Here is a 70,897-nt window from a genome sequence, read left to right on the forward strand (position 1 = left end):
TCAAAGGTGTGAGCTCTTATGCAAGAGCTAGCTTATCACAAGCTCCAAGACAAATACATTAAATGCATAAGTGAGAGATAGAGAGAAGAGAAGAAAAATATAGCCAACCTTATAACTAATCTATTATATATGTTGGCTTTAAAATGAGCTAATAACAGAAAATGTGTTATACTATTATCCTTGCTCTCATCCATTTCTGAAGGCGGTCATGTGATCAGCGAGACGAGGGGAACTGTGTGTGAGACTGTGAGCTGAGTTGTGGCTTTGGCAGTCAAAGTCGTCGCAGCCGATATATAGGAGTTGATTACACGATGAGCAGCTAGTTGTTGCATGCATTGCCATTGCATTGGGTGCGGTGCAGGGACCGGGTGCATGTGTGCGAGGTAAGCGAGAACGTGGTCGTGCAGCGTGTTCTCTGAGCATATCACACCCATCGACGAGCGATATTCAACAACGAAGGAGTCGGCCGGGCCCAGCAGCAGCAGGACAGTGGCCAGAATTAGGGAGCGATGAGAGCTGGAGACATCAGCACAAGACATTCGATCTATCCCAACAACCCACAGTACATATATATAATTGATTTGTTTTCTTTAACTACTACCTATGTCTTAAAATATAGCAATTTTTAACTATAAATTTGGACACACAGTTATCCAGATTCATATAAAAAATAATTATATTTTAGGATAGAGGGAATATCTTTAACTGAGTCTGTCACCTCATCTCCCCATGCCAAGGTGGCAAGTGGCCTGCACTGCAGCTCGCCCCGAGGGCATTGGTTGGACTAGGCACGGTTTTCTCCGGCATAGTGCACTACCAAATGCAGTCGTCTTTTCAACAGTCTTGATTACTTTAAAATTAGCGTCAAATTATCCTTTTCTTTTTTTAAAAAAAAAAAAGCTAATATATCATGAGATCCCGTTCGGATAGATTGATACTAAGCAGATATCAAATCTGGACCCATATGTACCGATCGATACCCATCAGATACCAACTGATACATGTCGGTAACCAGGACGATACCCGTTGGTACCAGACGTAGTACCCACCTGTATTAGCCGATACCCATCGGATATCATATCTGAGTTGAGAGATGGGGGAGAGAAGAAAGAATGGTGATAGTTATCGGCGTCGTCTCTCCGTAGAGATGATAACGAATAATTTGGACGGCGCCACATCCGGTGATCGGGGATCACGGGGTTTCAAGCCCACCGCGGACAAGCAACAAAGAAATGGTGGCCAAATAACAATTGGCGTCTTTGAGCTCCTTCTTGGGTAGGTCGCCCACTTTTGAATCTCCTCTACACCAAGCTCCTATCATCGGCCGCTCGAACCGCTTCCCTAAGCTCTGCATGGCTACTTCCTTATAGTGTTGAGCCACTAGCGTGGCTAGGACTCAATCCAGACGAGCAAAGCCGAGGATAGATGTAGAGGAGCGCCACAGGTTGCGCTAGACGTCACATAAAGCGGATTGAACTAATAGCTTGTTTGGTTAGGAGAATTGTTAGTAGGGAATGGAAGTTTGAGGGGTTGAGTGTTATGAAGTATAATGTTTGATTGGTGGATGTGGGTGTTTTAGTAGTGAATGGGAAGAGGAGTTTAAGAGCAAACTCCCACGTTTTCAATACCTGAGTTATAGGTAGGGGAAAGTAATTAGGAGGAAATTTTCCTTATAATTATGACTAGATAAATCTAAACCATATATCATCATAATTGACGAACAATTTAATTCTCACCCGAGCTCTTCATAATTCGCATATCTACCTCCAAACAAGGGGATGAGAGTAAAAATAAAACTCTCATGATCAATCCCTCGACTACCTCCCTCTAAACTTTCAATCCCTTTTACTTCTCTTCTCCAAACTTTTAATCCCCTTTACTTCTCTAGCCATATAGGCCGAATGGATTCCGTTCGCATGGTTGGGACGGAATTCCAATAGTTAGCATTCCTGAAAAAAAAAACGACCATATATTTTCGCATTTGTATCAGTATCCGCATGGCCCTGTACATTTTTGAACAGGAAAAAGAACAGAAAAATACACGATTACATTGCATTAACTAATACTAGGACGGGACCAAAAAAAAGGCCTGTCCAAGTACAGGGCTACAGGCACACAACCGTAGGCCGCGGCCCATTGCTCTCCTCGACGACCAATTTGTGGCCCATGCCCAGAGTGCTTACGGATTCGTCCACCTGCTGCTCCGCTGCCATACGCCCCATTCAACTGGGACCTTGCCATCATCACGGAAGGCAGAAAGTATAAGTCCATTTTAACTCCCCCACGTACAGCTCCAACATGATTCATATCCTTGAACCGCGATACCGGATATCTCGACCCCCAACTAGTAAGACCGGTGCAATTTGACTTTCTCAGCGGTTTTGGAGGAAGGTTTCGCTGATGTGACGCTTTGACTTGGTCCAATCTGCTAAGTCATTTTGTAGGGCCCACACGTCAGTGGCACATACTCTTTCTTTTCTATTCTACACTCCCATGGGGACATACTCAAGCCCCGCAGTGAAACCGAGACGGTCAGTCGTCGACAGGGAGAAGGTGGATTAGGCCGAGGTGGTCCTGTAGGCAGCGGCGGCCCTAGGGCCGCGGCGACTTGGGAGTCCAAGCAGAAATGACGTTCTCAGCGGTGGCGGCGGCGGTGGCCCTAGACGACTGCGGCCTGAGCGTCAGTGCAAGGTTCTCGGCAAGGAGGAGGCAGATCAGGCAGAGGTGGACCCCGGCGGCGGCCCTAGGGGTAGCAGCTGCCTGGGAGTACGGGCGAAAGAGGATATCCTCGGCGGCGGTGGTAGAGGACTGAGTTTTTGGCAAGATATGTGGCCCTTGACAGTGGTGGTTTTCCGGGGAGCGGCGACGGGCTGGGAGTTTGGAGATAGGAGAGGATTTCGACGACTGTGGCGGCCCTATGGGTAGTGGAGGCCTAGGAATCCGGTGAAGCGGAAGTGGATCATGTCGGCTCGCGTCTGGTCTGCTAATTTTGACTGGGCGAATACGAATGAAGGTGGGCTAACCGGTGGCACGTGACGTCAGCTCACCTGAACTGGATGAAGATGGTACCAATAGAGGTTCGCAGCGATAGCGCACTAGGGGCGGCGACGACTAGACGACTCACATTCCCCGAATCTGGCTGTGTGTGCGGAGGTTGTAGGTTTTGTTTTGGTTGGGTGTTCTCCTCATTATTACGGTGTGAGTATAAGTGCTCTTGTATTATTTTCGTAGGATGTTTTTGAGTTCACATTTTAAAAAGAATTATAAATGCCGTAAATCGAACAAGAAAACCAATGTCCAACCCTAATTGAAGGGTGGTCCGGAAGTGTATCCTTGAGATAAGGGAGTCAACTGCACCATCCTTTTCCAAGTCTCCGTGTAGCTCGCCTACCAAATTGAGCCATTCTCGTGGCATCTTGGTTGGATGGAGACGATGTTCATTGCTGAAGAAAAAATATTTTTGAGAAATACATTGAAACGTAAGTGCTCATAATATCATGTAGAGTAAAGTCTATCACCGATCCCTAAACTTATATCGTTGTATCATTCCGGTCCCTAAACTCGCAAATCGACCGTTCAGGTCCTCAAACTTGTTTGACTGTGTCATCCCGGTCCCTAAACTTGCAGATCACTCGTTTAGATCCTCCAACTTGTTCAGTTGTGTCACCCGTTCCCTAAACTTGGATTTGAATATCATCTGGGTCAAATAGGACGGTCTAAATACTTTATATTTAAAAATAATTCATAACTTTTTCATGTGAACTCTAATGAAGATAAACTTTATATCAAACTTGTAGCCCGCGACGCGATCTATAACTTTGTAGTTGAATTTTTTTTATTTTAAGTCATTTTTGTCCCAAAATGTAATTTTAAAATTAAAATTACAAAATCTATAAACATGCAACAATATTTTGGGACCCTAAACAGTTTTAATTCAAAAACTTTTCAACTACAAAGTTGTAGGTCACATCGAGGGCTACAATTTTGATATAAAGTTTGTCTTCATTAAAGTTAACATGAAAAAGTTATGAATTATTTTTTGATATAAAATTTTTAGACCGTCCTGTTTATGGACCGGGGTGACACAACTGAACAAGTTGGAGGACCTAAACGAGTGATCTGCATGTTTAGGGACCTGGATGATACAGTCGAACAAGTTTAAGGACCTGAACGGTCGATTTGCGAGTTTAGGGACCGGAATGACACAGCGGTACAAGTTTAGAAACCGGTGATGGACTTTATTCTGTATACCAACCTCTATGAGCAAAATACATAAGAGGAATAAATATACAGTGATTACGACTTCCATTGCCAAAACACCAATGCATCACACCTCTCGTCGCAAGGGCGTAATGGTGGAAGAATTTGATGGGGTATATATAGTAGGAGAGAAAATCGATCCGATGGTCTAGATGTAAGCATTTCTAGCGTCGAAGGCAACCATGCAAAAGATCAAAAAAAAAATAAAGTGGAATAGTTTACATACTGAAATGAAAAAGTAGTAAGTACAGGCTCAATGGGATACACAAAACAATGATTCACTACGCCGGATCATGTCATCTCTGACAGGTCCAAATCTTCACATCTGACGGGTTCAGCCTTAGTCAGAGATTGGTCACCGATGACTTTGAGTCACCTGTGATAGGTGAAGGCCCATTAGAGGTAAGAGTCACCTCTCTAACGGCCTCCAACTAAAACCCGTCATAGATGAGGGTCACCTCTGACCGGTCCCAACCAAAACCCATCACAGGTGAGAGTCATATCTGATGGGTATATATTTTAACATGTCACTAATCATAATTGCGACCCGCCACTGGTGTAAAAACGAGGGAAAAAAAACAAAAACACTGTCATCATAGGTTACAATCACATTCATTTGGACAATCATATATCACATCTGGCAGTCACAAATAGAACTCATCAAAATTACTCTCGTCCCCATCTCCAACCCCCTTCGCCCCGAGCCGAGCCGCTGCCTCCACCCCAACTCCATAGCCTTCACCTTCCCCTTCGCCTCCCTAGCGCCGCCATCTCCGCCCCAACTCCCGCTCACCCGCCGGCGCCGCCTCGTCCTCCACCTGCGCACACCCACCGGTGAGAGGAGAATGAGAGTGGCTGAGAGAGGGGAGTTCAAGAGGGGAGGGTTCGAGAGTGGGAGAGAGAGAGATTGAGAGAGATGGGGGCAAAAAAAAATCTGGCTGGTGTCCTCTACTCCTCTAACGGGGTAAAAAAAAACGTATAAGATGATTTTCACTTACCAGTGATGGTCTATATTTTTGCACCCGTTAATGGTAAGTTATCACCTGTGATGGGCCACCATTTGCACCTGATAGAGGTGACCATTTGCTCCCGATAGAGGTCGCCTCTATCAGGTGCAAATGGTGGTCTGGCACAAGTGACAACTTACCTGTGATGGGTCTCGGCCCATGGCCTCATCTATTACGGCCTCCAGTTAAAGCCGTCACATGTAAGGCCATCCGTGACGAGACACTCTACCCCGTCACAGATGAAAAGATCTGGCGCAGTGACTTTGCGTGACAATTTAGCAGAGAAACCTCTTTGCGTCTCTCTTTTTTTTCTTCTCACATGGAACGTTCCCTCCATGATCTTCGAAACCATCCCTTGAGGCGCCAAAATTTCTTCATCAGTTGATCATATTTACCTTTTTGAAACTTTCCAAATCATTTATGTCAAAAGCACTCCCAACAAATATCTTCCTTTTGATCCCTTGATCTTTCCATCGTTGGGTCCTACAACAACTGGCATGTTCCCCATGCTCGAACCTGTTGGCGGCTCACTGGATTTTGTAGGTCCCCCAACTACTTCTACTCAAATTTCCTATCTATCCATTTCATTGAGAATTGCTCGTGCTATTACACTCGGTAACGTACGCAACTCGGCGACTCGGACACAGGAGTCATCCAACAAAAATGACGTGACGGCGACCAGGTGTGGTTGTGCTCACATCACGGTGGTTTTGTCTCCACTCTTGAGCTGAATTGGTTTTGAGGTTTGCAAGTAGCCATCAAAGAATTTTTTGTTGACGCAATGGCTGATGATTATGTTCCGTAAAATGAATATCATTGAGCCAAGGAGTGTGATGTACTCCCATGTTATGATATGCATGGTTGCTGCTACATAAAAAAAAGGTGGTTTGAATGTGTTAAATTAAATTAATAAATTACCTCTCCAGTGATGTGACTCTACTAAAGTGACGAATTCGATCGGTGCTGTTAACTACAAATCCCATAAAAAATGATTATATAGATGTCATGTTCTTTAGTTTGTTTTCAAGCCAATTCGACTAAAACTAATATTGTAGGAAGTTGAAACTATGCAGAAGAAAAAAGGACAGTTGAAGTTGAATCTCTGAAAGAGGACTGGAAAACGGTGGCATCCAGCCGTCCAAAAGGTCAGACGGCGTTTTCTTCCAACAAAAACAAAACAGGTCAAACTTATTTTTGAAAATTAAAATAGGTCAAACTGGTTTGCAAAAAGTAATAATGAGAACGTGAGAAACAATCGATCGTGGTTCGTATGTATTCTTGTTTGTAGCCTTGTAGTAGGTGCCCTTTGTCCCCGGTCAGCCTGTCTTTGAATTGAAGCTAAGTGCTCCACTCTAAACCTGCCTAAAGTGCTCCGTAACCGATTGGGAGTATATTTGGCGTTTAATTTCTTCGTTTGTGCAATGGACTTTTCACGTTTGAAGTTTGAAACTAACGTGTGTACGTCTACTACCAGGACAAATTAAAATGCTTTGCTTCGAGGGAGACGATCTCTTGAGTGCCAGAAGCTGCAAAACATTTTTTCCTTTTCAATTTCGTGACGTCGAGGAAGGCTTGCTGACGAGTACGCCGTGGCGCCGGGCGCGTGCGACCGATCGACCGAGCGCCGCGGCGCGCCGGGTCGTTCGTTCGTACAGCACGTACTACGCCGCGCGCTGGCTCACGACGACTTCGCGGGACGAATATTCATCGTCACGGTTGGTGTTCGGTCTCCGCTCGATCGACTCGTGCCGTGCGTGCCAGCGTGCGTGCATGCATGCATGCACGTTATTAGTAGTACTAGAACATACGGAGTAAAAACCAAAAGAGATGGCGAGTTCCGTGAGGCTTCGCTCTGCCGCCTGCACGAAAACAGCGGCTACGAAAAAACGGTGAGCTAGCTCTAAAACACTTGCAAAATTGCCCCCGTGCCTTTTCGGCACGACGATCATTGATGGCTCCAGTTGTTTAAAATATCTCCGCGCCGCACCGAACAGCTCAGTGCCCGCCCCGCCCTGGACCTTGACGCGCGTAATTTACTCACAGTCACCAGTCCGTGCCGATGCAGATGCGGATGATGCATATTGCGGCCGCACAAACCCAACACGATTCGAGGCGAGGGCCCGACCGACGGACGCGGTCCAGCTCCTCCAGCTGGGACGCGCCTGCGTTCCACTCCCTCCCCCGGTCGCTGGCGGCTGGCCCCCACGCCACCCACCGCGCCCACAACACGCACGGTATATATACACACCCCCAGGTCCGCCTCATACCGCCCATCCAAATCCAACGTCCGCCTAAAGAAAAACACGCACACACTTCTTCTGCTTCCCTCCCCTTGTTTCCGCTCCACTTCCCTTCCAAGCAAGAAAACCGAGGCTTCAGCTTAGCTAGGACCGACCGATCCGATGTGCGGCGGTGCAATCATCTACGACTACATCCCGGCGCGCCGCCGGTTGTGCGCCTCCGACTTCTGGCCCGACGCCGACGACTCCGACCCCCACACCCCCGCTCCCGAGAAACGTAACTTCTCCTCTCATGGCCTCTGCTTCTTGCTCTGTTTTTTTTTTCTTTCTTGGCTGATGTCTCTGGTTGAATCGTGCAGCGCCGCGCGCGAAGAGGGAGCGGAAGAACCAGTACCGCGGGATCAGGCAGCGGCCGTGGGGGAAGTGGGCGGCGGAGATCCGCGACCCGGTGAAGGGGGTGCGCGTCTGGCTCGGCACCTACCCGACCGCCGAGGCCGCCGCGCGGGCCTACGACCGCGCCGCGCGCCGCATCAGGGGCGCCAAGGCGAAGGTCAACTTCCCCAACGACTTCGGCGCCGCCCCCGCGCCGGCCGCGGCGGCGGCGAAGGCCGTCCCTCGCGTCGCGCCCACGCCGGCCGTGCTCCCGCCGCCCAAGATGGAGGCGGTGTCCGAGGGCGCCGGCGCCTGCTCCTCCGACGAGGTCAAGGAGCTGTCCGAGGAGCTGCTCGCGTACGAGAACTACATGAGCTTCCTCGGCATCCCCTACATGGAGGGCGGCGCCGCCTCCGCCGCCGGCGCCGAGGAAGCCGCGGCGCCCGCCGGGCTCTGGACCTTCGAAGACTACGAGCTGCCGTCGCTAGCGCTCTAGTAAAAATGTCACAATAAAAATGACATGTATGTGAAAAAATTTTTCCCTACCCGTAGTAAGTAACCAGTGTCTTTTTTTACCGTACTCTATGCGTTATTTTTGTTGAAATTAATCCATTGTTGAAGTTGTAACTGTGCATGGTCGGCGCCAGTCTCAGTGAAGCTTTTGCTGAATCCAAGTTTTTCTCTAATGTAAATATGAAATTTCCAGTTAACTCAGCTTGCAATTCTTACCACTGTTTCTATCGCCCTGCAAATGCTCCCAGCAGCTACCTGGCTAGCAGCCCAATTACTATGGATGATTCTTGATCGAATTCATGCATCACGCATCCGAGATTATCGGTTTCGACGGTAACATCTGGTTAGGGAACCCTGTTTCGGTGATGAGAAACTAACCATTAGAATTTAGAACTAACCAATGCGATCACGGCCACTGTTCTTGGGTAACCAGAAAATGCACCCCTATCTTAAGGGGGAAAAAACGAACAGAATCAGCAACAGTAACATCCTCCAACATGGCAAGTACAAGCACGATCTGTTACGATCCTCAGGCCCCGCCGGAGAGGGACGGAAGATACTAGTAACAGCAAACGGACCGTGCCGATTTCTCGGCGGCGGCGGCGGCTTCCGTCCCCGAGCCCCGAGGAGAGGAGCCGTACGTACTAACCGTGTGTGCATTACAGCGGCGGCACACGGTTAGTAGTAGTAGGAGCACTGTTCGGCACGTTTGACCCGTGGATGTACGTACGTTGCTTGCAGCAGAGAGCGCCGCGGTTACCGTGGGCTGGGGTTGGGGGATTTTCCGGGGGGCAGCCGCCTGTTTCTGGGCCGGCGGCGCACACCGGAAGGGGAGTAATTGGGGGCCTGCACCTACCTGCACCAACACGCACCGCACGGTCCGGGGAGAAGAAAGCGAGGCCGAGTTGGCATCTTTTCCGTAGATATTTTAGTCTGGGAGAATAGCTGATATGGTCCCTAAAGTTTCGCTCCTGGATCATTTTAGTCCTTAATCTTTTATATTGTCCAAACAAGTCCTTTAATTTTATCACGTGGGTTAATATAGTCCTTAGTCTCACCAAAATCGTCACATGGACATGCCATGTCACATTCCTATGCAAAATCTATATGATTTGTCCAATTTACCCTTATATATATCATAGGAAAATAAAAAACAAAAGGTAAAATGTAAGAGCAAAAATATACATCAAAAGGATGAAAAAAGGATAAGTATTTTTTCCTATAGTTATGTCTAATTCACCCTTATATTTATTTTTCTATAATATACTTAAGGGTAAATTGGACAATTCATCATAGATTTTGCATGAATGATGACATAACATATCTATATAATGATTTTGGTGGACCCAAGGACTATTCTAGACCTTATGACAAAGTTTAAGGATTTCTTTAGACCATTTAAAAGGTTAGAGACTAAACTGAAGGGACGAGGCTTATCGTTAATCGCCTTGTTTCCCAAGATACCTACAGGACAAAAGTCGTACAGTACTACTTGTAGTAGTACTACGACTATTCTCTGGAATCTTGTGTACGTATCAGCTTTGGCTGTCTTTCTGATTCCAGATGATGGTAATTTGGTATCCTTTGGTTAAATTTTAAAAACACAGTCTAATTCTGTAAAATTACTGCTTTGCAGTTCTACCATTTTTTATTATGTTTTCATTAATGGTTTGCTTGGAAGGTACTCCCTCCGTCCCTAAATATAAGGAATTTTGGTGGGATATGACACATCCTAATACAACGAATCTAAATATGCTTATGCCCATATTCATTATACTAGGATGTGTCACATTCCACGAAAATCCCTTATATTTAAGGACGGATGGAGTATATTTTTTGGTGGTGTTTATAATTAAGAAGATACTCACTTCGAATATAAGGGATTTTGGATAGATGGAGACGTATCCTATATTATAAATCTGTATATGATCTATTTAGATTTGTAGTACTAATATACGTTACATCCAACCAAAACCTCTTATATTTAGAGAGAGACAGAGGTCACATCCAACCAAAATCTCTTATATATTTACAGAGGGAGTACTTTGACTAGTATAATATGGATACACACACTTTCATCGATCAAAAGGACGAGTGACGACGTTGAAAGGCTCCAAATCAATTCTAAAACACACATACAAAATTCAAAGTCAGTTGTAGCCAATAAGCTGTAATTCAAACAATTCGTCCGTTGTGTGATTCTCTTTTAATGGTGAGTGAACACAACTTGAAAACAACTGCCAATTTACAATGTATAAGGTTTTTTAATCCCTGGCAGATGTGCTTTTATATGTAACCTTTTCTAAATAACTGACACAAGACAATTCATTTTTACACTTTGGACTTCTCGTCTTTTCTATAAAATATTTGCACATACTAAAAAAACCATATTTGTTAAAGTGTAAAACGTCATAAATATAAGCATGGAACTTTCATTAATTATATTTTAACTATGTTAAGAGTAATTGGTGAACAAAAGTGAAACAATGATAGGCAATATTATCAGTTATTGGAAAATGGAAGAAGTGCTCATGTATTTTTTTCTTCTTTTAGTATTGGCAAAGTTCTACAGCATAACATAAATTTTAAATTTTAATCTTGAAATTTCTTTGTTTCACCTTAAAACTATGTGAATATTTAAGGTTGATCATTTAGTTTTTTTAGAAAGGTTGATCTAGTACTTGAAAGAAGCGCCTAGTAGATTTCTTTTACGAAAGAGTTCTAGAGAAAAAAAATCAGATATATGAAACACCTTATTTGCCATACAAACTATTTGTTTTACTTATTTATATAAAAAAATGATTTTCTTCTTTGCCATTCCTTTTCAATTTTGGGCTTTTTTTATTTTGTTGAAAAATACATTACCAAGCTAGCTTGTTAGTACCAAATATTAGCATTATTAAATTAAATTTTCGTTGGTAAAGTAAGATTAGTTAGTGTTTGTTTTGAGGCTCACCAAATTTTGGTAAAGCTTTGGGATAGTGTTTGATTTGTTACCTTGCCAAATGGCAACAAAGTGAACACACCCTCAGTTACTTTGTTTAATTTTCTAGCTTTTTTTCCCCTTACTTCGTTGTTCTAAGAGACACATAGAAGTTGCTAGAGAAATAAAGCACTACAGCTGAAACAGTTTATAGAAACAAGCTTTTTAGCTTGTAGGTACAGTTATAACCGTCTCTATGCCTCCTAGAGATGGTTCAAGAAGGCATTGCTGTTGCCCTTGTTTCGTAAGATGTGGTTTTGCTAACCGTTTCTGTAAGGTAGGATGGTTGATAGACATGGCTAAAACCGTCCTTATATCTATTTTTCATATTTTGTAGACAATAGAAAAATAATCCAATAATCCAATTTCTGGTCAGTAGAGACACATTTAGCTGTCTCTAGTGGTCAAAACATTAGATAATTCAATAATCGACAATTTCCTTTAGAGAATATCACATAGATCACAATCCATTTAGCATTAGAAAATAAACAAACATAAGAGAGGGACATATTAAAGAAATCATATATTTCATTCATTTGACTGATAATTTACCTTGTGAACGAAGCTAATGATAATGTGAATAGTAATTCATAGCACATGTAAATTTATATTGTGAATCATCAGAACATTTCAAAGTGAAAGTAGCTCAATCCACGCAACACAATCGATCATGAACATCAGAACATGTCTTCTGGCTTTCTGTTGAAAACAAAGTAAGTCTACTTCAATCTATCTTGATGAAGAGTATGCAACATATAGTTTTATATGATTTCATCAATATGGATCTATGTATACTTATACACTTGGTATTTGGTGATGTAGACGAAGGATGAAGGGGGAGGTGGGTTGAGGTGGATAAGATGGGCTAGTGGACACCGAAGACGACCTCAAAACACGGCAAGAGAATTGGCATTCTATCATCATCAAATCGGGGCTTCGCCAAAATAGCACTATGCAGTTGAGATTTGCCAGAATATCACTCTCAACTAGGGGTGAAAATGGTCACGGAAATTCCTGATCGACCAGGCGCTGTTTCAGTATAAGGGGTACCGTTTCCGACCGTACCGTTTTTGGCTATTTTTATTTTTTTCTAATTTCTTTCTGCATTGTATTAATGTCGATATTGAGTAGTTTAGATGATAAATATGGGCAATTACCGGCCGATCGAGCATCGTTTCCGAAAAGATGCTACCGATTCCGACCGTTTCCGATCGTTTTCACCCCTAGTATCAACTAGGGGGCTTCGCCCAAATGGCATTTTCTTCCAATTCTCCCTTTCCTCCCATCTTTGCTGACAAAATGCCCCCGAGTGAATATATTTAAGTTTGTTGACCAAACAAGTAGCGGCGGCAGGACGAGGGGAGGGTCAGCAACAGGGCAGCGTAAGTGAGGGGTGGCTGCTGGATGGAGCATGGGGAGAAGCGACAAGGCCGCATGAGGGGATAGGCGGCGGCAGGGCAGTACGCGACGATGAGGGCGACACGAGAAGAGGCGGTGCGGTGGGGCGGCGCGTGGAGACAACGCGAAGGGATGGGGCGTGGTGATGACATGGCAGCGTGAGAGGTAGTGTGAAGGGACGGAGGCGACTAGGACCATAGCGCTGCTGCCCTGCTCGAGTAAGAAGTTGGGGAAATTTCGATGGTTTTGATTTTCTTTGATTTAACCGGGGTGTTTTGGTTAGCAAAAATGGGAGAAAAAGGAAAATTGGAAAAAAAAAGGACATTTAGCAAAGCCCCCAGTTGAGAGTGGCATTTTGGTGAATCCCAACTATGAAGTGGTATTTTAGCGAAACTTTATTTTGTTGATAGTAGAATGTCAATTTTCTCTCCGGGGTCGATGGTGCACTATGGGGGCACATCCTCTACATCCATCCTATAGATGGCCAACTAAGCTGCCCGGCACAGCACGGCCCAAGCTCGGTCGTGCCTGGGCCGAGGCTAGTCGGGCCGACACGGCCCAACCGACGCGCTGGGCCGTGCCGTCCCAGTCCACGGGCGTCATACACGGCCCAATACTACTCGGGTCGTGCCGGGCCGGCCTGAAGGCATGATGGCCCATCGTGCTTCTCCAAAAAAAAGTTTATTTTTCATCCCTCAACTCTGTGGGCTGTGTTCAAATGGCTTGGAAAATAAGTCTATTTTGTATTCCTCTTCTCTTTGGGCCTTGCCTTTACTTAAGTCTATTTTGCATCCCTATATTTTTTTTATTTGATTGGGTCGTGTCGGGCTGGCCTACCATGCCAAGGGTGCATCCCAGGCACGACCCGGTTGTTGGGCCGGGCCGGCACGGGCACGACCCCTAGTCGGGCCGTGCTATGTTTGGGCCAGGCCAAAATGGTGTGCTTTGGGCCGGGCCATGGGCCTCGGGCCATATGGCCATCTATAATCCATCCTTTCATATCAGCGGTGCGTCCCGTGACATCACAGGCACACCTGAGTGAATCGACGCCTCGGCCGTTAGCTCTACCACACGGAGTCCGCGTACCCACGCAGGAGAGGTCGGCGCCCTCAGGCTCCCGTGAAACCGCCGGACATCTGAGGCCGAAAGGTTACGCCACTTACTGAATGGCGAGGAGGTCCTTGCAGTATGTCGGGGAACGAATTGCGATTTTGTTTCAGGGTCACTCAAGAATGCATTTGATGGTTATCTGGTCCTTCAATAACAGATCTTTGATTTTTGATCTCCTGCTTGATACTTGAACTCTTTCAGAAAATATTTCAAAGATGGTAGCCGATCTAACCTGAATATTTTGCCATAGTTTCGCAAACTATTCTAGCTATAGACATTTTCATGACAAGCATTCTCAGCGACATTTAGGAAGCACAACCCTAACCAGTACTTGGCTGGCTGCTCCACTTGACCAACTGAATGTGAAGCTGGGTGGAACAGAAGAATGGGTTCCCATGAGGATTATGGTGCCAGCAGATCAAAGGGCAACAATTACCTTGGGATGGAAACCATGGAACGCCTTCATGCCTTCGTGGAATGTGACGCATTTGTCTTCCACTTCACCTCTGGAATCATGTCACTTACCGTCATGATATGCAGTGAATTTATTACCTGATTGCTGGTCATGTTATATACTAGATGTATGTAGTTGTTAGCTGTTATGCTACTTACCACAAATATTGAATCTGGATATGTGATCAATTATATGTCCATTTCTGTTGAAATGTGCATCTGTGACTGTATATGTCAATGTCTGGTTTCAGTTTCTGTTTGTGTAGTGGAACTCCCCAGTTCAGCTTAACACTACAAGGATGTGTGTTCTGATGGATGCAAATTACTGTAATACATGATCTTTACAGGGTTTGGCATGACATGGGATATCTTGCCACTTAGATATATATTTACTTGCTGAACCTTTTCTTGTGATGATCCACGATGCCTAATGAATGCTGGCGCATGCATGTCCTGCTCCATCTCAGAATGCCAATGTGCCGTATTCCCAGCACGCATGTACTCTACTTATCAATCAAAATACAATTCACTAACCACATTGCCAGTCACAAATTAAGGCACATTTCAAAGCACAAACTTTAATCACACAGATACAAATGCTGGTTCATGCATATACTACTCCATCTCAGAGTGCCAGACAAATGTACCATGCTCTCAGAATGCATGTACTCTACTTATCAATCAGAATGCAATTCACAAACCACATTGCCAGTCATAGACCCACTCACCGACCTTCCGAAACAAAAACTTAATCAATAATCATACAGATACAACAACTTAGTCAGTCCACAGTGTTTAGGGTAGAAAAATACGAATATGTCCCTCTATGTTTAGAGAGAAAATAAGTGCGGGTGTGCCAGTGTACCTAAATACACAATGTAAAACAAACACAAAAGAGACACAGAAACACATGATCTTTATTAATTGAATTAACAAGATACAGTTTCTATGTATAATATAAAATACGCGCGCCATTGCCTGTCGTTGGACATCAGCGATATGGTCTTTTGGTTCCTAGGGCCTCGAAAGACTCCCAGTTAATTACCTCCACAGATCTAATCCTACAAAGCACCTCCGATTAAACTACTTGTGGTCATCTCGTCGTCTTCGCTTCACGTTCTCCATGCATGATGAGTGTTGGTGAAGATGGTGGATATATATGTGTGGGTACCGGCAGCAGTCCACGGCCTCGTCGGTCCATGCGCCAGTGTTGGTGACGTAGCCTTCATATAGGCTTGGTCCGCCCTCGTCGCTCCACCTCATCAGTCTTGAGCGACGTGGTGGTGTAGATAGATTGATCTTCAACATGCATGGATCTCGCGTAGCTTGGACGGTAGAGATGTCACAGCAGCAGCGTCGGGATGGTGTTAAACGGAAGAGGAGTTGGTGAAGTCAGTTGGTGTACACAACAGCTGAATATACGTGGCTGGGCACCTCCTAGATAGATGAGATCATAGTAGACAGTTGGTGTAGACGACAGCCGGATTAAACATGGTTGGGCAACTCTTGACCCGTCATGTCCCTTATACAACAGGGACTTGTAACGGAGATGTTGATGAAGAAGTCGGTGCATACAGCAGTTGGATGAACATGGCTTAGCACCTCCTTCAGATGATGGATCTACTACTGATCTAGTTGATATGACGACGAGCCCATAAGGGGGCTCTATGAGGGCGCCGGTAGCAACGGCGACCTTGGAAAAAGTAAATGCCTCGTAGGCAGAACGGCCGAGGGCATTTGTTGGTGTAGATTCAGCACGAACGGTTCCCCTGCATCACAGACGGCACCATTCTTGCTTTATATTGATGTAGATGAGCGACGCTGCAATACACGGACCAGCGGCTACATCTCGATCCCAACGAAGAGGGAGAGAATCACGGATGGACAACATCGATCTTGATTAAGAGAGGAGAGCACCACAGACGGATGGCATCTCATCTTAGTGTGATGAAGTGAAAGCATTGTAGACATATAGCATCTCATCATGTGGTGTAGAGAGAAAGAGATGTCATGGAGACAACTCCAGCTTGGCGAAGTGCAGGCATCATGGAAGAACTTGATGACGATTCCGCCTAGACGAGGTGAAGTCTTCCCGAACGGACTTGATGATGGTGTGCGGGCACCAAGCAATGGCGCTCCGGCGTTCTCCTCAAACAGCTTGGTGATGAGTGTGAGGAAAGTGGCAGGACCATCGAAGATGATTGAGAAGACGTCGACGGTGACCGAAGAGACCGCGACGAGTGTGAAGGCGTCGCCGGCCGGTGGAGTCTCTGTGAGACGTCCTCACACAATAGCGATCACAACTGCGGCATCTTTAGGGCTCGGCGTCGGTGCGATGATGCCGGCACAATGGCAGGCTTTGACGGGGTGGCACTCGGTGGACAGTGCTACCGGCGGCTTGATGGGAACAGCGAGCGTCTGGGCGTCGCCGATACGGTGGACGAGATGGCCTCCTGGTTGACGATGGCTCTGATCCATCAGGATGGCATGGGCGGCTCAATGACTTGACGACGTCCACGGATGCGGGTAGCTCGGCGACATTCCGGCAGTTCGAATGAGACTTCTATCAGGCACGGCTCAGTAGTAACCATGCTTGCTCCGATGACATTCTGCGCGCTCCGGCGGGGCGGCATGATGTCGACCTCCTTCAAATTAGCATGCCCGACGAGGTGGTTGATAGGGCTGTCAACGAGCCGAGCTCGAGCGAGCTCGTCAGCCTAGGCTCGAGCTCGATACAAGCTCGAGCCGAGCCTACAAAATGTTCGAGCTTTCCGACAGGCTCGGCTCGAGCTCGATCAAGCTCGAGCTCGACTACCGAGCTTGTAAAAAATATATATATTTCAAAGATAACCTTTAAAAAAAATTAATTTCTAGTTTATCATAATAATAAAAGAGGAAAAAAGAATAAAATAAATATATTATGTCAATATAAGACATACAAATAACATATTTGATCTCCTAATTTATTAAATAACAATAAAAATGATATATTACTAGGCTCGTTAGAAGCTCGAGCTCGGCTCGACAAAGCTCGCGAGCTTAGGGAGAGGCTAAGGCTCGGCTCGTCTGGAGCTCGAGCCGAGCTCGAATCGAGCCTAGCTCGCGAGCCTCGAGCTTTTTTTTTTGACAGCACTAGTGGTTGATGTAGATGGCAGCCGGCCATTTAATCACAGCTCTGCATCTAATTAAAAAAACTTGAAATAACAGGATTTGTTTAGCCATCGCAGGGACAACTTCTTGTGCATAGCACTGTAGCATGGTGATGATGTGTCACCCTCCGGTTGGTCGGCCACGTTGCCGCAATAATTAGCTTAATTAGCATGCATCTGCTAGCTTGTTGCCGTGGTGTTCAACAGTCCTAGCTCGTCGTCCTCCCGTCGTCCTTCCTCCTGTGCTGCAGCTATACTTGCCTCCATCGTCATCTGCTGGTTTCGACACTATGCGTGATGCTTGACCTCCGGCATGGGAACAGATGGAAGTCATAGCAGTTGGCGGTAGCTCCGGCGATCCTCGGCGCGCTCCGGCAGGGCGGCATGATGACGGCCTCCTCCTAATTAGGATGCCCGACGAGGTGGTCGATAGCGTAGCGAGAGTGAGTTGATATTGACGGCGTCGTGAGGCGGAAGCCGCGCCCGGCCAGATGAGAACGCCCAGCACTCCAGCAACGTTACGGTTCCTGGCAGATGCATCATCGGCGACCGGCGTTTGAGGTTGGGTTGATGATGTACGCCGTACTGGCGCCAAGGATGGCTCCGCCGCCATGAAAGCCCGACGTAGGCCTTGGTTGACGATGCTTCAAATCCACGCAGCTCCGAGCAAATCCATGGAAGATTGGAGAGCCATTGTCTCTTCTCGTTCGTCCTCTCGCCGGACTCGGGTGCTGTGGACGAGGTGGCCGCACGCCGAGATCGCCTCTGATACCCGTCGCCAATCAATGTTGCTGATGGATGGGTCGCCGGTCGCCGATCTGATCTATAGCCCGACGATATTTGTTGATGTAGATCGATAGCCACCGTCGTCTGCACGCAGCGCCGCCGCCATCGTGGGGAAGGTAGTATCGCCGTCGTGAGAATAGTAGCCGCTCCGTCGAGGGTGAACAGGCGTCGACGGTGCCGCAAAGTGCAGGCTACGACCGGCAAGGTGGCAGCACCCGGCGTTTCAGCGAGATCTCATCATCGGGTAGAGACGACGACGTGGGGTAGAGGCTGCGGCTGACCCAGCTACATACTCCGGTGATGACGATAGATGCAGGTGCCTTCCCATGCATGTATGTGCTGCAACTAAAGAAGAAAGAATCAATCTAATTAACACTTACCTTGGACAGCCATCAATTTCTTTTCTCCTCGTCGGACTACTTTTTGTGCTCGCCGATAGTCAGAGCGCCGCGTCCCGTCCTGCCGGACGCCGCCGCTCGCCGCCGCCGATGTGCTCCCGCCGCGTACGCGCTGCTGCTTTTGCCGCCGGAAGATGTGTGCTGTCGATGGATGAGTTGAAGGTGGCTGGTTAGATGGGATGTGGGTGAATGCTGCGGACGCCGGATGGATGGATGTGTGTTGATCCTCCTGAGATGGCTGTGTGTTGATGGATGAATGGCTGTGTGTCGATGGATGAATGGGAGTTGATCATGGGGCTGTGTAGATCGATCTTGTTGATGCCCCTTACTGGATGGCTCTCGGTGGCTTTATATAGGCACAGAGGGAAACCTAACGAGCGAGCGCGCATACTGAGGCACCGCCGCGGCCGCGCGTGTTTGTTCCGATACCTACGGGCGGCGTTGCTGCAGATCACGCTCATCCGAATCAACTGGATAAGACGGAGTTTGTTGGTTGGGTTTATCCGGCGCTAGCCGCGCACATCAGTAGCTTGCAGTTGAGAAATCCCACGTACGCGTGTATTCTGATACAATCGCATATATACGATGAGAACGAAATGTGTCTATGGGCTGCCGTCCCACGTGCAGCTTCACATTTCAACCGTGTAGCTAGCTGTTGCTTCTTAACTCATAGAAACCACCCGGTATTTCTATACGTATGCATACATGTACATACATATAGTCACGAGCGCTCGTGTATGAGCTGCTCACTCAAGTCTCCTTGTGCATGCATGCGTACATATAGATTAGCTAAGCATGTATATATGGCTCAACACACACATGTATAGCCATATAGATGGACATATATATGCCAGTACGTGCATGGCTCATGCATGAATCAATGTTTAATTAACTGGCTTAGCACATTGGCATTGCTAGCTAAACTGGTTCCTGAAAATGGCCATTAAAACATGCAATATATATGTAGTTATATTTTATAAGTATGTACAAAATACCGTCGAACACACAGAAAATGTGCCACCTTTCCTGCAACACGAAAAGTTAGGGCTTATTTGGATTAGAGGATCTTCACATGATTTTTAGAGGAATACTGTGCATAGGAATTTTTTTCCTTTCCTGTCATTCGGATCATGAAAATTAGTTGTAGGAAATTCAAAGGAAAGTGTCCTTTGATGCTGATTTCACATAAAAAGTACAGGACAAATCCATCCACCTCGAGCTCTTTTTTTTCTTCCTGCATGCAAATCCTAAGCAATCAATTTCCTGTGATCCGAATGCTCTCAACTTTTGTATTCCTTTGTTTTTCATCTCTCTGTTTTACACTTAGATTCATTTCCTATTCCTATACTTTTCCTATCCTATGTTTTTCCTATCATATAATCCGAACAAGCCCTTAGAAATTGATAGCAGAGTACAAATAATAATTTAATGTAAGCAGACCATATGGATGTTACCAGTATTCCAAGCATCAGGCAAAAATTTGCTAAATCCCAACTAATTTGGAACTAGCAATACAATGATTCAACTACCATCTAATGCTGCGATGCATAAGAAAACCTGATACATTCATTAATCATTACTACTATTATAACACTGGATTTGCATTACATGACCAATTCTTCTGATCCCCTCATTCTGAATGCGGAGATGGTAATGACTACAGAGATAGTACCCTTGCCAAGCAATACACGAAAAATTGTAATCTAACATCATTGTTATATGAATTTTTGAATTTTATTATATCTCACATGGGTATCTATGGGTTTCGTTTGGCAACATGCATTTTCCAAAAGACAATAAACAAGCCAACAATAAAACTATGCATGTATTGACTTTCGTAACACGACTTCATGCTGGGATCACCAGCTAGAGACCAAAACAGAGTGTTTTCTGTCAGCGCTACCAAAACACTACCAATCATAGCTCCTTACACTTAACAGACTTCAGTTCTACGAACCGAGAGAGACATGAGAGGCTTTAATAATGCATAATGCACAACTATCGGTACGATCTATCTACCAATGCTAAGCTCAGTAGTAGTCCCTCCGTTTCATAATGTAAGACTTTCTAACATTGCCCACATTCATATAGATATTAATGAATCTAGACATACACCCGTTTCATAACGTAAGACTTTCTAGCATTGCTCACATTCATATAGATGCTAGTGAATCTAGATAACATCTATATGAATGTGGACAATGCTAGAAAGTCTTCCATTATGAAACGGAGGAAGTAGTTTGTAAACATTTATACATAAATAAAAGGAAAAAGTACGAATTACTCCCCTGAACTATCGTGGTCGTCCGAATTACCCCCCTGAACCATAAAACCGGACATTCTTCAACCCTAACTATGCAAACCGGACAAATTACCCCCCTCGAACCAAGGAAAAAGTACGAATTAACCCCCTAAAGTATTGAGTGAGTACGAATTACCCCCTAAACCTGAAAACCAATCATTTTTCACCCTCAACTATCGATACCGGACGAAACCCCCCCAGCAGTTTTGCAAGCGGTTTTGGTCTACGTGGCAGCCCAGTCAGCAATTCTTTTTTTTTAAATCAGTGGGCCCACATGTCAGTCTCTCACCCTGCTTTTACTCCTCACCCCCCCCCCCTCTCTCTCTCTCTCTCTCCAAAATCCTCTCTCAGTGAGTGCAGTCACCTTGAGGACGACGACGAGCAGAGCTCGGGCTACGAAGGGGGCGGCTGAGTTGGGGACGGCGGGAGGAGCTCGGGACGATGGCGGGCGGAGTGGGCGGCGGTGAAGAGGGGGCCCGCAGCCACAGGCGCTCGGGACGCGGTGAGGGCGGAGTGGGCGGGGGCGAAGAAGGCTCCGGCAGCCTTCGGCGCTCGGGACGGCGGTGAGGACGGAGTGGGCGGCGGTGAAGAGGGCGCCTGCAGCTCCCGGCGTTCGGGACGGCGGTGAGGGCGGAGTGGGCGGCGACGAAGAGGGCCATTTGGCGAGGAGGCCGTTGACGTCCCCGTGCTTCGCCATCCGCCACACGCGGTCCAGCATCACAAGGCTGCTTGACTCGTCGTCCTGGGTGTCGGGATTGATGCGGCCATGGCCGACGACCTTGTCATCGTTGCCGTCCGCCTCCGTTTCCCGCGCCGGCGCTCGCCGCCGAGCGACCTGTGCCCACGCCCGAGAGAGAGGGAGTCCCGGCGAGGGGGGAGCAGACCGCGAGCCACGGGCCGCCGCCTCGCCTCGCGCCCCCCGCGCACCGCCCGCCCATCCGCCACCGCGCGCCGCCGCCAAACGCCCGTCCGCGCGCGCCACTGCCCCCGCGCGTGCCCGCCCATCCGCCGCCCGTCCACCCCCGCGTGCCGCCGCCCACCGCTCATCCGCCGCCGCGCACCGCCCATTCGCCGCCGCGCACCGCCGCCTACCGTCCGCCCGTCCACCGCCTCTCGCCACCAGCCGCGCCTGCCGCTGCGGCTCGCGCCGCCGTCCGCCCGTCCGCCGCCGCCGCCGCTCGCGCCGCCGCCCAGGCGCCCACCTCCTGCCCCCTGCACCGGATGTGTGTCAGTGTGAGAGAGAGAGAGTGAAGAGAGAGAAGAAGAGAGGAAAGGGAGGTATGACACGTGGGTCCCATATTTTTTTAAAATAGAAAATGCTGACTGGATTGCCACGTAGGACAAAACCACTTTCAAATGGATCGAGGGGGGGTAATTCGTCCGGTATTGAAAGTTCGGGGTGAGCAATGTTTGGTTTTAGAGTTCAGGGGTGTAATTCGGTCGACCACGATAGTTCAGGAGAGTAATTCGTACTTTTTCCCTCGAACCAATTTAAAGCGGTTTTGTCCAACGTGACGCACACGTGGCAATCCAGTCAGCGTTTTTTTAATAAAAAATTATGGGACCCACTTGCCATACTCTTCTCCCCCCTCTCTCTCTCTATTCTCTCTCTCGCCGCTCGCGTAGCACGCACGCGAGGATGGTCGGCGACGGAGGAGGCAGCGGTGGCGGCGAGACGAGTCGGCGGCGGAGGCAGCGAGTGCGGGGAGGCGAGCGGCGGCGGAGTAGGCGAGTGGCGGCGGGGTGCGGCGGAGGAGGCAGCGGCGGCGGTGAGGCGAGGCGGCGACGGAGGCAGCGAGCGCGGGGAGGCGAGCGGCGGCGGGAGCACGCGCTGCTCGAGGCGAGGCGAGGCGGCGGCGGAGGAGGAGGCGAGCGGTGGCGGGGTGCGGCAGAGGAGGCAGCGGTGGAGGAGGAGGTGAGCGCCGGCGGGGTGCGGCGGAGGAGGCAGCGGCGGCGGCGAGGCGAGGCGGCGGCGGAGGCAGCGAGCGCGGAGATGGGACCAATTGCGTCGCCTGTCACGCTCGCGCCGCGCGCCGTCGCCATCTCCCCTCAAGCCCCGCCCGCGCCGCGCGCCGTCGTCTGTCGCCCGTCGCCGCCGTCGCCTTGAGCCCCGTCCGCGCGCCGTCACCCCGCGCCGCCTCGCCTCCTCCGCCGCCGCGCTCGCCTCCTAGTCCCTGCGCCCTGCCACCTAGTCCCCGCGTGCCGCCGGACACCGCGCGCCCACGACGAGGAGGAGGAGCCCGCGGTGGCGGCGGTGTCCCACCACGCGGAGGAGGAGCCCGCCGCCCGCTGCGCGTCCCCGCGCGCCCGGTCGGCCTCCACCTCCGTCGCCACTCTCCTCCGCCGCACCCGCCGCCGCTCGCCTTCTCCTCTGCCGCTGCCTCCTCCGCCACACCCCGCCGCCGCTCGCCTCCCCACGCTCGGTGCCTCCGCCGCCGCCTCGCCTCGCCGCCGCTGCCTCCTCCGTTGCCGACCGCCCTCGCCGACCATCCACGCGTGTGCGCTGCGCGAGTGGCGACTGGCGAGAGAGAAAAGAGCGAGAGAGAGAGAGAGAGAATAGAGAGAGAGGGGGGAGAAGAGCATGTCAGGTGGGTCCCACAATTTTTTATTAAAAAAACGCTGACTGGATTGCCACGTGTGCGCCATGTTGGACAAAACCGCTCTGAATTGGTTCGAGGGAGGTAATTTGTCCGGTTCGCATAGTTGGGGGTGAAGAATATCTGATATTGTGGTTTAGGGGGTAATTCGGACGACCGCGAGAGTTGGGGGGCGGGGGGTAATTCGTACTTTTTCATAAATAAAATACGTTTTCATAAATAAAATACGTGGGACTTGAGAGAGTTTCAGGTGAAGAACACTATTGGATATTAGAGCATTGCACATCAGGCAAGTCGCATGGATTAACGAGTGATATCTTCATTGTCATCTTCATCCGTGGATCCGCCATACAGGGCACTAAAACGGGTTATAACTTTATACAAGTGCTCCACAAGGCCAACATCCCTGTCAGGATCAAAAAACCTGTAATAGACATCAGCTGTGTGTGGCCAATCCCAGTCATAGTCACTTCCATCCATCTTGTTGTGCTTCCCAACGAAGTGCATGCCAGCCTCCGGATGATCAATTCTGTGGTTATTTGCAAGAGAACCATGGCAACTATCTGCATATCATGAAAGCAGGATAAAAGACGGAATCAATTCATGCAAATATTGAAAATCATCTTCAAAGAAGAAAGCCGAAAATGTTGCAAACAGGTCAAGATGTTGTCTAGTTACTATATTACTATCAGAAGCAACTGATCAAGCAACAGTTTAAATACAACTATAGTTGCAAAACAGTGAACATATAACAGACTTTCAAAGGATCGCACCCTACTTTGAGTTATCATAATTTCAACAACGAAACATAACTAAAAGGAAGTTCAGATTCCATAAGTACATACGTACCGATGTCAGTTGGTGATGGTTGCACAATGGAACACAAGGTGATGTCGTCTTCATGATAGCCAGGGCGAGGCGGGCGAAGCGCTTCAGCAAAGAAGCAGACAGGTTGAGGAGCCTGCAGGGCCTTGTAGCTAGACGAAGAAGCCATGAAGTTCATATGGACATACACATGGAACTCCTCATAATCCTTACGGAAGGTCTCGCCATAGATGGTGTGAAGTTCATATTGTTCCCCGGTTTGGTGTGCATACTTGCGCAGCGCGGCATCTGCCATCTCAAGCAAGCCCTTGTAGCATCTCCTGATGTTGTTCCTCCTGTCATTGATGATTCTGATGATCTTTGGTCTCCGCTCCCGGAGAGGAGGCTGCGGCGGATCATCCGGTAGCGGCGAAGGTGCCAGCATGGCGGAGAGGCGCGCAATGTTGGCCGAGGAGAGCACGCTGTTGCCGGCGACCACCGACACCGCGTCGCGCTCCACGGTGGCCAAGAAGTGCGCCATGGCAGCAGGTTTTGGGTGTTGAGCCGCCTCGGCAGCCGCCCGAAACGCGGGGCTTCAGCCTCCGAATCTTGGGTCTCGTTTGCCAACATACGATTTGCAAAAGTTACACTAAACAACCAAAACTACCAATCGTGCATTATGTCATACTTGCCACAGAATATTTCAGAATAATAACACCAACGTTAAGCTAGCTCTGTAGTTTCAAACATTTATACGTAAGTAAATAACTGTTCGAGAAAGTTGTAGGTGAAGAATAGTACTGCAAGTTAGAGCATCACAACATCAGACAAATCTCATGGAATAGCCGGAGATATCATCATCGCTACTGTCCTCGTCACTGTCGTCTTCATCCCTGATAGATAGGTCTCTGATACGTGCTTTGATATCGGTTATAACTCCATCCAAGTACTCAACAAGTCCGACGTCCTTGTCAGGATCAAAAAACCTGTATTCGACGTCAGCTATGCTTGGCCAATCCCAGCCATGGCCATAGCCATTTGGATCCATCTTGCTATGCTTCTTCCCACAAAAACGCATGCCAGCTTCCGGGTGATCAATTCTGTGGTTCTCGATAAGACAACCATGGCAACTATCTGCATTTTGTAAAAGCAAGATAAACAGACTGCATTAGTTCTTGAGAACCTGAAATACGATCGTAACAGTGGAAAGGTAAAAAATTTGCCAACAGGTCAAGATGCTGTCTAATTACTATATTCACTATCAGAGGCAACTTATCAGCCAAACACCTCTTGGTTGCAAGAGTTACTTTCAGGCGCAAAAAGACTTTCCCAGCTACAGTAGATATATTACTCAAAGGATGGCATCCTACTTTTGATTTATCTCAATTCCAATATCAGCAATGCAGGAAAGACTTGTCGAACAAATGCCTCTGGTTTGTTTCATTAGGAGAAAAAAAAATCTCACAGGTGACATAAGATCTTCTAATTAAATGCAACAACAACAATATTTTACAGGCCTCCTGGTGAAAAGAATATTGCAGTTTAACTAGAATTTACACGCCAATTAGCAATATATGCAACCTTATATACTGCACATGCAAGCCAAATAACATAAGTAGCGCTTAATTTCAGTGCTGAAATTTAAAGGGAATTTGAAAGTACACATACGTACCGGCATCATTTGGCGACGGTCGCACTATGCAGCACAAAGTGATGTCGGCTTCATGATACTTAAAGCGTGGTGGACGAAGAACTTCAGCAAAGAAGCAGACTGGAGAAGCTTGCAGGCACTGGCAGCTGGAGGGAGAAGCCATGAAATTGATGTGGATATACTCAGCACGCTCGTTGCGATCCTTGAGGAAGGTTTCACCATAGATGGTATGAAGCTCATATTCTTCCCCAGTTTGCTGGGCATACTTGCGCAGCGCTGCATTCGCCAATTGGAGCAGGATCTTGTACCAGCCTCTGAGGTTGTTCCTCCTGTCATTGATGATCCGGATGATCTTTGGACTCCGCTCTCGGAGAGGAGGCTGTGGCGGCTCATCTGGTAGCGGTGAAGGCGCCAGCATGGCGGAGACGCGCGCGATGTCGGATGAGGAGAGGCTGGGCTTGCCGGCGAGCACCGACGCCGCGTCGGTCACCACGGCGGGCAGCACGGTGGCCAAGAAGTGAGCCAGAGCAGCAGGTTTTGGGTGCTGAGCCGCCCGATACGCGGCGGCTTCAGCCTCCGAGTCCGATTCCGCGGGTAGTGGTGGTGGTGGAGAGCCGCGTGCGGATGCGACGGCGGCGCGGAGGTCGGCGCGGAGGTGCCGGAGCGCGTCGTCGCGGGAGAGGTCGGGGCGGCGGTGGCGCAGGGAGGCGACGAGCCCGTCGAGGGAGCGCTGCACGGCGCGGCTTAGGGAGTTGGCGGTGATGACGGCGACGTCGATCCGGTCGTCGGCGTGGAGGGGGAACGCGGCGGCGTACCAGATGGAGTTGAGGAGGATGTTGTCGGCGGGGTGGTGGAGGGGCCCGTAGCAGTGGCCGCCGACGAGGACGCCCCGCGCGAGCGCGGTCCGGAGGTCGGCGGCGGGGAGCCGCCGGATGGCCTCGATGTAGTCGATGTGGATCAGGCTCAGCAGGCTCCGCCGCAGTGCTCGAGCTTCTTCTTCTTCTTCTTCTGGAGCCTGCGGCGGCGGCGGCGTCGGCGTCGGCGGCGGCACCACCTTCTCATCATCATCATCATCATCATCATCGTCCTCTTCCTCCTCCCCCTCGTCGCTGTCCTCCACCACGTGTGACGCCGGCGGCATCACCTCGTCGTCGTCCTCCTCCGACTCAGAGATGAACTGCTGCTTCCACCAAGGCAATCTAGGGGACTTACGCTGATCCGACCATATTCCGAAGGAGCACAACGGTGGGGGCGAGGAGGAGGCCTTCAGCGGTGAGCCGGCGGACACCACCTCCTCATTCATCTTATCACGCCCACGGCGGCGACGGCCGTTGCTACGGCGGTGAATGCGAAAAGAAAAGAAACCCCCGTTCTTCCCGGGCTCCGGGAGAGGCCGAGGCGGCCCGGAAGCGGAAGCTGGCACAGGGCAAAACTCCCGTGCTGAGTTGTCCTGCAACTCTGCAAGCGAGACGAGAGGTGGGGCTCAACTCAACAAGGCAACCATGGCAACCAGCCAATGAGCCAAACTTGAAAAGTTTAAGCAAAATACATGGAAACTTCGGCGGCAAAATGACTGATTGGCAAAACTTAGAACTGGCTATAACTTAACAATCTATTTTTTCATGATTTTGACAAGCTTAAACATGAAAGTTATATGGTAAAGTTCTGTGTCATATGATGCATTTATTCTTTTAGCAAGTACTACTACGGCACTTTGAGGAAAAGACAGATTTATCACGCAAGTAGTTGCAATACTTGGCACTTTTGGGAACAATTCCCTGCTTTATTCCAGTGTGGTAGAATTATTTTACACAGTGTGCCATTGCACTGTCAGCTCACTACATTCATATAAATATTTACTTGACAGATTCTTTGTCCAGCAAAAAGATTTCATAGGCTTACAGTACGAAATCTCCATGCGATCATGCCAGATTGCCTGTGTTTTCAGGCTTTCAGAGCACCTGTGCAAATGGTCTGCCCTCGCCTGCATCAGATATCCAATTGGATCATCGCATATGCAGCAATAGCCGTTCTGGCTTCTCCACAAGGCTTTTCCACTCATTACAGAACCTTGCAACGGTGGCGCCGTCAACAACTCGGTGATCAGCTCCAACAGTCACCTGCATGGTATGTACAACAGGATATCACACTGTAAGCTCAAGCATTGGAATGCAGGCTCATGGTAGGCGGAAGGGGTTAAGATGATAACATACATTGATTATTGAGGAAGGATAAACATTTTCATCATCATCAAAGCGAGGAAGTTTTTGAATGCGTCCGAGTGCAATAATGGCAACTTCAGGCAAGTTGAGAAGCGGAGAGCCAAACTTGCCACCAATGGCGCCTATGTTGCTTAGTGTTATGGTTCCACCAGCAATATCTTCTGTGCTCAGCCTGTTGTGCGATGCCATCTCATGTAGACGTGACAATTCTTTTGTGATCTGGTACGTGTAACCATTTTCAAGATGAATAAAAATCCAGGCAGCCAATAAGACAATCAATTATGTCTAGATGTAACTGGACCACTCATAAGTTCACAATATATATATCATCTAAAAACAAAAGGTGGTACTCTGTTGAACCTCATATAAGAAGGGATGGAGGGAGTATCATGTTTCTTAGGTCAAGCGACTTCAAAATATGGGAAACACTTTTAATCACTTCTGGCTAGAGTATTATCTTATCTCAAGACCAAGAACACAATAAATGTCGACATTTTCTAGGGTAACAATGCTCATTTCTGAAGACAAGCAATTACTTAATATCCTAGATGTCACTTACTTCATTGCATCTAGATCATGCATGTTATCTGTAAGAAAATAGAAAGAACCAAACATTTAAGTAACGAGGCAACTGACTGCACAATTATGTGGTAAGTGTAAAATACAATTATAGTTACTATTCAACTCAATTACGGGAATTGTTTAATATTTAACCCGACAATGTATTGTGCGCATTTAACTCAAGCAATAAATGTTTCTTATATTTTTTTTACCAAATAATTGTACTAAAAATCAATGAGAACAATCAGAAATATGAACCGCCAATTTTTTTTTATAAAATATCTACTAAAAAATTAAAGAAATTCAGTATGACTAGTTAGTTGCATGGCGTGGTGTAAGAAATTGGTTGCAAAGAAGACAATCAGAGATAGTTTCTTCTTTGGCTATGATTTGTCTTCGAAGGGAGCTCCTTTGAACCTTGTATTTCTTTACTCCAAATGTTAGCATATAAAACGACGAAACATGATTGACATGGTAGTGTTTTTTCTCTCTTTCTTTCCCTAAATATAATATTTGTTTCCATCTTCCAAAAATTCTTTTCTACCGTTTAGATTTAAATCAGTCCTCCTAAGAGTATCCAATAGTTAAGTATGGTCCATTACATTGAGGATTGAATTTTTTCCAGAGGATTTTTATGTTTCTCATTTTTCCTAGCAGCCGTGAAACTACAGTTGACTTTGAATGCAAACATGTAAGAGAATTGAAATTTCAGAAAAGTGAGGAAATACTCATGAATTTACATATAAAAAACAGTTGTTGGCTAGTGGCTACCTCCAATATTGAAAGCGATTGAACATTCTTGATGTTTGGCACCACTAATCCATGTTCTGTAGCCATAGCTACCCCAATGTTATGGGATCCTAAAACAACAAAACCATCCATTGGTCATGATACCTTCAGCACAATAAGGTGCCATGCAGAGATAATTAACATAACAATACTTTAGTCCACTACGCAAAGAAAAATGTATATTTTTGTTCACAGTTATCTAGATAAATGGTATACATATGCATTCAAAACTATAATATAATCTGAGATGGGGAAGTGGTGTGGGTTATAATACTATCATTTTTTAGTTTTTATGGGAGCATTGAAGCTAGTCAGGTACTCCTATCTGGTACCTAAGAAATAAGAAACATATGCCGTTGGTGTCATAAGGTATGCTGCACAAAATCAATCCAGCCCAAAAGAGGCACTGCTTGAGTTCTTTATTGGGAGTTGGGTTGATGATGAGTACCACCATATTTGGCAAATATAATATAGGGGTTTAGGAGAAGGCATACACACAACAAATAAATTTCTTACTTATAATTCAGTTTTAATGAGAAGCTAGATTATTAAATGGGACATCATCTGATGAGAGATAAACTTCTGCACCTCGGATCTCTTGAACTATACTTTTAGGATCCTCTTTTGATTAAAGGTAACAGAGTGTAACAAGAAACTAAAAAATGCATACCTTTGAAAATAACTTCATTGGTTTCCTCAACAAAACAACTGTTCAACAAAGGGTATTTACTCAGTGCCTTAGAAAGAGACTTTATGAGGAATGGTAGGAAGGTGTGCTTGATAGTATGATCTTTATTCGCATTTTGAAAGGATGCCTTAAGTTCCACAAGAGCATCACAGTTTATTTCCTCCAGATAATGAAAATGTGGTACTTTTGCAGCCAGGGTCATTGATTTGACCATTGACCTCTGGTAGCCCCTGGAGAAAGAAATGTTTATGTCAGTTGTCAGAGTTATAACTGGAGCTGTAATAACATATCAAAGTAGGCCCATCACGAAAACTTGCATGATACCTGAGAGAAATTCTTCTATCTTCATAAGAGTTAGCATCGGGTAATGATCCCCTTCCCTCCAGTAACTCCACTTGATCAATGTTCTCTTCCAAAGCTGATGTCGGTTCTTTGCAAAGACCCTTGCTGGCAGCATAACTCAGAACATCTTCTTTCAAAACTCTACCATCTTTTCCTGTTCCCTGAATATCACTTATGTTGAGCCCATACTGCTTTGCTAGATGCCTAACTGCTGGTGTGGAGAGTGTGCCACTAGGAACACTGCCTTCACCAGAAGGATTTGCAGCATCCACTGCATGTGAATGATCAGTGGATGAAGCTATACTATCATGAGATACAGTTTGGCTGTCGCCCACCATCATCTTCAGTAAAGTTTCACCAACCTAAGATAAGCAGATTAACTTAAGCAAAATAAATTCAGGCGAATAACTCAAGTATACCTCTGTTGAGATTGAAAAAGAATCCCAAAGCTACCTTCACAATGTCACCAGGACCAAAGTGAATCTGATGTACTTTTCCTTTGAAACGACTTGTTATTTCGATAGTTGCCTTGTCACTCTGTACTTCACAGAGCCTCTGGAATTCATCTACTTGATCACCCTGCAAAATGAACGAGTTAAAAAAAAAAGTCATTTCCAGAATAGCATTGATATCTCAGAACTCAGATAGGGGGCCTAAAATTTGAGATGAGGTTAAAGGACCTGAAAGAAGCAAATCTAGTTTGGACATTGAACCTCACTTAGCAGCTTACAAATCGAGTTATAGGCATCAATGCATTTTTGCAGTTGTTTTCAAGTTTGTTATTTTAATTATCAAGGCCAGAAACATGGATATGAAAGTTGTGAAGATTCCACTCACACTGCTCAACTGTCTAATCCGTTTACTTTGTGGTATTCACTCAGCAAGAACTCATCCACTGAAAAACAAGCATGGCTTTGTGCAATACTGCAACTGAAGTACTGAATGGTGTGCCAAAGCATCATCCTATTTATCAAATCAACAACCAGCTAGGAAAGGAGACCAAATTTGCTCATGGTAACAGCGTCTGACCGTCTGTTCATAGCCAATTTATAGCATGCCTTGTTATCTGTATGATACAATGCACCACATAGATTGCACTGAAACAGCATTCTCGCAACACATATGACAACTGAAATTCACCTCACTGAATGTACCAATTGTTTTCATGGTAACTACTAACAGACCAAACGCGCTTACTGAAATAAATCGTGCAGCATCAAATCCAATATACGACAAGTAATCGCATGATCAAACTAAGAACCGGTCGGTCTCTCCATTAGCGCGAGTAGCTAACTCCGTAGTGTAAGGTAATAGAAAGCGAGCCGTAACAAATGAAGACGCGCTGCGCTCACCTCAGTGACGAACCAGCGCAGCAGCTCGCACTCGGCGATGCCTTCCCCGGTCTGCGCCAGGGGCACGTCCACCAGCTCAGCCGCCGTCGACGCCGCGGACGCCTCGGTCGCGAACCACCTCCTCCCGATCCCCGCCCGCCGCCACTGCACCGTGTGAAAAAAATCCAAATCCGCCATCAGAGGGGGGACGCACAGGGTGACATGAACCGGGATATCTAGCGTCTAGAGAGAAGGAAGTCTACTGCACATTTAGGCCGTCGAGGAGCCACGCGGGCGACGGCGACGACGATGAGAAGGCATCAGGGGAAGCGAGGCGGAGCGGGGATAGGGGGAGGAGGAGACCGCGGAGAGGCGCCGGCGAGGGGGCGACGGGTGTGGGTCCCACCCGCGGCGGCGGAGGCGGAACCGGAGACGGCCGCGGGGCGGCGAGGGTGGGCCGGAGGCCGGAGCGGGAGCGGGAGCGGGAGGCGAGGCGGAGTACACAGGCCATATGCTCCTCCTTCTCCTAGTGCTGCTGCTTCACCGGCGTGACGTCACCGGCGATTTGTGTGCATCGGCGGGGGAGGAGAAGGTCTGGATGGATTGGTAGGCGGCGGCGCGGTGGTGGTTGTGGAAGACGACGGCGAGGAGGAAGACGAGAAGTGCGGGACACTTCGGAGCAGCGAGGGAGTGGGACTCCTCCCTCCGTCTCTCTTGGGAGTGTTTGTTATGTTAGCTCGTGGAAAACATGGATCAAACGGAAGAGGATAGGTGACACTGAGCTGAGCTGGAGGATGGAGGTGAATAGGGGATAGCTGAGCAAAATCATTCACGCTTCTTTTGCTAGCAAAATGTTTGTTTTCATATACCACCGTGCTCCGTACTCTTTGTTTAGGTTTAATTTTATTGGTTTAGACTTTTAGTGGCTTTAGAGCATTAAATTTAATGGTGAAGAAGTCACACTCCTACTTCAAATAAGTCAAAAATAGGTTGTTCAACTCAACTTTTGATTTAAGAGTGTAATAGTAGTTTTTGGCTTTAAAAAACTAAACAGAAAAACTTGTTCGTTCGTTTAGGCTTTTTTTTTCCTTATAAGCTAACTTACAAATCTAAACAAAGAGTGCCTTAATAGCTTAATTTGGGCCTTATACTCCATTCGTCCCAAATTATAAGGTGTCCTTTTTTAAGAAAAAATCAAACTCGCTAACTTTTAATTAATAATCATACTAATCATATATATGCTAAATATATTTTTATGTGATGCTAATTTCATATTTGTTGAGAACATAATATAGAATAAATTGATTATCAAAATATGTCATTAAAAACCGTGTAAAAATATACACCTTATAATTTGGGACAAAGAGAGTATATAATATAATAATCAGATAAAAAAGGTTATTTAACTTGACTGTGTATATCATCTATTATAGATATGATAATTAAATTTCTATCTGTTGGTTATTTAACATCTTGCAGTGAATGGACTATGCTTCAACTTTCAACTTCTGATCGGTTATACCAAAATATCAGTGCGAATTGGGTTACAGACCGTCTCAGCAAAGAACGTTTGGGATGGAAGCATTCAAAAACTAGATAATACCCTATGCGTTGCTGCGGGGAATAATAAATAAATTTCAAAGATGCACCATGAGCATAGTAGCATATGAGGAAAGAAAAAAAATAATCCTAAGTGATTGACTTTGTAAAACCTTTATAATGACAATAGATTCCTTATGTTATGGAATGGATGGAGTAAAAATTATGTGATGAGCTATCTAAACTTAGGTAGCCGTGGTTAAAAATGCAACAGAATTGCAGGTGAGATACATAGGTGCTGACCGGATAGACCTAGTATTGGAACAATAAAATTAAAGTCTGTTACCTCGTTGCTGAAGAATGAAAAATATGTACACCATCAATAAAATTATGCAGAATTATATGTTTAATGTCCATATGAACCTTTCTAAAAAATATCTATATGAACTGAGACTGGAAGGAAAATATATAGGTGGTGTACTGGAACTGATATCCTCATTGACTTGGTAGCCTTGTATTCTGCATAATGTATTTTGTAGTACAGCTCTCCCTCACTGATCCTTTTTAGCTCGGTTTTAGTACCTCAGTAGTTTTTTTAGAGGAGTACCTCAGTAGTTAATCTTGCAATAGAATGCTAATCAGTAATCAGTTCATGAATAAGTTGCTGAAATATCATATTTTTATTGCGGTAAGAAACGTACATTTAGCCGGAAGTAACAATTACTCCGTATTATTTATATGTTGTCATATGATACGCCAGGAATGTGCAGTCAAGGCATGTAGCAAATCTGGTCCATGACTACCATACAATTACAAAATTGATAACCATCACTAAAAAGACTCTCATTTTATATTCAAACATCTACATACATAGTCCAATTATCACTGTTAGCTGGGAATCATAACTAAACTGTTAAACGATCATAGAGAATGGTAGAACAAATTCCTGCTTAGCTATCGGAGTTGGGAAAAGGATTACCTCTAAAATATATAATTAAGTTCTCATCCTTCGTTAACTCCTTGCAGTGTTCATAGCTTTCAGAAAACTTCCGAAATACCAATATTACTAAGCAGATTCAGTCACAAATATGTCCAGATCAGTTGCACCAGCACCTTATATATACCGTGATATAACTTCACCAGCTAAAGATCATAATTGAATACCAATTAAAAAAACTTCATCGGCTTAACATGCCCATACATTCTTAGATCTGATTGGGTGACAAATCAACCAATGGATGTATATGATATTGTTTTCCATACCCTTCAACCGCTTAAGAGACAAATCAAGAGTAAAAATCAACTAAGTCAGTAACCGTGGGCCTAAAACCTGGGAAACAAAAGAGGATGGGAAACTACAGCAACAAAAAAATGTGTTAGAGAGTCAAACTGGGTAAATAATGCTACTATATCCTAAATATGAACCATAGTACAAAATTGAATTAAATATTGATAGGAGAAATCGAAATGGTGTGCATGTATAAGTGAGGTTCTATTTTGATGAACAAAATCCGATCGAGCAAACAAAAGGAAAAGGGAAATTGGTGTGTGATCACCTGTGTTAGATCATTGGAGTGATTGGAGAGATAATAGTGTGAGATGCATATGAATCAAGCTAGTATAAATCCAGGAACAGGAGCAGACTGCCAGCTCCAGTTGCTTGGTAGATCGATGGATACGCAAGAGGGATAAATTTGATATAGTGACAGAAATAAAAGAGGGATAGGAGGAGAAGAAAAAGCAAGCCATTAATTGATGGATGTACTTGATGACAGTCGTCGGCAGTTTCAGTTCCTCGCGGCACCGCGATGCGAAGAGGCGAGCAGGCACGGGAGAAGAAGCGACGCGGGAGCGGGGCGCGCGATGCAACCAGGGGACAGGGGGGCATCGCGCCCCGGGCACTGCAAGCGGGATCGCCCGGCGCGGGAGGCCATGGGGTGCAGGCGTGAGCACGCTAGCTGGGATGCGATGCGATGGGGGTCGAAGGAGCGGATGCGCGATCTTGAGATTCTTGACGGTGCGGCCAGCAGGAGAGGGGGAGAGGATGCGGTGCGGACGGGGATGCGATGCAGTGCAGATGGTTGATCGTTCGATTGAAATCCAACGGCCATGAGAAAATGAGGTCACGTGGAAGTATGGAGTAGAGAATTCCTAGCAGTAGAGATGATTTGTATAGGTATATAGGATTAATCATCTACGCAGTGACAACAGTCTAATCATCTACAGCGATGACAGTCTTCGGAAACCGTGTTGCATGAATCACATCATGAAATCTTGTTATTTTTGCAATTTTGAATGTCAAGCCTCAAACGAAACAAAAAATAGCTCATCTGAAATTTTATTGGTAATAAGTGCAAATCATTAGTGATAGGATTACCAACATTGTACAGTGTTCTGGATTGATAATACCAAGTGAAGCGTTGAACACAGCACTATCAGTCAAAGTTTTGCCAAACATCTCCAAAACTTGATGGTCACAGTAAACTCGAACAGGCTTGGAGCACCATGTAGCTGCTGGCTATTTTATGTGTTTACATGACACAAGATGCATTGATACATAATTCCAGCCCTCATTACATTTCAATATGGCGCAGCAAATTATGCTTCCCTAGTGGATTTTACTTATTCGAGCCGTTCCATCTGTCAAAGGAAACATTTGTGCGTCATCATCATCAAAGCTTAAATTAGAAAAACAAAACTTACTAATAGATTTTCGAGTACTAGCACAATGACGTTCAGAATATATTACAAGTTGCTTGGTTTCCACTTCATCTAGGTAGCAAAATTACAACTAATGCAATAATTTCACCTATCACTGAAAAGGAGGTTAGTAAGAGGGATGCATGGGGAGAACAGAGTACCTTCCACAGGCCATCATTTAGATAGTGCATATTGTCAACTCCAATTCCTTTGTTGATAGTCTTACTACAAAATTCAGGAACACCATTGTCAACAAGGCAGCACAAGAGGTTTTACAAACAAAGAATGTGAACGATAATATTAAGGAAAGCTTAAATTTTGTTAGTGCAGAAGATTGTATGTTGAGGCAGGCAATCTAAGAACTCGTCACAAATACATATTAAACATTTCTAAATATCAGTAATTCAGTATTGAATTTGACTGAATATCCCTCAAAGACTGAGTGAAGAAACAAACAAAAGTTCACACTAGACCGCTCTAATTTACAGAGTAGGAAGTAATGATTAGTGATTAATCCTTCAATAAGATCTTACATGTCCTTTGCTGACATCTTTGTATATCCAATTGCCAATGCATGCTGTTTGCCTTCAGCCATTATAGCCTGATAAACAAATTTCAAGCCAAAAAAAAGAGACTCATGGTTGCAATGTTCAGGAAGGATAAATAGTAAATAAATTTAAGCTAATTAAGATGAACAAATCAAATAATATAATCTTGTGCTAAAATAGGGTACAGTTAAGTTGTCGAATTTAACATGGTAAAAAACACTAAGATATAAACATGTTATATTGTTAACTATGACCACCTACAGATGAGATTCATTCTTAATGCATCTACAGTTGATGAATAGAGGTTTAGAGGCAAGTCTTTTACCACTGGTGTTTCCTCCTCAACTTCAACATCCAAGGAACCACCTGGAGATGTCAATCCAGGACACATTATGTTTGCACCAGAGAGAACAAACTTGATAGCGCCTCTATCCACTTGGAACTTCTTCATGATGTCAGGATCTGATCCAATGAAAAGGCAAGATTCATGGTTTCCATTAACAAATAACTAGCGTAACTTCCATTCCAGTTGATATTCTCCACCAGGAAAACTTTAACAATTGCTGGAGTCTATACACATATGCATGCCCAAAGATAATGCGAAATGGTGGAGCCCACACATAATGATTAACATCATAAAAAAAGAACTTAGTGCAGATTTCATGCCAGGAAAAAGGAGAGAAGAAAATTACACTGATGAAGAAGGCGCAAGGTTGGCATGTAAGGACCATCACGGATATTGAAAAACAGTGGGACATTATTCACCACCACAAGATTCAGATGATTTTGGCTAAAGAAAGAAACCAACTGTGATCAGTGCACATTTAAATAGTACAATCTTGCAAATTATTGGCTATCTAAGCATGCATATGATATGAAGGATAAAACTACTCACCATTTAACAACAATCATAGGCGACTTCTTTGGAAGTAAGTCATCTAGTAGAGGTTCGAGGCCAGGGTACTGCAATAGAGTTAATATCAATATAGCTAAACAGCAGAACTGAAATGTAAGAATAGAGTCGTATGCAAATTTGTTGTCGTCACAGAACCTCATCAGCAATACTTTGCCGAATCTTCCGCTGCACAGAGGCCTTAACTTGATTCTGCGCAGATATATCTTCAAAAGAGAACCTGAAGATAAAATAGAACAAGTTTGTTTGTGTGAATAACATATCCAAGTGCAGAATCAAATACAACCGATAATACAGAAATCATAGCTAATTAGAGCGTCCCAGATGAAACCATCAAAATCATGTGCTTGCAAGTTGCAACAATCAGTAAACAATTCTGTACAATTCAATCATCTGGGAGCTGAAGCTTCAAGTTTTCATTTCAGTTGCTTAGTATTTTTCATAGAACTATGTAATTCAAGAGCAATTAAACATTCTGAAAATAAGAGGTGACAAGAATTAATCTGGTCCTTGTTATAGGTTCAAGTCAGACATCTGCACATCTATTTTGGCTAGTGTATAATGCAAGTTGGAACTGATTCATCAAATGTACAAATAATCAGAAATGTGCATATAAAAGTTAACATTGGTGAAGTGAAAACAAATATCACAACTGTTTTATGCAATGTAGTGCATGAAAAGTAAGCCACTAAAACAAGCTTTTGCATTGAGACCACTCCACCTAATAGCTAGAAACTGCAGGCAATCTAAAATAACATAATCAAGCTATGCCATATAAAAAGAGATAATTTGATAATTGTTGTTACAGGGTTTGACTAAGAGAGATTACTATAACACCCTTTTGAATTAGATTCTCCAGCAGACAAACACCGCGAGAAGGCGCTGTAAATTGCATGAGAAAACCAGCAATACAGGCATGAAAACTTTAGAAGGCACAAGTGTGGAAACAAAGGAATGATGGACCAGAGCATGCCAGTGAAGCACATGGCACAACCAAGTGAAGTGTTACAGTCAAGAGGAACTTGAGTAGATGATAATTAATTTGTAGTTCCCCGAATCTATATCTTTGTTCTAAATTTGTAGTTCCACTACTTGATGCTCTGAGGGAGCAATGATGCCCCCTAAATCTAACATCCAATGTATATACTCTACCACACCAAGATGGCTACATTAATCGCTAGAGATGCAATTATGTTCATCAAGTGATCTAAACTTTTGAGTAACATGTGCTATGTACCACTAGAAACACAAACATCACATCATCCTTGCGGACGCATAAAACTAGCTCTATCCCCGAGAACGCATCATGGCCATACGAATACCAAGGACACATGGGAAAGCATCGTCCATCCAAAAGCTTCATCCCTCTTCTAAGCTCAAAGCCCCCTTCCGGACCGGATAGTTCAACAGCGGCATTTAAGCAAAAAAAGAAAAAAAAAAGACTAACAGGGCAGTAGGCAGATCCCCCACTTCCCGATCTAGAAGACAATCTCTTGCATCATCGATTCAGAAAATAGATGAATAAATTCCACGAATCAGATCGGTGGATGGCAGACCATGGAAACAGATCAAATTGCTGGGTGGGAAAGCAGAGGGGAGATGGCGGAAGGGTGGGGGCCGACTCACTTTTTGAACATGGTCGCCGGCGGCCGGCGGTGCGATTAAAGCGGAGGAGAGTCGGGAGAGGAGGTAAAACCTAAAGCTACGGCAGAGGAGGATGCGGCGGAACGGAATGACCCAAAGCGAACCAAGAGTCACGTGCGGTTTCAGCACAAACCAGGGGATACCATTCCCACCAGATGGGCCTAAACCGTCTAGTGGTGGGCCCAAAAGAAAATAAGCGGAAAAAGTTTGTCCGGCGTCCCTCAACTATCGGACGAGTTTTATGCGAATTTTTTTCATTTTTAGATTTTTTTAAATATTTACAGAAATAATCTATCGGCCAAAAAAAATTACAAAAATAGACCCTGCCGCCCCAGAGGTGGGCGGCAAGCTGACGTGGCAGACGGCGGGTCGACCGCGCACCGCCGTCTGCCGCCGTCGGCAAAAATGCAATTTTGGCAGCCCATAAAGAGCTTGGGGCTCGTACTTTTTGCATCTGGACCCCTTGCCGCCAGATGCAAAAAGTACCCCCAAATGATTTTTCTATGTTATGTTAATAATAATTAAAGAAGTATTTATTGGTAAAACTTATTAATATTGTTATAAAAATGTATTGAAGTTGGTTGTTTCGCAATTTCATATGTTAAGTAAGGTATTATTTTGTAACTTATTCAACGTATTAGTACTCAGATAATTGATATAGGCCTATCGCAGTCTCGGTCGTAGAAACATTATATGAACTTAAACAAGGAGAATTATGTAACATAAAAAAATAGTAGTACAATTTGAACATGATACAACTATTTCCATTGCGGTTACATAGATGATATTAGATTCGAACTAGGAGGGAGGTAGTGCAATAGTTGAACACAATGACGATGTAGTAATGGGACAAGGAAGCATGACAGTAGAAATTTCAATATGCCAAGTTGTCCGATAATAGCTAACCCCTATGTGAGGATCCCTCTCCTCTCTCAAACCGCGCTTTAGTAACCCTGTATTGCTCTGGTAGTTCAAGCTGCACAACACGGCTAGGTGGAGTTAGAACCCTTCTGGTGTCTATTCATTCTCTGTATTGACATCTCCTTTGTGGTTCCTGGGAGGAAAGAATAGATGTGAAGCGAGCAAAGTTAGTAAATGTTGTGAGAAAATAAGGATTCATGTAATCAAAATATTCTTACCATGAAATCGTCGTCAAGAATATTTGGACAAACAAAGAACCTTCGACCCAATGTTGTAGGCTTTATGGAACGAAGAACCTGACAACGATCACCACACCTGCATCTTGGACGGGCTTCCCATGGAGGGAGTGCCGTAGTTAGCACCCGCCAGTCGCACTGTTGTTCACGACATTGTCATTCGTAAGCTGTTTTCTCTGTAAGTATTGCTCGGTACTTTCGGATGCGAAATACCAGCGACCTTCTTGTAAACAAGTGGTTAGGTCGAGAACGGGATTTTCTGTATCGACCCACTCGATGTATGCGCAAGCCGTAGTGCGGGTCTGCCGAATAGAGTAGTGTTACGAAGAATAAAACGATTGCCCATACGGAATGAATAAGCATATGCAGATAGTAAAATACCCCACGGTCATAGTTAGGGCTCCTAAAAAAGCGCCTTCCTCGAATATCAGGATTCCTCAAAGCCATTAGTTGGCATCGATCACCGCATAGGCAGAGAGGACGCTGGCACCAAGGTGGTAGTAGGTATACACAAGGATCGCTACGCCAGTTCGGATCCTCAACGCCCAGGCGTCTAGCCATTGACGAAAGCCGATAGGATTTGTAATGAAGCAAGTAGGGAAGAGAGTACTGAATGTGACTGAGTTCTGAAAGATTGTGAGGCCTCGCTTGTTAAGGCGACTTATATAGGCACAAAAAATCGAGTGATATCCCTGACATGTGAACGTGGCGGGGCATGGTGGGTACGCCTGATTGGCGCCGAAAGTTACATGTCTGATTGGCGCCGAAAGTTACACTGGTCGTATGTGGCAAATGGCGGGCAAATACTCGTATCGCACGCGAATAAAGAAGGCTGCATCGGTGCGGCAGAAAGTAGTCGTGCATGCGCCGAAAGGTATCGTGCATGCGCCGAAAGGTATCATGCACATATAACAACAACGTATTCATTACACAAGCATACAATACTAGCATGTGAAGCAAATAAACAAAGAGAAGTCTACTCTACTGGCCCTGCCCCGCGCCGCGACCACGCTTGGCCCTCCGGGCCTGTGCTCGCACGTGGTCCTGGGAGTAGGTGAAACGATCCAGTGGCACAGCACGGGTAGCACGAGTGTCTGGCGACGGAGTGGCCTGTGCCTGGTCCTGCGTCTGCACCGGCGGTGCGCCTCCCAGCTGTGAGGGGCCGATGACGTCCTCTGTCGAGCCTGAAGCGAAGTCGAAGTCAGTGATGTCGAAGAGCAAGGCGGAAGCCACCAAGTGGTCCGACGAGGTCCCAGCATGGTCCAGTGGTGGACCCTGACTCGACGTGCCGGCTGCCTGTGACGAAGTCCCGGTGTACTACCAGAATTGCGCTGAGTGCGAGGTCGATGCAGCTGCCTGAGACGCTGACCCTGCAGCCTGGGAGAAGTGGGCAGCCTGCGTCGTAGCGAACTGGGCGAAACCTACACATCGACAACGGGACCCTTGTAAGCTAAGACATAAAATGCATGTAAATTGATTGTCAAAGTACTGTTGTTTTTTTAAGTACCTGTGGGGGGCACAACAGAAGGCCTAGCCGAGGAAGGCGGGGTGCTGAACGGTGCACGAAACCCTGAAGCAATCGGATGAATCGGCTCACATAGATGTGCGAGGCATGTACAAAAAAATCCTTAAAAATACTTACCTCCGTGCGGAGGGGGAGTCGGCCTAGGAACGTGCGCAGCTGGATGGGGACAAGTCGGTACGGGCGGCCGCTGTACAGCTGCGTCTGCCCGAGCAACGTCGTCTGCACGACAGGTGAGCACTCGGAGAATCGAGCGCATCGACTCCACCATCCGCGTGTACGTCGTCAGGTGCTCCTCAACGGGTACCAGAATCCCCGCGCCTAAACATTGGATCGTCGTTGAACCGTCAACGACGACCCTGTTGATGTCGTCGACCTGTATGGTTAATTTGTTCGTACATATTCGTAAAATTTGACGAAGAGAAAGACCTGAAAACATAAAGGAATGGTGCGATGTTGGGTACTCACAGCACGAGCGAAGTCCTGGTCGCGGTGCCTGGCGTAGAGGTCTCTAGTGCTCGCAACGTGGGCCTGCTGCTCCAAGGGAGCGAAGGTGACCCTAGTACGGGTGCGTGGCTGGTACCAGCGTCGGTAGGCCTGGTACGCCTCCTCAGTGTGTGGCTCTCCCTCGTGGTCCACGACCTCCTCAGTTGCGAGCAACTAGTCCTCAACAAAAGTCACTGACTTGGCGGGCCAGTCGCCAGCTGACTGCTGACCCTTGCGCGAGTACCTACGAATTAGTGTGTCATATTAGTGTGAATCGACAGATGTTGCAAATTATTGTGGACAGGTAGATTTTAATGCAACAAATCAAAGCGTAGTGAAAGATCTTACCGGTGAACAGCAGCTAGACGGTCGTCGGAAACGGTACTGGAAAGGGCTGACGGAAGCCGAACTGCCGCATCACGCGGAAAGGGGCATGAGGCTCAACGCAGATGTCAAAGACCATCGGAACTGTAGTCATCCAGTACGCCTGGTCCCTTGTGCAGAGTGTGGACAGACCCAACGACGCACGAGCCTGGGTAGCTGCGGCACTGTAGGGCTCCCACACGACGTCAGTCGGCAGAAGGCGGTCGAACTCCATTACAAACTCAGGATACGACCGCCTAACCTGGACGTGAGCCCATCGGCACTGCAATACGAGACGATCGACGTGATGTACAATTAACTTAGCAATGAACTTAACAATAAGAGAAGATCGATGCAACGTACCTGACGACGGCACCACAGAGTACCCATCGTAGGGTAGTCGACCTCCGGTCGCTCCGCGTACAGTGACTCCTCGTACGCGTGCTGGTCCACCTCATGGCGGCCGATCGCAATCCTCTCAGCTGCCTAGATAGAAAGAAAGAGAGGGCACCCACCAAAGGTCGCGCTGGGATCCGTCTTCGTGCAAGCCTCACAAAGGCCACGGTACAGAGCCGCCAACAACGCGGAACCCCAGCTCCACTGAGGCACCTCGCCTACCGCGGCGTCGGCGATGCTCCTGGCGTAGTGCACGAGTCCCTTGTCGACCGCGTGCCCGTGACGGCCACAGAACATCACCCAGCCAAAAAGCCAGAGCAAGTACGCCTCCAAATAGCGGCTGTAGGAGTACTCGTCGGCCTCCGCCTGTAGCTACTCGACCTGCAAGCGTTCGATAAAATGTTAGGCACCTTACCTTACGACTAAATATATAGTACGCTTGTCATTTCGGTACAAAAACACTCACGCTGAACTGAAGCAGCCACCTCTTCGTAGGTCCGGTGTTGCGGTGGTGTGCCAACAGCTGGAGCGGGAGATGTGGTGCGCTCTGTACTGGTGCGAAACGTGCCGTCAGATCGTCCTTCCAGTCCACACCCGTGGTCACAGGCCCAACAGCGTCACCCACGAGCGGTAGCCCCAACAAGTACGAAACGTCCTGTAGGGTATGGGCTACCTCACCGCACGGCAAGTGAAAAGTGTGCGTCTCTGGCCTCCATCGGTCGACCAAAGTTGCTAGGAGGGACCGGTCCACATTCCAGCGTCTGGCCGGGTCCGCGTCGCCGGCTGTAGCCTCCACCAGCCGACACATCGGTAGGAGGCCGGCCTCACGCAACCCGCAAGAACAAATTAATATGTCATTATAAAAATTATTACAGCACAACTAATTTATAGTAATACACTGTTCGTACCTCTCGACAAAGGAGTCGTGAACCGTAAGTAGCTCACCGCACGTCCGTGCCCGGAACGTCCCAAGCTGAGTCCCCTGCACCGCAGTAAGGTGAGACTGGTGTCGGTGATCTATCGTCGGGTCCAACAACTCAGGTGTATCCTGATGTGCCATCTCTGAAAAATATAATGTTTCATGTTAGAACAATTTAAAAAGTAGTAATGTAGAACAAAAGATAACTTGTAAATTATGAAAAAGTAATAAAATCATAAGAATTATTATGTACAACAAGAGTACAGGCTATTTAAATATAGCAAACGTTACTAAGGGTACATAACGATGATGTGCAATTTAACATAAATGTAGAGTTCGATAATATAACATAACATAACATAACATAACATTACATGCCGAAGTCCGACATTACATCAGCATACCTAAAGACACGGGTGCCTAAGTCTGACGTTACATCACGAGACCTAAAGACATGACATGCCGAAGTCTGACATTACACGACAAAACATAAACACATCGATAAGTTCGAAACAAATTACAAGCAAAGCCACATGCCAACATAGAACACAAGAACTACACCACGTAGCCAGACGTGGCACGACGACGCCTAGGACGTGGTCGAGTGGAGGTAGTGCCTTCACCCGTAGGGCGAGCTCCATCTGCTGCTGATCCTGATAGTCCTGCCTCCGCCGCACTTGGTTTCTCCTTGTCTTTAGGACAATGCTTGTAGGTGTGCCCACGTTCATCGCATTTGCTGCAACGCTTCACCCTGCCAGCCTCCGACTTGTCCATATCATTGCGGATGCGACGAGTCTTCCTCCTTCCAGCCTTGCCTCGGAGCTTCGATGGGTCAGGAATATTGAGTACTTCATCGTTAGTCTCTGTGAACTCCCCAGCTATGCCGAACCCATAAATCTCGCCGCTCCATGTATGATATACTGCTTGCTTACTGAAGTACTGTGACACATATACTGCATCTGGTATGCCACACTCCGCTGCGGTAGCAATGACATGGGTGCATGGTCTGTGGAGCAGCTTCGGCTTTGTACAAGAGCAATGACATGTGTCGTCGGCTTTGAGAACACACTCCTGCTTCACTCTCTTGCGGTAGATACCCCTGCATGCCTTATCTTGACATAGTATCTCAAACCTGTGCTGTTGGGTATCTTGCACTAGAGCTCGATGTTTCATGGCCTTTTTACGCAACTCCTCTAGCTTTTTCTGCATGAAAGTTCCGAATAAAATGCTGTTGTTCGGCATAGAGGGAAGAACTGCCTGGAACCGATCCTCAAAATACCTGCATGTCCCATGTAAAATGAACTCCACTATGCCAACTAGTGGGAGTCCATGGACACCGTGCATCATCCAGTTGTAAACTTCTGCCAAATTTGTTGTCATTATTCCATATCTAGCACCACCCATGTCATACGCCTTGGCCCATTTCTCTTTTGGTTCATGCAGAATCCACCGAGAAAATTTCCGAATCTCCACTCCAGTTCTTCTAACCAATGTTGGATTATTCGTTGGGAGAGGTCCAAGAGCTTGAGGAGGGTCAGCAACGGCGGTCGATGGAGCCGCTGCACGCTGATCACTGCATTTGGCTGTCAACTCATCTAATCTCTTCCGAAGCTCATTGAATTTTTTCTCCTGGTTCTGATTGCATAGCCTCTTGAACATGTTCATGAGCTCCTTGTTCTTGAATTGCTTGAAGAAGTTAGTTCCCATATGACGCATGCACCACCTACTCTGTACATCTTCCCACTCACCAGGGTATCCTTGTTCCATACTCCCAAACTGCAACTCTTCTATCGCTCGCAGAATGCCAGCGTGCCTGTCATGTATCAGGCACACATTTGGCCTCATACCAACAACTTTTGTTTTAACCAATTTCAGGAACCAGTACCAGTTGTCGGTATTCTCACTCTCAACAAAAGCAAATGCCAAGGGCAATACTTGATTGTTCCCATCTACCCCTATTGCTGTTAGTATCTGGCCCCGATACTTTTCAGTCAAGAATTTCCCATCAATGCAGAGAACAGGACGACAGTTCACGAATGCCATCTTGCATGCATGTAGAGCTAAGTACGCCCTTTGCAGCACACTCTTGCCAGGATGTTCAATTGAGGGGAATTTCTTCACTGCGTAAGAGCTCCCAGGGTTTCTTTCTTCGATAACACCAAGCAGGCGTGGCAAATTGTCATATGAGGCTTCGTAAGTTCCAAATCTCATATCTATTATTTTCTATTTGGCCCTCCACGCCTTGGCATAGCTAATAGTATACTTGTATGTCTCTTCGATGTGTCGGATTATTGACCTTGGTTCATATGTGAGATTATCGATGACATGCGCATACATCTCAGATGCAACAAATGCACATGTAATGTTCCTGTGGTATTTCTAAACACCAGGTAGAAAACATGTATGCTTGGTAACGACTGACACTGTCCAATAATCCTTCCATTTTCCCTTATAAGTGTGCACTCTCTAGGGACAACCATCTTTTTCCTTAACACACCGAACTTCATATTGCGACCGGTTGGACTTGGCAACCCAAAACTCTCTATGAAGTGACACTGCAAAACGTTTTACCTCCTCCTTCATATCTTCTGCTCTAGTATAAATCGCTCCCTGAATAACCTCATTTTCTTTGTACTCCCATCTCACACTATCCTCTTCAGAGACGACCAAACCAGAAAAATCCTCACTAGCCCATTCCGCTGGATTAATATCCGTCTCATCATCTGACGAATCACCTTCCTCTACACGCTCGTTGTCAGAATCCTCCCTCTCCATTTCATCCACAATGGCACCGACAGTTTCCCCCTCGTCGGCCACTCCACCTGGTTGAATGCCCATTGGAGCTACTATGCCCCCGTCCTCTCGTGCGTTGACCTCTTCCACAGAAGTCTCATTTACTTCAGCACTTGGTCCCTCGCCATCATCCATGTTCATCTGCACACCTGGATCCTTCGGGTGAACAAACGGAACCATAGCTAGAGGCCACCCGCGTTGCAATTCATTTTCCACATACCATCTCCACACTCGAGAGTTTTGAACTGTCATTAGTTCCCAATAAAAACTCTCTGTTGCCCGACTTACTATAACATTGATTGTTATGTCACTTGTCTGTGGATCAACTCTCAAGCCCCTCATTAACCATCCTTTTATAGAAGGTACACTCCTCTCAGCCGGTCTATCAATTCCCCTTTCTGATACAATAAATTCTGACAGATCTACCCCAGTTGGCCCGTAACGGACGTTTCCTGGGCCATGGTAAACTTGGAATATTTGTTTGTTCGACATATCTGTCAACGAAATAACTAGATCATATTACTCTTTCATGCAATAAACATCTACAACGTAATATCTTCTTGTGTATGCCAATGCAACGGTAAAGTACTGATTCCAAACTAGCAGATCTACGTAGTTACCGATATCTACAATACGCACTTCTAGATTAGTATAACTAAAACCCTAAAAATATAATGCATTTATTCAAACAAAGTTTTTAAAAAATACACAGTATTTAACTCAATAGTCACATATAGGATCTATGAATATTACCTGAAATCGGCATCTGAATCTGGCAGGGCTTCGCCCCTTCTTCTCTTCTCCTCCCCTTTCTTCTTTTTTTTATTGGATTTGTGGGGGGAGGAATGAGGGCTGGGGGCTGGGCGGCAAGCCTTTTATAGGCAGAGGCCTGCCGCCTGGCCAGAGGGCGGCAAGGGGCCGCCTGCAAAATGGCTGGCCTCGGCTGGCTTTTTTGCATTGGGGCCCCTTGCCGCCCCAACAGAGGGCGGCAAGGATTTTCCTGCAAAAAAACCTCCATCCGTCACCACCCGTCCCTCCCCCGTTTGCCACGTCAGCTTGCCGCCCTGGAGGTGGGTGGCAGGGTCTATTTTTGTAATTTTTTTGGCCGATAGATTATTTCTGTAAATATTTAAAGAAAATCTAAAAATGAAAAAAATCGTTTTATGTGCGCCTTAACCACGAACCGGTTATAGGGGCACTTCGTTCTTCGTCCCATGTGACACTCATAGAGCAACAGGAAATAAACAAAAACCAAAAAAGAAAAATAGTACTCCCTCCTTTTCAGGTTATAAGACGTTTTGACTTTAGTTAAAATCAAACTACTTTAAGTTTGGCCAAGTTTGTAGAAAAAAGTAGTAATATTTTCAACTCAAGACAAATTTATTATGAAAATATATTCAATTATTGATTTGATGAAACCAATTTAGTATTATAAATATTACTATATTTATCTATAAACTTAGTCAAACTTGAAACAGTTTGACTTTGACTAAAGTCAAAACGTCTTGTAACCTAAAACGGAGGGAGTAGGAGCAACATATCAGCAGACGACCTATTAAGAAAAATAAAATAATATGTGAAGCCCACATGTAAATGGGATCCATCTCTTTTCCCTCACTCTACTCTCTCATTTCCCCTCCTGCAGGCCACGACACCCAAGACCGGCAACTCTTGCTGTTGCTCGCATCGTGAGCGAGCATCCGCACAAATTGAGCTCGTCCTCATCGAGTAAGTTGTGAGGGGTGCAATAGCTTGCCTCATCAACAGCCCAGTGGCAACGAGGTGGGGGGATGATGCTCCCACCCTATCAAACACCGATGTGGTGGAGCCAGAGATGGTACACGACTTGGTGATCTAAGAGGTGGAGCCCGTGGGGGATCGGGACATGATTCTGACTTGGTGATCTAAGAGGTGGAGCCCGTGGGGGATCGGGACATGATTCTCTTCTCTACAGCTGCCTCCTAGACCGCCTCTCGGGCTAGCCTCACCACGGTCCACGAGAGTGGCATCATGGAATAGTGGCGGGCGACGATGTTGTTGTAGCTTGTTGTGTCCTCCGTCACCAACATTGAGTTCCAACCTAAAGTCCTCATTCTCGACTACCTCTGAGTGCCCCTTCTCGACCGCTAAATCTGGTAAGAAGAGGAAGGGAGTAGAAAAACCAATCCTAGCATCCAAGAAAAGGGAACAAAAATATCAAAATGTCTCATTAATAAGAAAGTAGCATTGAAGGGTTGGCAGGTAAAATGTATTGGAGGGATAAATTTCTCGGTTCATGGACCAAAGTTACGTAAGAAAATAGGAATTGAATTATTTGAGAACAAATGTTTTAACTTTAGGAGTTGATTTTATTTTGGGACTGATGGAGTACATATGAATAGATAAAAACAGAGGACATGCATCCCGTAGACCCTGTTTCCCAATTATATGCGGGATCTAAAGTATTTTTTAAGGAAAACCTAGTTAATATGAGTCTTAAAATTTAAATTTAATAGTAAGAAATATAAATCAGATATGTATTGCTATGTTAGTGGCTTATATGAAGAAACTCATTATGCCACCGCATATAATTGAGGGAAGGCCAGTAGCATGGCACTTAAAAAATGATGCAATGGTCATGGTAGTGTGTTCCAATTTAAGTGAAAAGAAAATACCATTTTTTTCTAAGAATTTGTAAGATTTTCTACAAATGGTTCATTTAACTCCCTACCGACATTTTCTATTTGTTGTTTTATTTCATATAAGATAATCTTTTAAGACGATAAATAATGATAGAGCGTCACACCTTACGTGTCATTTTTTAAAATAATTTCAATCGCCTTTGCATAAGTGGCTAACACATATATAAATATATAAATTCTCATTGTTTACTAAAGGTTGTAATTTTCACATTTAAAATAGTGACATTCAGTTTACCTGGTCTCAGTCTAGAAATATTCCTTAAATTGTACAGTATAATCTGAGTTATATATTATCTAAAAAAAACCCTCAGTTATATATTATAAAAGGTAAAATACACCATAAGAACAATATAACCTAGCTTTAATGTCGGTTCCTTGATGGTTTAATTTTGGCATCTAAATTGTTTAATTTCCTACGAGTTGGCATCCAATTGGCAAGAAATGTATAAAGTAATTGTGTTATAAGCCAAGAAAAGCATATTACTTGGATGCCAATGATCACCATAAAAACCGGGTGTTGTATTATGCTTAGATGGGTTTCACAGTTGAGAGTTTATTTAATTTATAAACTTGGGCATTAGTTGAGATGACTAAGATGGACTTTGTACAAAGATAAATCAGCACAAACAACTCAAGGATTTAGTTAAGATACTTCGGTAATTTTATATGGGTCACGTGTTCTAATTTACTAATTGGCAACTCAGTTTACGACTCATTAAAATAGATACATCCAGACATTATCTGCCCTTAGTTTTTTTCGTTGACAAAATAAACTGTATATGCTTTTTCAAAGTCTTTCTCAACTCTCAAGCCAAAGGTTCCTGAGAGTATATTCTTTGCCCTAGTTTTCTGTGTATCTTTTTAGATAAGTTCTCTATGTATTTTTAAGTAAGCACTGCGGTGTAGTTTTTCCTTTGCAAATTTTAACAAGGCCCTCCATTCCACTTGCAAAAGGGTCATTGGAGATAAACCTCCTATGTACCAGTTACCTAGGGCTGTTAAAAAAGCTTCAGGCTCACGAGGAGCTTGAGCTTAGTTTGTCGTTGGCTTATTCGAGCTCTAAATGATCGAGCCAAGCACCCGAGCCAAGAGATGACAATAGTATGGGTCGGGGCAACCCCCCGACTCCCTCCCTCATCCCCTACCCCGAAGCAGAGAATGGGGCCAAAATAGTCCCCGCCCCTGACCCCGACGGTCCCTGGAACCCAGTCAGGGCCCTGTAGGGTGTGGGAGGCTAGCTCTCGATGGCATGGTGCAAAAAAGGTAAGAAGCCGACGTCAAGGTGGGGAAGAGAGGCTAGAGGCCGATACCCAACGATGTTGTCTCGGAGGGAATGAAGGCTGGCAACAAGGGCAGATCGAAAGTCGACTACGCTGGGCACAATAAAAGCCGACGTCAGGAGCGTGGTCCATGCGCAGGAGGGTGACGGCCGAGGAGTGGTGATGGAGGGCTCCATACTTCCACGATGGCTCGGACGCGCGATGGTCGCAGCGACAGGAATCAGGAGTGGTGGCATCTGCAGGGAGTGGTTACGAGAGAAAGAGGATAAGGTCTAGGTTTCCTTTAGGTAAAATCTAAATTGAGAGGCCTCTCTATTTAGTCTTAACTAGTTGGCACCCCGCGCCTTGACGTGGGATTTGCTAGTTTTATCGTCAATAAAATTAATGTTTTAAATAATTAAATGTAAATGTGTATATATATATAAAATGATAATGTGGCTTCATATATAGCCTTTGCCATAACAATACAATTTCATGTTTTATTTTTTTAAATATCATTGTGTATTGTTATGATATACAAAAGTTATTTTCATGCACAATCTGGATATCGTCATAATTAGGGCAGTTTGCACCACTTTGCTTTTATCTCAAGCTTGTTTCAAAAATATGTTTGGGTTAATGATGCCTAATTACTCTGTGTTATCCAATTGTTTATAACAAAATCAAACTCACATGTTATACAATATTTTGAGTTGTATTAAATAAAGAAGATAAGTTTGTATTATCTTGGAGGACTTGGGAGGAGAAAACATAGTATTATGTGAAGAATGGATAACAATGTCACGCGTGATTATGATCTAAAGGGAGGTGGCTAAATGGGTAATCAATTATTAAATTAGATGGATGGGTAGCTTCTTGATCCAACGGCTGATAACTATGTACTAATGCGATCCGATGGCTTAGAATTATTGATGATGCAGCTTCTTGCATGTCTTATTTTATAGGAGTAAATGCTTCTTAGTGGGTAGGATGAGTAGCTTCTTGATCCAACGGCTAATAACTATGTACTAATGCGATCCGATGGTTTAAAATTATTGATGATGTGACTTCTTGCATGCCTTGCTTTATAGAAGTAAATTCTTCATAGTGGGTACCAACTATATAGGAAGATAGGATGGGAGACACCATATACATTAGAGATACATGCATGTCTTCTTTGCTATTATGTCATATATGTCTGTTTTTCCTTCTTATAAAATTTTGTCTTAATTATTTATCTGATCTACAATTCGATTATACTATTATGTTCATTGTAATTAAATCTTTATAACAAGATCTTAGATGATTATATTTGCAAATTACTTTTAATATATATATGTAAGTTACTTTTTTTATATATAAAAAATACTTTTAGATTTGATTAAATTACTTCTTATACATTCATAATGCTCTGAGTTAATTACTTTTCTTGTTGTTTTTAGTCAATTCCATAATTTGTGCTAATTAAATTTAATTTCTATATAGACTCATGTTTTTATTCCTACAATGGATTTACTTCTAATGTTGTAACAACTTAATTCATTTTTTTGCTGAGTTACTTTTATGATTTATGTAAATTACTTTAAGACTTTATTGAATTTACTTTCATAAATTTATTTACTTGAAAATATTCTCTACGCTAGTTTGTTACTTCAACTCAGTCACTTCTAATGTTATAGAGAGTTACATCTATTGTATATCTAAGTTACTTCTACAATTTAAATAAATTACTTTTAAATTAATAAAATATTTGAATATATTTAACATGGATCTCATTTTGTCACATATTTTGAGTAGAGTACAATAATGCAAATAGATCTTTAAAATAATATGTGATTTAAAAGATATAAGTCATTAAAAAGGTTTAAAAAAGACATGCACTATGGGCTTAAGAGGGATTTATATATGGGATAGAGTGGTCTCCGGTTAAGACTAACGCACTACCATGCATTACCTAGTCACATCCTTTTCTTTATACGCGTCCGTGACTCCGTGTGATAAGAATAATGGTGATGGGCTTTTTGGGCTGCCGGACATGTACACTTGCTTTTCGGCTTTTTAGGCCTATGAGGTCATCATCAAACCAAGCTTGGTGGGCTTGTTTTTGGCATACCATTCACCATGATTTGCAATTTTGGGGCCTGTAGAATCATCCACGGGTGAAGATGTCGCCCTCGCCCCGGCCCCACATAGAGTCGGGGCCCCGTCCGCATCACCCACGGGTGAACATTGAGCCCTAGCCCCACCCACGCCTCAACGGGGAAATTGCCACCCCTATTCGAGCCTAACCAAATTCTCGGGAGTTTTTTTAGAGCCAAGCTCATGCTCCAAATGAACCTAATAGTTATATATGGTTATTGTGTATTTAACAAACTAATAGATCAAATATGCCATTTATATGTGTATCTATACCGTAAAATAACATGTGTTGATATCATGTATGTCGACAGGGGATACCCGTAGACTGGATGAATAGGGTATTGGGGTATATTGGTACGAGGATCTATACAATACAACATCAAGCAAACAAAAAGACAAGGATTATACTGGTTCAGGCCCCTCGTAAGGTAATAGCCCTAATCCTGTTTATATGAGATTGATATGGAAAGACCATAGATTACAATAGAGAACTGACGGTCCCGAGATTACCGGCGAGATCCTTGTCGAGATGGTTTCGATGAGATCTCTCGGTGTGTAGGCTTCACGTCCTCCGGATTGTAAACTATGGTGGTGGTGTTGGCGTTATGATTCGATGATATGGACCCCTCAGGGGGTGTGCCTTTTATACCGTCAATCACCTCTTCAAGTAAAACTCGGAGACTATGGACCCTGCACAATATAGTATAAACCCGACAATATAGTATAAACCCGATCCCCTCCGAGTAAGACTCCTCTGTTCACTTGCCCGTGAGGATAATTTCCATAATCTCTTATTAATTTCCTTATCATATACGGAAATATATTGTACACACGAAGGTATACTGTATCCGTATATTCCATAAGTCGTAGGATAGAAGGTATGCTTTATCTTTAACCATGACAATATATTTATCTTATTGATTTTTCTCCTCTTTCAATAACATTATTAACTATAACAAATTATGTTTATCAAGAGATTATCCTTAAATATATACTATACTATACTATACTATACTACTTATGAGCCAATCTCGTCTGCCTGCTTGGAAGCTTGAAGTTTACACAAGCTTGGCTTCTTAATCAAAGGAAATCTCCTCGTATATACTATTAGGTATATGTTATTTTCATATACCGTGAACCCATGTATAAAAAGTATTTCTTATCCTTGACACTGAAACTTTTATTTTCTCGTAAAATTATATTTATCAAATACAACTCCTAACCATAAATTGGATTTATTGTATATATATTGAAATTGTTGGTTCAGTGTATTGGAAATAACGGATAATCCATGTCTAGAGTGGAGAATATCACATATTAATACTGGACTGATACTTTTTATTATTTTATATTAGTATAGATTAGTGGCCATATACAAAAATAAGAAAACAGCAGTAAAACAAAGAATGTGTTTGGTGCCATGGGCAAAAGAAGAATTTCAACCTTTTCCTATATATGCTTGAATCCTTTTTTTTTTTTAAAAAAAGAGAAGAATATGCTTGAATCCTTGAAGGCTTGAATAAGATATGTGTTTACACCCAAATTTGGCACCTAGGATTAAAATAGGAAAGATTGCCAAAATTTGGAAGTCTACCGGTTTCCTTCGAGTGAGCCGGTCTAACCGCCGTGTGTTGGGCGGTCAGACCGCCGGTTGAAGGCCGGTCAGACCTGCAGGTCCGAGTCCGACTGTGTTTCGTCGGGTCTTGAGGTTTCCTTGTTCAGGAAGGCATGTTTCGGGTTTCCTTTAGTTTCTACCCCGAGTTGGACGTGGAGGAGGGCCTGTAGAGGGCAAGACCAACCCCTATATAAGGGACATGGCCGGTTCTATTGTAAAAAATCAATCTACAATCAATCAATCGAATCGTTTTTCATATTTCTTTTAGTTTTCTCTTAGTTTGTCCATCTTTGTCGGTTTGCACCGTAAACCGTCTGCCGCCGCTGCGAGAGTGCGACATCTCGTTGTAGGTTTGTCCTGAAAACCTTCTGTTTTGCCCACGAGACGGGTAGTTATCTTAAATCGGCTCCACTAGCCGGTTTATTCGTCAAAACCCATCTAAGTTTAGCCCTTTGCTAGATCGAGGTGGTTGGTGACTCTAGGATCACCGCAAGGCATAAGGTGCTGCAATCGTTGTTGTCAATTTTTCACAAAAAGTTGCCAACACGATTTTGGCGACTCCGCTGGGGAAATCCGTTCAACGTCAACTCAAATTCGACTTCGCTATGACAAAGCCACCATCCAAGACGGAGGTGGAGCCATCCAATATGATACTAGTCACATTGGATGATTTCGAAGGAGAAGACCGCAAGACCATGGAGGAATACATCAATGAGCTCACACGGGAGGCATTGATGAGGGCAAGCACTAGGACTCGTCAAGGCGTGATCATCAAGCCCGGGTCACATCCTAAACTCGCTCCTGATTTGGTAAGCAATGAAGAGGTAACACAATCTATCCAACAACAAGTAGCATCTACAATAGATTCATCTATGACTGTTTTTAAAGATAAGTTAGATGCAACTTTTGAGGGTAAATTTGATGAGTTTTTAAGATTTAAATTCGGCCCTCTTATGGCCAATTACATGTCAAAAGATAAAGCCTCTACCACTGCTAACCAAGCTCCTATAGATCAAACGAGTAGTGGAACCGATGGAGCGGCACATACAACCGGTCCGACCGGGCCTGACGGCCGGTCAGACCGCGACTTCGCCATCGGTCCGACCGGCCAAACGGCCGGTCTGACCGGGTATTACCCCGGCGGTCAGACCGGGACTCAGGCCGGTCTGACCGCGCCTCTGGATGTCGGTCAGACCGGGCCCTGGATTGGTCAGACCGGCGCAATAATACCTATTCAGGGAGTAGATCTAATGACTAATGCTAGTTATTTGTATCATCTTAGAACATTTGATCCTCCTGTATCCACTGCTGCAAATAGTTCCCAAGTTCCCCCCACATGTTCCTAATGCTTATAATGATGTTGCTATGGGGTATCCTCCCGATATTAGGCAAGGACAATATAATCATATTGCGCCACAAACACAACCTATTAGGCCACCAAATATACCGCCAAATCAACATAGGCCTGATAATATGGAGGAAATAATTAGTGATATTATTAGGGATAAATTCAGGATTTAAACTAGGAATAGTGCTAGGGTTTACAAAAAGCCGTATCCTGACTATTATGATAATGTGCCGTTTCCCCGTAATTATAGAGTTCCCGAATTTACAAAATTTAGTGGTGAAGATGGTAGGACCACATGGGAGCATGTAGGTCAATTTTTAGCGCAATGTGGTGAGGCTAATAGTGATACTTTTAAATTGCGCTTGTTTTCTTTATCTTTGTCTGGTATCGCTTTTACATGGTTTACTTCTTTACCGGCAAATTCTATTCATACTTGGGCTCAATTAGAAGAAAGATTTCATGATTATTTCTATACTGGAGAAACTGAGCTTCGGTTATGTGATTTAACATCGGTTAAGCAAAAATATAATGAGCTTGTCATTGATTATATTAAGAGATTTAGGGATGTTAGAAACCGATGTTATAGCTTGAATATAACTGATAGAGATTTGGCTGGTCTTGCTTTTAATGGTTTAATTGCTCCTCTTAGAGAAAGACTAGATGGCCAACAATTTCTTGATGTTAGTCAACTTATGCAAAGGGCTCTGGCTCAGGAAAGCCGGGTTAAGGATAATAAAAAAATTGGTAGACCATATGAAAAAAAGCCTATTGTTAATCTGGTTGATTACCCTGAGGCTAGTGATAGTGAAGATGAGGGTGATCATGATATATATGTTGCTGAGTGGTCATGGACTAACAAAAACAAGCCTTTTGTTTGCTCTAACCTAATGCCGATTCCTCGCAAAGATCGGCAAAGTGAGGTTAAATATAGTTTTGATGTGGCCAAGTGTGATAAGATTTTTGATTATCTTTTACAACAGAAACAAATTAGGTTACCTAAAGGCCATGTCATACCATCTCAAGAAGAGTTGAAACATCAAGCATACTGTAAATGGCATGATTCTCATTCTCATTCTACTAATGATTGCAATGTGTTTCGACGATAGGTTCAATTGGCCATAGATGAAGGACGATTGAAGTTCACCGATGGCTCCAAGATGAAACTTGATCATGATCCTTTTCTGGTGAATACAATTAATTTCAATGACAAGAAGGTGTTGATTCGGCCGGAGCGAGCCGAATCTACTAAGGGAAAAGGAGTAATCATTGGTGAACCAAGGCCAAAGATGATAGTGCCAAAGAAGCCGGAGGTTGGTGTTTGGAAGGAAAATAAAAGTGAAGGTTCAACTTCTAAAACCCCTAGGAAGACCAAAGTGACCCTTGATATGCTTTTGGAGAAATATGAAAAGCAAGGTGGTGAGAGAGCTCGCAACAAGGGAAAAAGACCAAGATCGCCTCCTAGGGAGCGATTTGGTTACTCGCCAAGACGGTCGCATTCGCCTCCATATCATCATTCACAAGACATGCCATGGGGTCCCTATCCAATGCCGCTGCCGGGTTATCCTTATCCCTATTACATGCCATGGGGGCAATGCCGCCAATGTTCAATCATATGCCTCCAATGCAATTCAACCAAGGGTGGGGAGGACCAAGGAGGCCAATTCATGAGCGTTTGTCTTTACCAAACAATGGCCGGTTTTATGGTAAGAACCGGGCCAATGAAGAAAGGAGAGAAGGAAAGCGTATTAAGGTGGAGGCAAGGACTTCGGAAGTGATTACCATCAAAGTAGGGTCTCATGATGTGCCGATACCTTCTGGAGATGAAGTTGGAGAGTCCTCAAGCAAAAAATCCGAAGCCGGTACCAGCTCATCGCAGTCGGCCGGTCTAACCGCAGCCATACGGCCGGTCTGACCGGGCCATCAGGCCGGTCTAACCGCCGACACGACGATGGTCCGACCGACGCCTCAGGCCGGTCTGACCGCCCGCTAAATGTCGGTCTGACCGGCGCATCTGGCCGGTCTGACCGGTGGTCCACGTCCGGTCTGACTGGGCTCCAGCGCCGGTTTGATAGGAGGTTTGCAAAGGGAGATGTGAGGGCTTCATCGTCGTCAACTAAACCTAATAGGGGGCATTATTTACCTCCTGGAACAGAGCCGAAACCTAGGTGGATGCCTAAAGATTTGACGGCTACTCAAAGGAGAAGGTTGCAACGTCTTCGGGCCCAAGAAATAAGAGAGAAAAAGGCCGAAGAGCAAAGGGATAAAAGGTTCAATGAGTTGCGACCACCACCGGTATGGAGGCGTAAAACCATAGAGAAGGGAGAACCGGTTATTGTAGAGAAGAAGGAAGAACAATCGGTTGCTAAAGATGAGTCATCTCCAAAAGTAGACATGGATATCAACATGGTATGTATGTTGCCTATGGAGTTTTGTGCTATGGATGAAGCAGAGGTTGCTCAATTTTCACTAGGTCCTAAAGATACGGTTTTTGAGAAGCCCGATGAATCAAACCGTCATATGAAGCCTCTCTATCTCAAAGGTCATATCGATGGAAAGCCGGTCTCTAGGATGCTTGTGGATGGAGGTGCCGCTGTGAATTTGATGCCATACTTGTTGTTCAAGAAGTTGGGGCGTGGAGATGATGAGTTGAAGAAGACTAACATGATTCTCAATGGCTTCAATGGTGAACCAACAGAGGCGAAGGGTATCTTTTCAGCGGAGCTTACCGTGGGGAACAAGACGTTACCAACCGCTTTCTTCATCGTCGATGTGCAAGGTAACTACAATGTTATTTTGGGTCATTGTTGGATTCATGCCAATTGTTGTGTGCCTTCTACCTTGCATCAATGTTTAATTCAATGGGACGGCGATGATGTTGAAATTGTTCAAGCGGATACATCGGCCGAGGTTGCAATGGCCAATGCTACTTTTGAGTGGCGTCATGGGAATATTCAATGCTTATCGGGGAGGGATCTTTCTAGCTATGATTTTATTAGTATCTCCGATGGCAAATTTGTACCTACCTCTGTAAAGCCGGCTAGTGTAGCACGGCTAAGCCATATAAATTTGTATAATGAGTAAAGAGGCTAATTTAGAGTGGTTACAAAAGAGGGTGCAAGAATATCGGTCTACAAAGAACGATATTGGTGAAACAGTTGAAGATTTTGATGAAGTGGAGAAGCTTGGACAAGGGTTTACATCGGTCGATCCATTGGAGGAAGTAGACATAGGTGATGGAACCAAACCAATGCCGACTTTTGTAAACAAAAATATGAGAGCCGATTATAAGGTTAAGATAATTGAGCTACTTAAAGAGTATGTCAATTGCTTTGCATGGGAGTACCATGAGATGCCGGGTCTTAGCCGTGAGCTTGTTGAGCATTGGCTTCCAATTAAACCAGCTTTTAGGCCTTATAAGCAACCACCTCGTCGTTTTAATCCTTTGCTATATGACCGAATCAAAGAGGAGATTGATCGGTTGTTGAAGGCAGGGTTTATTAGGCCATGTCGTTATGCGGAGTGGGTTTCTAGCATAGTCCCGGTGGAGAAGAAGGGGAATGGTAAGATTAGAGTTTGCATAGATTTTAGAGATTTAAATAAAGCCACTCCCAAAGATGAATATCCTATGCCTATAGCCGACATGATGATCAATGATGCTTCGGGTCATAAGGTGATTAGCTTTTTAGATGGTAATGCCGGCTACAATCAAATTTTTATGGCGGAAGATGATATGTACAAGACGGCTTTTAGATGCCCAGGATTTGTGGGTTTGTTTGAGTGGGTTGTCATGACTTTTGGGTTGAAGAACGCCGGTGCAACATATCAAAGGGCAATGAATTTGATCTTTCATGATTTGCTAGGTATTATCTTAGAGATTTATATTGATGATATTGTTGTCAAATCGGATGGTATAGAAGGACACATAGCCGATTTGAGGTTAGCTTTTGAGAGGATGCGCCGGTATGGTTTGAAGATGAACCCACTTAAATGTGCTTTTGGTGTGTCGGCGGGGAAGTTCTTAGGATTCATGGTGCATGAGAGAGGACTTGAGATTGATCCTAAGAAGATAGAAAAAATTCGTGATTTGAAAGTGCCGACATGCAAGAAGGAAGTTCAAAAGTTGCTAGGTAAGGTGAATTATTTGAGAAGATTTATTTCTAACCTAGCGAATTTATTTCTAACCTAGCGAGTAAAATCGATGCTTTTGTTCCCATACTTCACTTGAAAAAAGAAGCCGATTTTACTTGGGGGGCAAAACAACAAGAGGCGTTTGAGGAGTTGAAGAGGTATTTGTCTACTCCACCCGTTGTGCGAGTGCCTAAAGCCGGAAAACCTTTTCGGTTATATATTGCTTCCGAAGACAAAGTCATTGGTGCCGTTTTGACGCAAGAGGAAGATGGCAAGGAATATATCATTACATATTTGAGCCGCCGTCTTTTGGATGCCGAAACGAGGTATGTCTTTACAGAGAGACTTTGTTTATGCTTATACTATGCTTGTACCAAATTGAGGCATTATTTGTTATCTAGTACATGCATAGTTGCTTGTCAAACCGATGTTATTAAACACATGTTGCAAAGGCCAATTCTAAGTGGGAGGATTGGCAAGTGGGCATATGCTTTGATAGAATATGATTTGGCTTATGAACCATTGAAATATATGAAAGGCCAAATTGTATGTGATTTTATAGTAGACCATCATGTAGATATTGCTTATGAGGAAGAGATTTGCCTAGTTGAAGTTATACCTTGGAGGATTTATTTTGATGGTTCTTCTTGCAAGGAAGGTCAAGGCATAGGGGTAGTTTTGTTTTCAACTAATGGCATGTGTTATGAAGCATCGGTTCATTTGGAATATTATTGTACAAATAATCAGGCCGAATACAATGCTTTGTTATTTGGCTTACAAGTCATGGAGATAGTTGGAGCTAAGTACGTGGAAGCTTTTGGTGATTCGGAATTGGTGGTGCAACAAGTCGCCGGAGTTTATAAATGCTTGGACGGATGGTACCTCGATTCATGTTTGGATATTATTGCCAATTTTGATAATTTTGCTATTAAACATATTGCTAGGCATGATAATTGTAGAGCAAATAACTTGGCACAACAAGCATCTGGCTATAATGTGAAGAAAGGATTATTTCTGATATTAGAAGAGCCGGTGCTTGATTTTAAATCTTTGTGCGAAATTGGCAAAACTGGAAACCAGGGGCAGTCTAATCGGCATTGCATGGCCGGTCTAACCGGTGACCAGGGGCGGTCTGACCGGCCACATGCCGTCGGTCTGACCGGTGACCCCGAGCGGTCTGACCGGCCCTGTATGGCTGGTCTGACCGGTTCTGGGCAGAGCGCTGGAGGGCACGTTTCAATCAATTTAGAAGCCGAATTAATTGTGAATTCGGACGTTTGTGCCCAGGAGACAGAAGAAGATTGGAGGATTCCTTTGATTCGATATTTGAAAAATCCCACACTTAAGGTTGATCGGAAAATTCGGCGGCAAGCATTCAAATACACATTGCTTGATGAAGATTTATATCGCCGAAATATAGATGGTGTCTTGTTGAAGTGCTTAGATGAAGATCAATCTAAAGTGGCTATGGGGGAGGTACATGAAGGAATTTGTGAAACTCATCAATCGGCCCACAAGATGAATTGGTTGCTTAGGAGAGCGGGATTTTATTGGCCGAGGATGATTGATGATTGCTTCAAATATTATAGAGGATGTGAAGTTTGTCAACGGTTCGGCAATGTTCAATTGGCGCCCGCCGCCGTGTTGAATCCTATAATCAAACCATGGCCGTTCCGAGGTTGGGCTTTGGACTTCATTGGTCAAATTTATCTTTCATCATCAAGGGGGCATAGGTTCGTGCTAGTTGCTACGGATTACTTCACCAAGTGGGCCGAAGCTGTGCCGTTGAAGAATATGACTCATACGGAGGTAATTGACTTTATTTTGAAGCATATTATCCATAGATTCGGTATTCCACAAACATTAACTACCGATCAAGGTGCTTCTTTTATATCTAAGGAAGTGAAGAATTTTGCCGAATCTTATGGTATTAAATTGTTGAGTTCTTCTCCTTACTACGCTCAGGCTAATGGACAAGCCGAGTCAAGTAATAAAACATTGTTGAAACTAGTGAAAAACAAAATTGAGGAACATCCAAAGAGGTGGCATGAAGTGCTTTCCGAAGCATTATGGGCGCATAGGAAATCTAAACATGGTACCACTAAAGTCACTCCTTTTGAGTTTGTTTATGGTCAAGAAGCCGTTTTACCGGTTGAGGTAAATCTTGGTTCTCTTCGTTATATCAAACAAGATGATTTGTCAAGTGAAGATTACAAGACGTTGATGAGAGACAACCTGATGAAGTCATCGACAAGCGCTTGAAGGCTTTGGAAGAGATAGAGAAAGAGAAGAAGAGGGTGGCCAAGGCGTACAACAAGAGGGTGAAAGCAAAGTTGTTTCAAGTTGGAGACTTGGTTTGGAAGACAATTTTGCCTTTGGGTACTCGATCCAAGGAGTTCGGTAAGTGGTCTCCTAGTTGGGAGGGTCCTTATCGAGTATGCGGCATTGTTTGAGGAAACGCATATTTTTTGGAGATACTTCAAGGGGAGCGTTTTCAGCGAGCAATCAACGGGAAATACTTGAAGAAATACTTCCCGAGCGTTTGGCAAGACGCTTAAGGATGTACTATGGCCGGTAATTGGATTATCGTCTTAAGACCAAAACATGTTCTATGCTTTTAGATTCACGTTGTTCATCAAAAAGGCAGGGGGGCATGTGTTTACACCCAAATTTTGCACCTAGGATTAAAATAGGAAAGATTGCCAAAATTTGGAAGTCTACCGATTTCCTTCGAGTGAGCCGGTCTGACCGCCATGTGTTGGGCGGTCAGACCGCCGGTTGAGGGCCGGTCAGACCGGCGGTGTGTGGCCGGTCTGACCGGCAGGTCCGAGTCCGACTGTGTTTCATCGGGTCTCGAGGTTTCCTTGCTCGGGAAGGCATGTTTCGGGTTTCCTTTAGTTTCTACCCCGAGTTGGACGTGAAGGAGGGCCTGTACAGGGCAAGACCAACCCCTATATAAGGGACATGGTCGGTTCTATTGTAAAAAATCAATCTACAATCAATCAATCGAATCATTTTTCATATTGCTTTTAGTTTTCTCTTAGTTTGTCCATCTTTGTCGGTTTGCGCCATAAACCGTCCGCCGCCGCTGCGAGATTGCGACATCTCTTTGTAGGTTTGTCCTGAAAACCTTCCGTTTTGCCCACGAGACGGGTAGTTATCTTAAATCGGCTCCGCTAGCCGGTTTATTCGTCAAAACCCATCTAGGTTTAGCCCTTTGCTAGATCGAGGTGGTTGGCGACTCTAGGATCACCGCAAGGCATAAGGTGCTGCAATCGTTGTTGTCAATTTGTCACAAAAAGTTGCCAACAATATGTAGGATTCCAAAAAGATTTGGTTGGGGTGGCTTGTAAGCAAAACATAAAGGTCTGCAAAATATTATTAAAGGGGCCGGAGATTGCAGCTCAGGTCAGCTTCTTGTGCAAATTAAATAAGATGACGAATAAGCCAATACAATGTACATGCTTTTGATCTTTTCTACATTGGGCTTTCATTTTGTCACATGCCTCCATATTAGATGAAACAACTCATGTATCCTTCTTCAATATAACCGTTACACCTCAGAAATGGCAGAGGTGGACAATGAAGGGGACGAAAATTAGGATGTAGTGACATGGCAGATAGTAAGAAATTAAGCTTCAGATGTTTAATTTGAACTTTCTTGCAAGTAACATGCATGTTTCTAAACAAAGTTTGTTTGCTATCAAAATATATTATTTAGGCGAGCCATATCAGGAACTGAAACTACTATCTAATTAAGAAAACATGAAACCTTCAAGAGTTTAAACAAGTGGCGTCTTAGTCAATGATGTTATGTTACAGATATCTGTTGTAACTTGTAAACAAGAGTTTTAATCAAGGCTATTAACATACCTAAGAAAATTGTGTTGTAACTCGATCACCCTCTCACAGTGCCTCCAAATAATCGGGGTAAATGGGTCGACCCCCGAACCATTTCTAGGTTAAATGCGGTAAAACCTCTCATAACATGCACGCTAGTACAGTACAATGTTGCTTAAGACACAGTAACATGTTGATGCGGTTACCGAGCTAGCAAGCGTGTAAGAGGTGTAACTAAATACCTGTCTAACACAAAATTAACAAGACCGATCAATCAACTGTTCATGTGATGACCGTTCTCCTTTGGATTGGGATTTCTTTTCTTTTTTTCGTTTGCTATTATTTTTATTATGACCATGTCTTCAGCAATAGTACAAAGGGAAGGAATTTCCATTTGTTCTGTTTACACCTCAGCCTTTTAACTTGATTATTAATTAGTTGAATCGATCAGTAGTGCAAAACAGTTTTTCTGTGACGCTCGCGAGAGCGGCGCCGCCCGATCGATTTGCCCTGGTTTGCTGAACCATTTGATCAGTGAATGGGCACTATTGCTTGTCGGGGTGAACAAACTGCAACGTACTAAGTTCTCAAAAAAAAAAAAACTGCCACGTACTACTACTATATATGAGCACCCGGTTGAACCCTCTGTCCCGCTCATCCCAGTGCGAGCTGATCGTCTCTGCATCGGCAGCCAGCTTGATGAACCCTGAGTTCCTCTCGAAACTCAAGGCTGTTGTTGGCCCGATCTTTCGGTGAGTTGTGATAACTACGATTTAGAAAAAACGTTGACAACCCGACTACAACCGTACAAGACGTTGCGTTGCGCCTTAGCGATCGATACACCTCTCCGTGGGTTGTTGATCTTGCCGGTGCAAATCAACCTTATTCCTGCAAGCAAATCGAAGAAACAAGTAAGAACAAGATAAAAGCAATTTGAATTGCAAATAGGAGTTGAATACGAATGATAAGTTGGGGTTCCGAAGAACAAACAGACGGACGGTCTAGCCGACACGCGCGCTGCAAGCAAGTAGCAATGGCTAAACTTTAATCTATCAAAACCCGAAAAACCCTGAAGGGGTATCTAGCTATATATAGGGGTGGGAGGACGACTTAGGGGTGCCTAGGGTCGTGCTCCCCCAGATTGGGGCGCACCCTATATGGGCCCCACTTGGGCCGGGGTCCCAAACATAGTTGCAAGCCCAGAGGCCCAAGACAGGTGACGCAGCACCTTGTTTATGTGATTGCAGCCAAATGACACGGAATTTGGCTATGAAGCTAGATCCGTTGGAAAGAGGGCTCCGAGAGCTTTCCATCAAGTACTCACGGGCCGAAAACGGAGGTCGTATGCAGATTCGGCGGCCATTTGAAGTCAGCAGTGTAGCAGGTGGCCGAATCTGATTCCAGCACTTGGAGGATTTGATCTTGATATCATCTTGTTCATCCATGATGTGAGTAATGGTTGTATCCATAGTAGCCATGGTCATATCATCCTCCCCTTCTTCATGGAAAACCGTCCTCGGTTTTTCCATATGGTGCTCAACGCGTGGTCGATTTAAAACAACCTATTTCATCATATCAAAACAAGACAAACTCGAGATAATTTTGTTAGCAATAACATTTCTCTCTAGCTTGCATGTTTTATCCACATGTATAGGAGGTTCTAAATCTGAACATATGTAAACTCTATGCACCAAATATATTCCTCTATCATCAGATTCACCAAATATATGAAAAATAGCACTAGTTGGACAAGGCAAATCAGACTTAGCAAATAATTTCTTCTTCAAATTATCGAGCTCACAAAAATCATCAAACTGAACATAGCCCAAAATATTTAAAGAAGATAGCAATTCACGTTCCTGTACATCATTAGCAATGTGAACAACATGCTTAAAATCGGCACACAAAGAAACACTAGAAATAGCAAGTTTATTCACTAGTTGTGGTAGGGATATAAGTGAAGCATTATCACACAACTCTTCTTTATCACAAGGAATAGCAAGTAAATCAACTTATGACAAAGGCAAATCAGAAGTAGTTTCCACCAAAATTTGCTCTAGATTAGCATGGATAGTGGACAAATGTGACTCATCAGAAGCACACTCACCTTGGGTAATACCAGCACCATTTAATTTACCTTTTATGCCCTCTTCAGATAATGTAGGTGCATCAGTCTTCTCTTCTTCCTTCGTGAGTGATGGAGATGACATCTCGAGCATATTGCTCTTCTCCTCATGGTGAATGTTCTGAGCTCCCTGCAAAGTGTGTCAGTAATAGGAGGCACAAGCATAGCTTGTTTCTCCCTTGGGTTCTTTAAAATATTGCTCTCAACACTGCAAGCAAGCATGAACAAGTGGCCTATATGATTATATGTCACATTAATAAGCTCAGCCTGAATATCAGAATTAAGCCCTCTAAAAAATCTAGTCATTGTGTTCTCATTGCTTTCTTTTAAACCACTATAAGTGATACAAATTTTAAAGTCATGAAAGTACTCCCGCACAGTTTTGTCACCTTGTTTTAGATGTTCTAATTTCTCAAGGAGAGTACGTTTATAATATGAAAACACAAAATTTTTTCTCATCATTGTTTTGCATTCATCCCAAGTTTCAAGCTTATTGCCAATAGTATACCACCAAAAAGATGCAGAACCAGTACACTTATTACTAGCAGCCTTAATCATTTGAGCATTAAAGAAATCATACTCATCAAATTGTTTGTCTACTGCTAGCTCCCAATTAACATAAGCGGCGGAATCATAATTACCATCAAAAACAGGCAAATTAGATTCTACCCTTGCAAGATCATTATCATGTACCTTATATGCAAAGCGTGAAGAAGACGATATATCTCGTTGATGGTGAAGAAGTCGATGTTGAGCATGACCATCTCGTTTCCCCTTTCGCAATCCTGCCATGGTTAGTAGCAAATAAGAAACATACACAAATATATGCACGCTCCTATCAACTACTAGGTAGTGGCAGCTCAAATATCACACACACTCAAGCTTTTAACCAAGCTCTTACAAGTTCTTACCAAAGCAAGCGGAAAGGTGACATACACCGACTCAACCAATCACCCCAATGGAGGTTGGATGTATTGATGCCTTGGCAAGCACTTGCTGTACGGCTGCAATCAAATCTGTAGAGCTCTGGGTAGGCTTAAATATGTAGCAAAGGAATAGCAAATGCTCAAATCAGAGAATGGAAAGTTGAATAATTGTTCAAAGTCAAGCACCGTACTGGTCCTAGGCTAAAACGTACCAGAGACGTGAACCTAGACACAAACGATACCACAAGATAGCACAACTCTGATATATCAAAATGACCTCAATGATAGCAAATGATTTTCTCACCTTTTATTTTCCTTCTTTCTTTCCTTTCTTTTTTTTCGGTGCGGCTTTTTTTTTACCTTTTTTATGCACCTTTCTGCATTTTTTTTTCTGTTTTTTTAACAAAACCAACTCAAGGACCTCAATGTAAGATCACATGGACTCACACGTAAATATAAAAACTACAGGGACTCAACTGTAAAAGTGCAAATTCAAAATTAAAATTATAAAAAATGGAATGTGGAATTTACGCCGGTTCCGTTTTTCCAAACAGATCTCGAAACCGACACCAAACAAAAATTCACCAAGGTGTTTAACACAACTCGGAACCGAGGAACCAACGTGAGAGAGGGAGGGAGTCGGACTTACAGGATGGCGAAGATAGAGTGGTTCGGTCCTTTGTGATATGGAAGGCCGGACTTGTGTAGGATAAAAACATAAACTTATTTTTAAGCGATCCAATCTACTATTTCCTTCCTGATCAATCTTGCATATTTCCAAAACCGATTCCTCCCCACAAGCACGACCGAACTACAGACTCACGGCCAAACTACAGACTCAAGCAAAACCTAGATGCAACTTCAAAACTGACCGACATAAACTTCTCAAAACTACAAAAATAGAACCGTGGCAGCGAGCCGATTCCGTTTTCGTAGGTCCCGACAACAACAGAGACACGGTGGCAGCGACGACTGTGGTACAAAACGTGACCAGAACTCAAAACTCTAAACGAACTAGACGCTAAGACCAGCAACACGACGTGACGATGCAACACAAAATTCAACAAAGCAAAAACTGAAAAGAACAATGCAATGGCACAATATGGCTAGGTAAATGATACGAATTTTTTTTGTATGCCTATTTTCTGGTTATAGGAAGATAAAAGCTCACCGAGCAACGAAAGCTCTGATACCACCTGATGAATCCTGAGTTCCTCTCGAAACTCAAGGCTGTTGTTGGCCCGATCTTTCGGTGAGTTGTGATAACTACGATTTAGAAGAAACGTTGACGACCCGACTACAACCATACAAGACGTTGCGTTGCGCCTTAGCGATCGATACACCTCTCCGTGGGTTGTTGATCTTGCCGGTGCAAATCAACCTTATTCCTGCAAGCAAATCGAAGAAACAAGCAAGAACAAGATAAAAGCAATCTGAATTGCAAATAGGAGTTGAATACGAATGATAAGTTGGGGTTCCGAAGAACAAACAGACGGACGGTCTAGCCGACACGCGCGCTGCAAGCAAGTAGCAATGACTAAACTTTAATATATCAAAACCCGAGAAATCCTGAAGGGGTATCTAGCTATATATAGGGGTGGGAGGATGACCTAGGGGTGCCTAGGGTCGTGCTCCACTAGCTTGGGGCGCACCCCACATGGGCCCCACTTGGGCCGGGGTCCCAAACATAATTACAAGCCCAGAGGCCCAAGACAGGTGACGCAGCACCTTGTTTATGTGATTACGGCCAAATTGCACGGAATTTGGCTATGAAGCTGGATCTGTTGGAAAGAGGGCTCTGAGAGCTTTCCATCAAGTACTCACGAGCCGAAAACGGAGATCGTATGCAGATTCGGCGGCCATTTGAAGTCAGCAGTATAGCAGGTGGCCAAATCTGATTCCAGTGGTTATATCCATAGTAGCCACTCGATCTGCTAGCTTATCCCTGTGAATTAGCTGCTATGGATTACTCCCTGTTCATCACCGGCGTCCTGGGTACGTACTGATCTCGCCGGCCGGATGGCGCAGGCAGAACGCACATATATTTCTATGTCAATCTCTGTACATATCTTCCTCTTTGGTCTTTTGTTGTCACATTACAGATTTTTTTTACCATGTCGCATGCAGGCAACGTCACTGCGCTTTTCATCTTTCTATCTCCCATGTGAGAGAATGGTCCTATATACTCCCTCCGTTACACGTTATAAGACGTCTTTTTTCTCTATTCTTATCCTCATTTAGATTTACTATATTTATAAAATTTGAACACATATATGAAGCACATATATGAGTCTCCACACGAATTTATTTAAAACACAAAATGTTTTATAATGTGAAACAGAAGGAAATATCAATCTAGCTATTGCCGTAGTGCTGCATATACCACCATTGCACGCATATATGCAGCCGTGACATCGGTCGGCTATGCATGCATATGAGCATATCTCTGCTTTTTGTTGCATTTATTTATACAGGAGCTTTTAAGTTTGTGCCTGGTTATTATACGCGTGCGTTTTCGTGGCTTGGTGCAAACATATACGCAGCCCGACGTTTTACACGATCGTGAGGAGGCGGAACACGGGTGTGCAGCAGCCGGAGCCATACGTGTTCACGCTACTCAACGCGCTCCTCTGGCTCTACTATGGCGTCAGTAAGCACAACGGCCTTCTCATCGCCACCATCAACGGCTTCGGGACCGTCATGGAGGCCATCTACGTCGTGCTCTTCATCCCACTACTAGAAAAATAATTTATTATCATGAAAAAAATCGTAGCATCAATGTTAAAATTATTGCAATAGATACATATTGCCACAATCTTAAAATCGTTGCTAGCCGTGGTAATAGGTTATTGCAACGATTTTTATTTAGTTGTAATAAATTTTGTTATTGCCATAAAATGTATGTGGCAAAAAATATATATTGCAACACTTCACATCGTTGCAATAAATAACTATTGCCACCACTCCATGTGTGGCATTAGTTCTACGTACCAAATTAAATATTTCAATATTAATTTATCATCCTAACTATTTTCTTTTGATATCTTGACATGGCTAGGATTCGAACCCAAGATCTCTCCCTCACGCGCGCTCTCCATGACCAACTCACCTACGCATCAATTTTGTTTAAAAATACATATAATTCCATTTGAGACTGCTTAACTGAGATTTGAATCATGAATTTGAGTATTTAAAAGATTTCAAATGATAAATTTAGGTTGTAGATCTCATCGAGAGGTATAAATTTCATATAAAATTTGTCCTAATCCGTGTCCATATGAAAAGAATAAGCTAAATTATGAGATGATATATTTTGTATTGCAACGAATTTGTTGATCATGGCAATAGAAAATAGTGAAAGTACCATGTACTGTGCAAATTGCCACAAAAATTAAATTTGTGGCGATAGAACATATTTTTTTGCAATAATAATATTTTTGTGGCGATAGCTCATTTCCTATTGCAACAAAAATACTGAATAAAACAACGATTGTAAGTCATTACAACAAAGTATAGTTATTTGCAACAGAAAAATTATCATTGCGATAATACAATATATTGCCCCGAATTATTTTTCGTTGAAATAAATTGGTGGCAATAGCTCAATTATATTGTAGTGTCCTCTACGCCACCAATCAAAACATGAGGGTGAGAGGAGAGTTGATCACTTTAATTTGTCGGGAGCAATTTTTTCTTTCAAGTATGTTAATTTGTTACATCTCCATAAAGGAAGATTCTATATATAAAATCATGAGTAAGAACTTTAATTTGGACTGAACTCAGCCAATTACTCACACGGAAGGGGATGGAGCCATATGGAAGCACATCCTCTAACTTCGCTTAAGTCATGGGTGTCCAGTTCCGTCCTATCCTCCATCTATTATTCTCATCCAATTTACC

The 70,897-nt window shown here is 44.5% G+C and overlaps 6 protein-coding genes and 1 long non-coding RNA gene across 7 annotated transcripts in view; 2 read left to right on the forward strand and 5 right to left on the reverse strand.

Annotated features, from left to right (window-relative positions):
* Positions 1–4,464: 4,464 nt before the first annotated feature.
* Positions 4,465–5,422, reverse strand: LOC136354997 (uncharacterized). Its single transcript, XR_010738973.1, has 2 exons — positions 5,259–5,422; positions 4,465–5,078 (listed from the first exon to the last, which is right to left on the reverse strand). It is a non-coding gene; the product is annotated as an uncharacterized lncRNA (long non-coding RNA).
* Positions 5,423–7,535: 2,113 nt separating this feature from the next.
* On the forward strand, positions 7,536–8,589 carry LOC4327287 (ethylene-responsive transcription factor ERF071). The gene is made up of 2 exons (XM_015775299.3): positions 7,536–7,784; positions 7,867–8,589. Exons 1-2 carry the CDS (start codon positions 7,670–7,672, stop codon positions 8,373–8,375), a joined length of 624 nt encoding a protein of 207 aa, XP_015630785.1. The 5' UTR covers positions 7,536–7,669; the 3' UTR covers positions 8,376–8,589.
* A 15,278-nt stretch (positions 8,590–23,867) lies between these two features.
* On the reverse strand, positions 23,868–24,913 carry LOC136353365 (uncharacterized). The gene is made up of 2 exons (XM_066304428.1): positions 24,418–24,913; positions 23,868–24,131 (listed from the first exon to the last, which is right to left on the reverse strand). The coding sequence occupies exons 1-2, from the start codon at positions 24,911–24,913 to the stop codon at positions 23,872–23,874; spliced, it is 756 nt and encodes a 251-aa protein (XP_066160525.1). The 3' UTR covers positions 23,868–23,871.
* A 103-nt stretch (positions 24,914–25,016) lies between these two features.
* LOC9272492 (uncharacterized) lies at positions 25,017–27,485 on the reverse strand. Its single transcript, XM_015756956.3, has 2 exons — positions 26,045–27,485; positions 25,017–25,506 (listed from the first exon to the last, which is right to left on the reverse strand). Exons 1-2 carry the CDS (start codon positions 27,324–27,326, stop codon positions 25,196–25,198), a joined length of 1,593 nt encoding a protein of 530 aa, XP_015612442.1. The 5' UTR covers positions 27,327–27,485; the 3' UTR covers positions 25,017–25,195.
* A 300-nt stretch (positions 27,486–27,785) lies between these two features.
* On the reverse strand, positions 27,786–32,732 carry LOC4327289 (lipoamide acyltransferase component of branched-chain alpha-keto acid dehydrogenase complex, mitochondrial). The gene is made up of 8 exons (XM_015756966.3): positions 32,225–32,732; positions 31,978–32,121; positions 31,079–31,204; positions 30,608–30,987; positions 30,266–30,513; positions 29,578–29,666; positions 28,237–28,464; positions 27,786–28,143 (listed from the first exon to the last, which is right to left on the reverse strand). Exons 1-8 carry the CDS (start codon positions 32,465–32,467, stop codon positions 28,030–28,032), a joined length of 1,572 nt encoding a protein of 523 aa, XP_015612452.1. The 5' UTR covers positions 32,468–32,732; the 3' UTR covers positions 27,786–28,029.
* A 3,075-nt stretch (positions 32,733–35,807) lies between these two features.
* Positions 35,808–39,395, reverse strand: LOC4327290 (uncharacterized). Its single transcript, XM_015756978.3, has 8 exons — positions 39,283–39,395; positions 37,795–37,876; positions 37,639–37,706; positions 37,436–37,533; positions 37,069–37,205; positions 36,729–36,796; positions 36,357–36,420; positions 35,808–36,135 (listed from the first exon to the last, which is right to left on the reverse strand). Exons 1-8 carry the CDS (start codon positions 39,291–39,293, stop codon positions 36,118–36,120), a joined length of 546 nt encoding a protein of 181 aa, XP_015612464.1. The 5' UTR covers positions 39,294–39,395; the 3' UTR covers positions 35,808–36,117.
* A 29,560-nt stretch (positions 39,396–68,955) lies between these two features.
* The window catches only part of LOC107276731 (bidirectional sugar transporter SWEET16), a 6,674-nt gene continuing 4,732 nt past the window's right edge, over positions 68,956–70,897 (forward strand). Inside the window, exons 1-3 of the mRNA XM_015782013.1 lie at positions 68,956–68,992; positions 69,125–69,161; positions 69,541–69,724. Of these exons, the coding sequence (XP_015637499.1) occupies positions 68,959–68,992; positions 69,125–69,161; positions 69,541–69,724 (255 nt within the window). The 5' untranslated portion in view covers positions 68,956–68,958. The remainder of the gene's footprint in view (positions 68,993–69,124; positions 69,162–69,540; positions 69,725–70,897) is intronic.

The sequence above is a fragment of the Oryza sativa genome, chromosome 1, assembly GCF_034140825.1.
Source record: "Oryza sativa Japonica Group chromosome 1, ASM3414082v1".
NCBI lineage: Eukaryota > Viridiplantae > Streptophyta > Magnoliopsida > Poales > Poaceae > Oryza > Oryza sativa.

What these genes read in the sequence shown, in the direction of transcription:
- LOC4327287 (XM_015775299.3), top strand. Translation starts at nt 7,670, where the DNA reads ATGTGCGGCGGTGCAATCATCTACGACTACATCCCGGCGCGCCGCCGG. An exon ending in CACCCCCGCTCCCGAGAAAC is followed by an intron (nt 7,785 to 7,866) that starts GTAACTTCTCCT and finishes TGAATCGTGCAG; the next exon opens with CGCCGCGCGCGAAGAGGGAG.
- LOC136353365 (XM_066304428.1), bottom strand. Translation starts at nt 24,913, where the DNA reads ATGGCGCACTTCTTGGCCACCGTGGAGCGCGACGCGGTGTCGGTGGTC. An exon ending in ACCATCACCAACTGACATCG is followed by an intron (nt 24,132 to 24,417) that starts GTACGTATGTAC and finishes CATGATATGCAG; the next exon opens with ATAGTTGCCATGGTTCTCTT.
- LOC9272492 (XM_015756956.3), bottom strand. Translation starts at nt 27,326, where the DNA reads ATGAATGAGGAGGTGGTGTCCGCCGGCTCACCGCTGAAGGCCTCCTCC. An exon ending in ACCGTCGCCAAATGATGCCG is followed by an intron (nt 25,507 to 26,044) that starts GTACGTATGTGT and finishes TACAAAATGCAG; the next exon opens with ATAGTTGCCATGGTTGTCTT.
- LOC4327289 (XM_015756966.3), bottom strand. Translation starts at nt 32,467, where the DNA reads ATGGCCTGTGTACTCCGCCTCGCCTCCCGCTCCCGCTCCCGCTCCGGC. An exon ending in GTCCTGGTGACATTGTGAAG is followed by an intron (nt 30,988 to 31,078) that starts GTAGCTTTGGGA and finishes TGCTTATCTTAG; the next exon opens with GTTGGTGAAACTTTACTGAA. An exon ending in GATAGAAGAATTTCTCTCAG is followed by an intron (nt 30,514 to 30,607) that starts GTATCATGCAAG and finishes TTCTTTCTCCAG; the next exon opens with GGGCTACCAGAGGTCAATGG.
- LOC4327290 (XM_015756978.3), bottom strand. An exon ending in GGCAAAGTATTGCTGATGAG is followed by an intron (nt 37,707 to 37,794) that starts GTTCTGTGACGA and finishes ACTCTATTGCAG; the next exon opens with TACCCTGGCCTCGAACCTCT. An exon ending in TTGAGGAGGAAACACCAGTG is followed by an intron (nt 36,797 to 37,068) that starts GTAAAAGACTTG and finishes TTTGTTTATCAG; the next exon opens with GCTATAATGGCTGAAGGCAA.